This window comes from Euphorbia lathyris, chromosome 3 (genome assembly GCF_963576675.1).
Source record: "Euphorbia lathyris chromosome 3, ddEupLath1.1, whole genome shotgun sequence".
Taxonomy (NCBI): domain Eukaryota; kingdom Viridiplantae; phylum Streptophyta; class Magnoliopsida; order Malpighiales; family Euphorbiaceae; genus Euphorbia; species Euphorbia lathyris.
Genome location: NC_088912.1, coordinates 17104809 through 17176897, shown reverse-complemented (window position 1 = coordinate 17176897; position 72089 = coordinate 17104809). Strand labels below are relative to the sequence as shown.

Genomic DNA, 72089 nt, shown 5'->3' with positions numbered 1-72089 from the left:
TAAAATTGCACCATTTTAGACGTTAGGGGTAAAATAATTGATCAAGGATTTGATCTTTAAACAGGTAAAATTTTGGGGTTTAAATATGCTTTTTGTCTTTAAAGATGGGAAGTTTAATTTTCAAAAATAAATAATAAATAAATGAATAGCGGAAGATGTGATAACTAATGTATAATATTTCAATTTGGGTTAAGGTGCAAAAATATCCCTAACGTTTTGGATGAGAAGCAATTTTACTCCAACATCTAAAATGGTGCAATTTTACCCCTAACGTTTGTTACCAAGAGCAAATTTACCCCTAACGTTCATAGATTGGATCATTTTGATAAATATTTCATCAAACTGTCTTCTCAGCCATGAATTGTGTCATCTACTCTTTACACCCATGCCATTTTATCAACGTTAGGGTTAAAATTCCTCTTGGATACAAATGTTATGGGTAAAATTGCATCATTTTAGACGTTAGGCGTATAATTGCTCCTAGCCTAAAACGTTATGGGATTTTTACATCTTAACCCTTTCAATTTAAATGTTTTAAATATAGCAATAAATATAATTAATTCTAATCAGAAAATTAAATAGAAATTTAAATGACTCAATTGCATTTTTCAACTTTAATCTTTTTGGTAAAGAGCAAAATGAAAGACATTTATATATGTATTTATGTGTGTTTTGTGATGCAGGTGATCACTCTGGATATGGGTTATCTAGTTGCTGGGACCAAGTATCGTGGAGAGTTTGAAGAAAGATTAAAGAAGCTTATGGAAGAAATCAAACAAAGTGATGATATCATTCTTTTGATCGATGAGGTGCATACCTTAATTGGAGCTGGAGCAGCAGAAGGGGCAATTGATGCTGCTAACATCTTGAAACCAGCTCTTGCAAGAGGTGAATTGCACTTACAGACCATCATACTATAAAATGATAAAGATCATTATGATCATTATGATAAAGATAATTTTCAAGAAAATTACACGATTAAGATAATCTGAACTGCAATACTGCAAACTTAGAAACCCATGAAGATCAAAACTACTAAGGAGCAAATTGATAAAGATCATTATGATCATTATGATAAAGATAATTTTCAAGAAAATTACACGATTATAAAATCTGAACTGCAATACTGCAAAGTTAGAAACCCATGAAGATCAAAACTACTAAGGAGCAAATTGATAAAGATCATTATGATCATTATGATAAAGATAATTTTCAAGAAAATTACACGATTATAAAATCTGAACTGCAATACTGCAAAGTTAGGATACAATTTCCAATTAATATGCTCTGTAACTTCCTCAATTAATCGGGATTCATGCCTAGATATGATGAAATACAACATAAATATACAATTTCTTCATATATGCTATGCAACTTCCTCAATTAATTCAGATTCATGCCTAGACAATTTCTTCATAATATGCTCTACAACTTCCTCAATTATTTCAGATTCATGACTAAATATGATGATAAAATAGCATATATAGTCGGCACAGTCTGCAACTTCCTCAATTAATTCAGATTCATGCCTAAATATGGTGATAGCATACAATTTCCAATTAATATGCTCTGCAACTTCCTCAATTAATTGGGATTCATGCCTAGATATGATGAACAAACAGCATAAATAGACAATTTCTTCATATATGCCCTGCAACTTCCTCAATTAATTCAGAACCATGCCTAAACAATTTCTTCATAATATGATCTGCAACTTCCTCAATTAATTCAGATTCATGCCTAAATATGATAAAATACTGCATAAATAGTCGGCACAGTCAGCAAATTCCTCAATTAATTCAGATTCATGACTAAATATGATGAAAAAACAGCATAAATAGTCGGCACAGACAAACAGTATATTTATTTCTATCGAGTAGTGCTTTATATATTCGTGGAGTACCTGTTATTGCTTGAAATTTCCCTAGATAGATCGGCTGCTTCTGCCAAAGCCGATTTGCCCAGATAGATCGGCGGCAAGCCGATCTCCATTTCTCCACCTTGTCTACACTGTCCGTGAATTGCTGCTTCAGGAGATGAGATATGATGAACAAACAGCATAAATAGACAATTTCTTCATATATGCTCTGCAACTTCCTCAATTAATTCAGATTCATGCCTAGACAATTTCTTCATACATTTTCTTCATAATATGCTCTGCAACTCCCTTAATTAATTCAGATTCATGCCTAAATATGATGATAAAACAGCATAAATAGTTGGCACAGTCTGCAACTTCCTCAATTAATTCAGATTCATGCCTAAATATGATGATGGAATACAATTTCCAATTAATATGCTCTGCAACTTCCTCAATTACTTGAGATTCATGCCTAGATATGATGAACAAACAGCATAAATAGACAATTTCTTCATATATGCTCTGCAACTTCCTCAATTAATTCAGAATCATGCCTAGACAATTTCTTCATAATATGCTTCACAACTTCCTCAATTAATTCAGATTCATGCCTAAATATGATGATAAAACAGCATAAATAGTCGGCACAGTCAGCAACTTCCTCAATTAATTCAGATTCATGCCTAAATATGATGAAGAAACAGTATAAATAGTCGGCACAGTCAGCAACTTCGTCAATTAATACAGATTCATGCCTAAATATGATGAAAAAACAACATAAATAGTCGGCACAGTCAGCAACTTCCTCAATTAATTCAGATTCATGCCTAAATATGATGAAAAAACAGTATAAATAGTCGGCACAGTCAGACAGTATATCAATTAATTAAGATTCATGCCTAAATATGATGAAACTGCCTAAATATGATGAAAAAACAACATAAATAGTCGGCACAAACAAACAGTATATCAATTAATTAAGATTCATGCCTATATATGATGAAACAACAGCACAAATAGTAGGCACAGACAAACAGTATATTAATTTCAATCGAGTAGTGCTTTATATATGCGTAGAGTACCTGTTATTGCTTGAAATTTCCCCAGATAGATCGGCTGCTTCTATCAAAGCCGATTTGCCCAGATAGATTGCTTGAAATTTCCCCAGATAGATCGGCTTCTTCTATCAAAGCCGATTTGCCCAGATAGATCGGCTGATTCTGTCAAAGCCGATTTGCCCATTTCTCCACCTTGTCTACGCTGTCCGTGAATTGCTGCTTCAGGAGATGAATCGCTGCTGTCCGTGATTCGCTTCTTAATGATAAAACCTATCGCTGCTTAATGATAAAGCTGTGAATCGCTGCTTCAAGAGATGAATGGCTGTTGTCCGTGAAGCTTATTGATAAACCTGTGAATCGCTACTTCCTTTCGCTGCTTATTGATAAATCAAGAAAAAAGGCTAATATCCATAATTTGACACCTCAGCACTGGACAATTCTGAGATAGGACATGTCAGCAATACTAACTACACATTTAGCATATTGTATAGATATGCTAGAATCCAGACTAAATATCTGTTGAACTTTTGATTTTTTTAAGACCAAACTAAATTATAATGTTGACTCCAAAATGTTATTCGAGAAACTTAAATTTCCAAATTGAGGAACCGATTTTATTTTTATTAAAACCTATTAAAACAAGTGATCAACAACTCAAATTGTATAACTTCAATTATATATAAAATTGGAAGATATGATAAAATTGGGCAGAAAAGCTAATCTCGAGAGTTACATTAATAAATAACAAAATCTCAAAATCTCAGTTGAGAGAATGGATTAAGAGGCCAGACGCATGATTCCAAGAAAGCCTTTCCAAAAAGTTGAAAGTTGTCAATGTTGGCTTCAACAACCTTATAAAACCTCCATTCCTCTCACAGGAATCTTGCGTATGAATGGAAACACACATAATTACATGAGAACTTCACGTGAAAAATGGGAGGACCGCCACGCCTTATAAAACCCCCCTCCTCCTCTCCCTTTTCAAATGTCACGTCCGTGTCTAAATTTCTAAAATTTATCTTTTGATATTAGTAGATATTATAACTGTTAGGTGTGTGATTTTTATTTGGTGTTATAGAAAAAGTTTGGGGTTAATTCGATGATTTTAAATGTAAATTAAAAGTTTATGGTAATTTTTAAAAGATTATATAAAGATGGAGAATTAAAGTTGATATTTGCTAAATTTGGATATATATTCCAAATTCTTCTGGAGAATACGATGATCATCTTCATCTTCTTTTCTTTTTTTTTTTCTTTTTTCTATTCCTTTTAAAATTCATCAATTTTCTCTGAACCGTTTCTCCATCGTTTCTTTGATTTACGGAGATTCGACCGTCCAAATCACTTGATATTTAAACCATAGCATCCTTATGTATAGTTCTAATTTCTAACCGAAGAGTTTTGAGTTTCGGAAGTGTTTGGACGGGAAACGTCTTAGACAGAATTTAGAGACGAATCGGTCGGGTGTATTTTGTTCAATTGTAGCCAAGGTAAGTAACTATCAATTATATTTTGAGTTTTATGTATATATATATATATATATATATATATATATATATATATATATATATATATATATATATATATATAATCAAGGAATTTTCAGAAATTGATATTTTAGGGTTATGCAGAAATTTTGTAAAATTGGGATTTTTCATGATTTTGCTTTTTATTGTGAAATTACGGTTCAAATGAAGCTATTGATTATGATTCTATGTGAATTTCAGATTTTACTTGATTATGTTGATTTAAGGCTTAATTTGGTTGATTTATATATATATATATATATATATATATATATATATATATATATATATATATTGAACAAAATGAATTTGATGATTTCTTACGAATTGTTTTTGGATTGAGAAATCTGGTGCGGTTATTGTTGTTATTATTTTGGATTGAAGTCCAAATATGATTTTTATGATACAAAAGGGCTAATTGAAGCCAAATGATTTATGGTTATGAAATAGTTTGGAATTTGATTGTGAAAGGAAATTTGAGCACGTTATGATTTTATGATTTTATATCCATCGAGAGTTATCCGGATCGGTGGTTTTATATTTGAAGACCATGTTCAGTGAGGGACATGGCCTGTGTAAACAGTCTGAAAGACCTATTGGGTATGGCAAAAAAGTGTCGGGTAAGACCATATGGGATAGGCAATGTTAATAGACGTCTCGACTATATATGTGGTTATGGATTGATACTTAAGGGGAGAAACTCGAGGATGGATACAATGTTTTAAGTTCATTTGGATTATGTTTTCGGTTATGATTGATTTTGATATAAGGTTTTGAACTCAAGAATGGATACAATATTATATATTTTTGGTTTTTGGTTTAGTACTTTGACTATATTATGAACTTAAGTTTTGAGTATATTTTATAAGGTTTTGATTAAATCACTTTATAAATGTATATATACAGCTATGTTAAGTAAAGTTGGTTTTTATAGCTGATAGTTTCTTACTGAGATTTTTGTCTCACGTTTTTAAATGTTTTAATGTTTTTAGGTGATAAAGTACAGGATATAGAGAAAGTTACCGACCAATTAGGCGAGGTTTGGAAGTTGGCTGCTTATTGTTAGAATTATGGTTAGAACGTTGGTATTGCATTGTAATATAATGATATTTGGTTAAATTGGAGACTCCTACGTATTGATTATGATCTTTCTATTTCACGCACGATGGCGATTGAGATCGTTTAGGGTCGGGTGTGACATCAAACCCTCTTTCCAAAATCAATTCAACAATGTGCTAGCCAAATTCACCTCTCTTATCCTGCAACAAATGCCAAGAGTAAGAGGACCACCCCTCCAACATATTCTCCATATTATTAACAACAACATCTTATAGAAAAGAACCCCCAAAAAATAAAGAAGAAAAAGTACCCATATTTCCCTTGTTGTCGCTGAAGCCATTTCCATTGCTAAAATTATCTTTTCAATGATACTCATCTCGGTAGGCTCGGCGAGCTTTCTTTAGCCGGTGGTTCACTTGCTCTCGATTTCGCTAATATAACTCGCTATTCTATTCTCTCTGGTTTAGCTATGGGAATGGAACCCATTTGTGGTCAAGCTTTTGGTGCTAAAAGCATACCCTTCTTGGCCTCACTTTACAAAGAACTATACTTTTACTTGTTTTAATCTCTTTACCCATATCTTTATTGTGGCTAAACATGAAAACAATTCTCCTTTTTTGTGGTCAAGATTTGGCTATTGCTACTCAAGCACACTTATTTCTTTTTACTCTATTCCTGATCTTTTAGCTTAATCTTTTAGGTTAATCTTTTCTACAACCTTTGAGAATCTAACTCAGAACTCAATCTATTACCTTACCTTTAACATTATGTGTTCCTCTATCAATTTTTTTGCCACATACCTATCAACTACTTTCTCATTACACATTTTAATTTGGGCATCACTGGTGTTGCTCTTAGTGGGGTTTGGACTAACTTCAACCTCATAGCTTCTTTAATCATTTATATACTCATCTTCGGCGTTCATAAGAAAATCTAGGGTGGGTTTTCGTCCGAGTCTTTCAAAGAACGAAAATCGCTTCTCAATTTAGCGATTCCCAGTTGCATATCGATTTGTCTTGAATGGTGGTGGTACGAAATTATGATTTAGCTATGTGGGCTTCTGTTAAACCCGAGAGCAACCGTTGCATCTATGGGCATTTTGATTCAAACGACTTTATTAATCTACATATTCCCATCTTCACTAACTTCAGTGTATCAACGAGAGTAGGCAATCAATTAGGAGTGAACCAGCCAAAAAGGGTAAAACTTGCAGCAACTGTAGGACTATGTTTCAGCTTCGTTTTGGGGTTTTCAGCACTGAGTTTTACAATTATAGTGAGGAAAATTTGGGCGACTATGTTCACACAAGATAAAGCGATAATTGGATTGATATCACTTATTTTGCCAATTATAGGACTGTGCGAATTGGGAAATTGCCCATAAATAATCGGGTGTGGAGTTCTCCGAGGGACAGCGAGACCCAAAATTGGGGCAAATATAAACTTGAGTTTTTTTTTATCTGGCGGGCATGCCAGTGGCAGTGTGGCTAGGGTTCTTCAGAGGTTTTGATTTTGAAAGGTTGTGGTTAGGGCGATTGGTTGCGCAAGCATCGTGCATGGTGACGATGTTGGTTGTTTTGGGTTTGACAGATTGGGAATTTCAAACACTAAGAGCTAAATAGTTAACCAGAACTCTTTTGTTGTCACTACTGATGATGATGGAACCAATGAGGATGATTGTTGTTATAAATTGGGTGATTCTAATAGGGGAAATTACAAAATTGGATCAAATGGGAGACACATTTACATATTTAAACCAATTACCCAACCTACTATATTTACCCAACCTACTACATATCTAGACTATATTATTTTGACTTTCTGAAAATACCCCAGACCTTTCATCTTCCCCTTCCTATCTACGATTTTCCCTCCCCCTCCCTATATATCCTTACATCTTCCTCCTTCCTTTATATTGAACTCATCACCCTCCATTTTCTTCATCATCATGGATGTCTCTTGTTCTTCTCGTTATCTATTGATTCTTCATCTTCCTGTTTCTAGAAAATTAAGTCATGGTTCTTTGTTATCGGCATAATTTATAGCATTTTTCGTACTTAATTACTAGTTATTTCGTACAATTTCAATAAGTTTTAATGACAGTTTTTATATATTTTCATTATTTTGCGTGTCTAAGTCATTTTCTCATGTGTTTTCAGGTATTTTCACAAGTTTTCATCACAAATGATCAAAGTCGGGACTCAAAACGAAGTTTCGGAAGCAAAACGGAGCCAAAAAAACTATTTTTTCACTTTATCCCAACCTCGTCGAGTTGGGGATTTAGTGAAGTTTATTCACTTAAATCCCTTCACCTCGTCGAGGTGCAAGAGCACCACATCGAGGTGGGCGCTGTAAGTGAAAGTCCTTTCGTTCATATGCTAAATTGTATTATACCACTATTAGATATATAAATATATAAGTGTCTATTTCTTCTCTTTTTTAGAACTATTTTTTGCTTTTTAATTCTAAACGTGAAATAAAAAAGTGTGGTAAAATTTCTAAATAACTACTTTTAATAGAAAAATCAACTAACATTAAAAAAAAAAAAAAAAAAAGAAGAAGCAAATTAATAAAACAGACTAATTTTTTTTACCAAAGCCTATAATACAATTTACCATATGTACAATTTTTTAATATAAAATGTTTTGAAGCCTCTGCTGACATAGAAACCAATGTTGGTTCAAAATTCACATAATGATTTTGCTTTAGAAGAGAAAAAAAGAAAAGAAAAACATTGGTTTCTATTTTCTAGTTAGTTGTTTTTTTCCTGGCAATTGTTTTTCTTATATGCACTAGTTAGTTCTAAGACTATTTTTGTTTTTCTATAATTTCAATGCTAACTTCTTAAAAATAAAACATTTTTACACATTTTTTTTTATTTTTAGTTATAATTTTTTTTATTTTCATAAATTAAAATTTAATTCAGACATTAAGTTATTTAAATATAAAAAATAAGAATTTGATTTTTTTATAGAAAAGAAATATAATAAAAATAAATTAAAAAATGTTATGAAAATAAAAAAATGCTTTAAAACTAATTAACAACTAGTTCGACCTATATGGTACGTTGGAACGAATGATATATGCATGATATGAAATGAATGATGTGGGGACGGTATGTTATGACAGAAATGTGTTTGCATGAGGACGAACCGAATAGAAGACATACCGACTTCAGACCTCGAAAATCTAAAACACGAGCTCCGCGAACTCTCGATATTTATCCGCATATTTTATCTTTAACATTTTCATAATTTGAATTATAATTTACATTATTATTATTATTATTATTATTATTATTTCCATTTAATATTAGTATTTTAGTTTACTATCATTATTAGTTTGGTTTTACTATGTTATGTGTTAATAATATCACTATTTTCACATTATTGTCTCTTTAATTATCACTAGTACAGAAATGACTTATACCTACGCCAGGCCCGTTCCTGAGCATGGGCAGGAGGGGCGCCTGCCCAGGGCCCAAGGATAAGAAGGGCCCCAATTATAGTAATGTATTAGTACCTATTAGATTATAGAGGAAATTACATAAAAAAAAAATCAAGTTTTAAATTTTATTTTACATTTAAGCAATTTCTATTTTGTGTTTTTATCATTTCATACTTTTATTTCTAATTTTGTCAAATTCAGTTATTTTTTTATTATTCAAAAATTATAATTTTGGAAAAAAAAAACGGAAAAGTGAAATACAAAGGTGGTGAAAACCTGAAAAATATGACAAAATAAGAAATTCTTTATTAAGTTATGAGGAAATTGTAAATATACACTTGATTATGATTTTTCTGTAATTCACCCTAACTTATACTTGATTAAATTTAGAAAAAAAGTTATAGTTGATTAAAAACGTTGACATTAGATTCTTTCCAAATTAGTTTTTCCAAATAAAAAACGTTGGCATCAATCATTAAATAGTCTTTCTAAATTCCCTAATTTATCTCGGATTCTTTCCAAATTTTCTAATAAAAACTTTGGGCATCGATTCCCTAATTTAGCTCAAAGTATTTCTATAATTATCTTTCCCACCTATCAATCCCAACAAAAATTTATAATTTATCTCTCCCTTTTTTAATCACACTTCAATCCCAAAGAATATTAAACATTAATATTATGTTACATCCTCCGTCCATCTTCTCAATTCATCAGCTATATAATCAATTTTGTTTTCTAATCACCTCAATGTGAAACTTCCAATTACTAATAGCCTTTTTTGTTGTCTTTGAGAAACCCTATCAGATTCTGATTTACTCGGTCTTCAAAAGCAATTTGGAAAAAGCGTATCAAAATCTTCCAATTTCAAGAACTTAGGCGCTAAACCTCGTTAAATGATGAGATTTTCAAATTTGATTTTTCATTTTTCTGTTATCATGCGTTGTATCGTAAAGAGCATAAAATCTATTAGAACTATTTCATAATTTATTAAATTTAAGAAATTTACTTCTAGAAATGCTCATAGACATCATTTTCATTTTGTATAACAAATTGGGTACTTAAAGCAATATAAAATGTTTTTATTAGATATTAGTGTCATTTTTAAGTAATCTTCTTTTATATAATTTACTTTTCTACTTTTTTTTATTTCCACTTATTTATTAGGGCCCCATTTGGTAATTCGCCCCCGGGCCTCTAAAATCTCAGGATCGGCCCTGACCTACGCCTAAATAGCTACTATTGCAATTAATAACCGTAGCTAAAGGTTATTGGAGTCGGTTGTTTATTAGAGTTGGTTTATTGAAAGAACCCGACTCTAAATGTCGTAATTTAGAAGTTCACGTGTTTTTGAAGGTCATTGACATCGATTTTTCAATAAAGGGGTCATTAGCGTCACCAATGTCGATGACCCTCTTTAGAGTCGGTTATTGAAATACCCGACTCTAAAGACCTAATATATTGAAAATTTAGACTCTATTTTCCGCTCTTCTCCTTGCCAGAATGTTTCCACGATCTGCTTCTTTCTTCTTCTTGCCCTAAAGACCCATTTACACTCCCGTTTGCATTCTTCTTCGAGTTGGTGTTCGTTGGAGTTCAATTTTGTGTTCGTTCATTAGCGTTAGTGTCACATCCGTGTCCCTAATTTTAGTTATTATATCCTAATATTAGGTTGTATTATATTTATTTATTGATTAGAGAGTTAATTGAGTATTATGGATATAGTTTGGAGGCTAATTTTAAGCTTTAAATGTAAAATTAAAAGTTTATGGTAAGTTTTAAAAAAAGTTAAATGTTAGGGGGACCAAAAAGGAGATTTTTCCTTATTGGAAATCTAAATTTCAGATTTCAATACATGCAATTTCGTGCATCAATGTGGTGTCTTCCCCCATACACTCAACTTCATCTTCTCCATAATGTTCTTCTCCCATTCTTCTCCTTTAAGCATCATATACCCAGCTACAATGATCCTTTGATATCCGGAGTTTCTGTGGTCCGATTGAGCCGATCTTTTTACAGTAGGTTCTAGACATCCTAATACACATTGTGGTCGGTGTGATTTGGATTTGGAATTTTCTATGATGGATTCGACCTACACTGATTAGAGGGGAAAATTTAAGGTTTAATGTGCTAATTCTCTCAATTATGGCTAAAGTAAGTAATTATCAACTACCCTTTTGAGTTTTTATGTATATATATGTATATATAACTCTATATTTTCCAGAAAATTGAATTTTTGTGGTGATTTTTGACATGCATTTGATTAATTAGAGTTTTTATGATTTAGTTTTTAACATGAGCTTAAAGTTAAGTTCAAGTAATTATATATGTATTTGCATGTCAATTTCAACCTATAATATATGTTTATGTATATATGATTTGAGTTTGGTTTTGATGAACTTAGTATATTTGATTAATATTTGTGTAAGATTTGATATTTTGAAGAGTAAATGAGTGGTTTTCTATAAATTTATTTCTCAAAGTAAATTTTAGTTTTAATTAAAGATTGTGAAAATAGTAATTTTGATGAATTTATGATTTATTGAAATAAAGTATATATATGATGATTTATGTGTTTATTTTTAAAAAATTGAAGTTATTATTGATAAATATATCAATAAATTATTTATTGGTGATTTTAGTTCAATAATGAAGTATGATTTAATATTTTGGAAATTGATTGAGTAAAGGTATTGAGAAAACTTTATGATATTGATTTATGAGTTTTATATATATATGTTTACATATATATATTTCTGATTTTAAATTATATTATGAAATTATAATATTTTTAGTATCCATCAAGAGTAATCCGGATAGGTGGCTTTAATTAAAGTCCGTATTTAGTGAGAAATACGACATGCGTATACAGTTGAAAGACCTATCGGGTATGGTAAAGAAGTGTTGAGTAAGACCATGCGGGATAGGCAAAATTATGAGATATCTCGGTTCTATTATATTTTGGGGATTGATACATACGGGGATTATCTCTCGGATGGATAGGATCTATAAAGTATTTATTGATATACGATTTATGAGGTATTTATTGATATATGGTTTATGAAGTATTTATTGATATACAGTTGATGAAGTATTTATTGAAATAAAGTTTATGAAGTATTCATCGAAATACGGTTTATGAAGTATTTATCAAAATACGATTTATGAAGTATTTACCGAAATACGGTTTATGAAGTATTTATTGATTTACAGTTGATTTGAGTAAATGGTTAATTTTAAACCTATTTATTTTGTATAGTTGAGATTTTAAACAAATAAATATATATAGCTATTTTGGACATGAGTTTTATATTAAGTGTTTTAATACAGTGATTTACGTTTTGACTATGTGTGGTACTTTGAGAATGATAGCAAGCTTGATATTTTAAATTGCATATTTAAGGTACTAGTTTGAGTATTTTATTATAGTTTAATCTATAAAATGTTCATTTTGAAGAATATGAATTTTATATGATGCGTTTTGAAAATTAAACTATAAATATAGTTATTTTGAGTATAAGTACTTTTTTATAGTTGATAACTGCTTACTGAGATTTCTGTCTCACCTTTTTAAATATTTTAATGTTTTAGGCGAGAAAGAGCAAGATATAGGAGAAGTTACTGGTTGATAGACAAGGTTGAAGTGTCAAGTCATCAGTTCTGTCCTTAGTTAGGACATTTGCCTCTCATTTGGAGATTTGATTGTATTGGGTAATATTTTGAGACTTGAATGTAGTAGAAATATGGATTTATTTTATAATATATCTAAGAAGAATTCTTGAAAAGTGTGATACTTATGATATTTGGATAATTTGGAGACGATTAAGTGTTGATTGTGATCTTTCTATTTCACGCCCGATGCCGATTGAGGTCGTCTAGGGTCGGATGTGACAATTAGAGTTCGTTATTCGTAAAAACGACTCCAATGCCACTATATTAGAGTTTGTGTTCGTTCATTAGCGTTAGAGTTCGTTCATTAGCGTTAGAGTTCGTTATTCGTAAAAACGACTCTAATTTGAATATTTTAATGACAATGATATTAATCATTAATAATTCACTGTCACGTAAATATATGATGCAGAATTAGACATCACCTTTTACGTGGACACTCAATTATGTCTTATAAAAGTATGTCGGTTACGTTTACATGGATTAAATTATCATTGCGTAATTTTCAATGACTAATTTATGATATTTATTATTAATAATTCACTATCATGTAAATATATGATGGAGACCAGATATCATCTTTTACGTCGACACTCAATTATATGTTATAAAAATATATCAATTACATTCGCATAGATTAAATCATCATTACATAATTTCCAATAACTAATTTATGAATCACTGAACACGTAAAGCCCATCAAATAATAATGATAATGACACTATAAATAATCAATACATACATATAATTTTATGGTAAATACACATGTAAAATTTGAATATGTATAATTGTAATTAAGTATGAGTATATTGAAAGAATGATTAAGTTAAGTACATTGTCTTGGGAAATTTGATGTTAAATTCTTTTTTTTTTATGTTATATTTAATACAATTTACCACAAAATCACTATCACTGTCTCTTTCACTGCATATATGTAAATTATGTGTAAGGTTTAATTAGTGGAGGTTGGTCCTCAAGAGTGAATTTGACTTATTCAATCTTTTATATTGTTATCTAATAATATCGTGAGACACCCTTTAAGTGAATTATTCTCTCAACCAATACGGATCGTGAGACATACGGATTGATAATATGATTAGAGGAGATTTTAGACTCTCTCAACTAGTCCGAAAACCCGATGAAGGATTTTGGCTCTTCAAAATTATTCTTTGCTAACTCTCGTAGCAGTCCAATAGTTCAATTTAGGGAAATTTACATAGAAATTCAGATTTGAAAAAATATTTACAACTATATCAAGTACTAATTTAAATAATATCAAAAATAAGTAAATAATTATTTTTTATATATGTTAAGAACTAGGTTTTATGAATTAGGGATCTAAAAATATTTTTTAGGGTTTATGATTTATGAATTGAGGTCTAAAATTTATAAATTAAGGTATAAAATCATAGATATATAGGAAATAGTGATATATTAAGAATTAAATTTTGTAATATAATTTAATTGTAATTTTATTTTTATTTTTATTTTTTTTAAATAAAACACTTCTTAATTATTAGAATCAGAAGAAAGACCAACATTGAGATAGGCTGGTGGACATGCCCACACACCATGAACAGATTGAGAATTGTCCGCTTTAAATAAGAGATGAGCGGCCGAATTTGCTGAACGTTTTACATAAGAGACTGAACAATTGTCTAGCTCTTTTAAGATACTAACACATGACAAAATGACCTCAAAACCAAGTTGTTTATATATTTGTGAGCTGCGTTCTGAGTTAACCATTGTCTCCATAAGAAACACTAACATGGACCCGTGGACCTGCACCAGATCCTTTAGAACACTAATTGTGCGTGGGTTGCCCAGCCCACGACAGTTCCAGCTTATGAGACTCATAACCCAGGCGGGCATGGACTCCAGGACCCGCCCCATATCCGTTTTTTGATAGGATATCAGATTCTATACTTCCATACTAACATTCTCCATACGTGGCCATTTTGGATCATGACTAAGTCCGTTTTTAATAGAGGGATTCTGACTCTCCTTATTGTTTGAACTGTCAATTCGGCAGGGGGCCCCCACTTGTTGATATATTCTTACTCCTAAACGCCCTGGATTTAGACTTATCCCCTGTAGGAACTTCATCAACGTTTGAACTGCCTAAATTATCCTCATCAACTGCTTCCAATGGATTCCCCACCCATCATCTTCCAATTTGGGTCGTCGTTCTTCTTGGCTGGGCACGTAGATGGCTACCAAAATGTCTCTCAATAGGATCATCAGGATTGTCAAATAGCAATTGGCAGAATTTGTCTGAGTGTCCGATAATTCCACAATAAAAACAGAAGGATGGTAATATCTCATAGCGAAAATTGATCGACAACCACTCTCCACCACTGTGTTTTAACTTCTGACCCCTTTATATTGGGTTTCGGACATCGATAGTAACTTTTATTCGCTGATAATTTCTCCGCGCACTAGTAAAGTTATTCAGATCTGATTCCAAGTAATGGCCTATTTGGTTGCCTAGAATTTTACACGTAGCCTCTGTTTGAAAGCCAACTTGAAGATCAGATATCTGAACCCATATGATTAAGTCATGCTATTTAACTTGGGTTGCTTGCTCCATTACATACAGGCGTCTCACTATCAGCATGTTTTGATTGAATGTACAAGGACCGTCATTCAACACTCGTAGTACATCTCGCTTGTGAAAAACCGAAAAAGAAATATCCCCTCCAAGTCCGATTCAGTGATGGCGAGTTCCTTCACAGGCTTCCATATTGATGCTAGCATATTCTTCATACTTTCAAGGTGTACAAATTTGGCTGTTAGAAACTGACCAACAGCAAAGTAGAAACCTTGATTTGTAGGATTAACAACATGTTCTTCTCCCAAAATCACCCATTGTTCCTCCTCGTCTTCTAAACATAATCAGAAATAGGCCTCCATTAGTCCCTTCCCTTTGTCCATTGAAAATCAGGTCGAAACCTTAGCTTGTAAGGTAAGTATCGCAGAAAATATAATTAGGTTAAAAACTTCTCAAAAGAGAAAATGACAAACGCTCCAACAGGAGGGATTGAGATCTAAAAGTTATTTAAACAGAAAAGATGTTTAAGAAGAGAAAATGATGAACAAACAAAAGAAGACAAGAAGAAAAGAAAAAGGCAATGGAGTAGAGAAAGAAATATGAAGAAGAAACAATAAACTGGATGAATGGTAGAAGGAGACTCTCATCGAGACTTCTCTTCCAGAGTTTTGAGGTTAATCTGTATCTCAAGTTTTTAGTTTGTGAGTATATAAATTTGTATTTAATTATAATTTTATAAGTAGATACGATTTTCATATAAAAAGCGCAATTTTTATTCCCCAAACCCAAACCCAAATTGAATTTTATTGTTTTTTTGTTTTTTACCTTATTAAGTTATTTTTCTTTTATTTTTTCATTTTACTAAGAGCATTTCAAAAGATTCATTTTATTGGACTCTTTTCATAAGTTTGGCCTCCCCTGAACTTTATCTAGCATCCTCGTGAATATGGTATTCTCGGGGTTTCTATTTATCGACACATTTTCTTTCACTTTGTTTTTCACCCCTCTTTAAACAAGTCCTCTCTCTCAATTAATTTTTGTTGTACATTGAAAACTAAGCTCAAAACTTAATTAAACCGTGAAAGTTTGTTTCTACTCAAGCGAACTTTATAGTTTGTTTCAAAAAAAGGTTAAAAAGCGAGCAACATAAATAAAGAAAGCTATACTCCAACTATTGTGCCAATGTTTACTACTCCAATCTAAAAAACGATGGTTTAGATGCCATGGAACACCACATTCGTAATGACCCATATATTAGGATTCAGCGAACCAGTTAATTAGCCGATTTGTTACCTTCCGGATATATATACATACATAAACTTTAATATATACAACTTTGAATAAAACAAATACTACGGAGTCTAGCATGGATTTATAGTGATTTTCAGACCATGAGTCTGACTCCAACAAAGAGAAAAGTGTTCAAGTATAAAGTAATTAAATCTAGGTCATTTAAAATAATCGTCACATTTGACAAAATCACACATATTAAAAAAATGATTGATTTGCGTTAAATTTATGGAAGATGAACTAAAATACCTTCTATCTCTCTTTATTAATAATTCTTATTTTTTTTGTGACACTCAATAAATTGAACTACTATCCATACACTGAAAACTTAAAATGACAAAAAATGTAATTAATATTAAACTCATTAATAGGGGTAAAATAGAAAAAAGTTGCATTGGAAATTAAACCTGACAAATAATATGAAATGAAAAAATTTGATCAAATATGACAATTATTTTGAAATGGGGGGAATATTAAATAGGTCTAAGGTTTTTGGAAAAAAAATCATTTTAGGCTCTACGTATAAAATAATACTAATGTAGGCTTAATGTTTAAAAAAGAGTAGAAATTTAGGTCTTCATAACGGAACGTGACACGTCATTCATATTACTCCGTTAAGTTCTGATTTGTCTCTCCACATATAAAATTAGAACTTAACGGAGTAATATGAATAACGTGTCATATTTCATTATCGAGACCTAAATTGATACTCTTTTTTAAACAGTAAGGCCTTGTTTGATAAACACTTAACTACTTAAATTAAAATATTAAGCACTTATTTAATTTAAGTGCGTTTGATAATAGTTGTTTTTCTACCACTTAAATTAGTTAATTAAGTTAAAAATCACTTATTTTGATAAGTCAAAATATTTAACTTAACATTTTAAGTTAAATATTATCAACTAATATTTTTACAAAATTTAAATCATTCAGTACTTTCAGCACTTATTTTCAACACTTAAAATTCAGTACTTATTTTTTCAGCACTTAATTTTCAGTTTTATCAAACAGTACCTAAGCCTATATTAGTGCTATTTTACACGTGGAGCCTAAATTGATACTTTTCCAAAAAAACCTTAAACTTATTTTAATATGTTATCCCATAAATAAATTGAGGTTGAGTGAATCATCAAAATAGAAGGACTACAAGCATAATAAGTTTGTTGAAATAATTAAAAATGAATTAAGAATTAAAAAGTTGGGATAATTTAGTCCAAATTAAACTTTAGGTTTCAATTTAGTCATTAAATTGTTAAATTTTGACAAATTTGATCCAAATTTTAGGATATTCTTTGTATTAAAATTTGATTGTACGGGTCAATTTGTTAAAATTTGCTAATTTAAAGATCGAATTGATACCAAAACTTCGATTTGAATTAAATTGGTTGGACCATATAGAAGCCCATGTTTTCAAAACATCAGTGAAATTTAAAAACCACGTGGATAAATGGATTAAGACAAAACAAATAAGTAAAACGCAAAAACATCGGTGTTTCAAACAGGGAGTCCATCTTCTTCCCCAAAACAAATCAATGTTTTGAAACTTGTAAACCTAAATCTAAAATCCCTAAAATTACGCGTTAGTATTTGTACAACTATTGCTGCCTATCTTCGTTTGGTCTTTTTCTCCATCGTTAAATACTTTCAAGTGATATAAGGTGCTTAATGTTTTTTTAAGGGCTTTGGTAAAAAAAAACTTAAAGTTCTATAACGGAGTTCTTTTAATGACCAGCGGATGCTCAAGTGCCTTCTTACTCCCTCTAATTCCATTCCTGAAGAAAGGAATAACGATTTAATTATTATGTTGTGTCAGTAAATGTAAAATGTTCGGTAAAATATAATTATTGTTATATTATTATTATTATTATGCTTATTTTGCTAAATATAAATTTATTCATGGGATGGATTAGGCTGGGTTTGGATCGGACTTAGTTGGACTGGATATATAAATACACTGTCCAAGTCCAGTTCAAATTCACATTATTAGTTAGTGGAGTTGTGTTTATATGTATATATACTTATATGTTTTTATTTTTCTAATTATGTAATAATATATAATAATCACATTAAGTTACCCAAATCTAATAAAAATTACAATAATTAATTATTACTAACTCTAATATAAATATATATCTAATATAGAAATTTCTAATATAAATATAAATATTCTATTTTTATTAGGATTATAATTAACTTAATTAATTTATAAATAATTATAATCTAGTTGTAATTTAAATAATAAATCAATTTAAACTCTAATTAATAATAATCAATTTTTTTATATTCTTATTTTCTCCTTAAAATAACCTATCTTCCTCTATTCATGGGTTAGATCAGATCGGTTTAGGTCGGGCCTAACTAGGCCGAATATCTAAATACCTTATCCAAGCCTAATCCAATTCGTATTATTTTTACACCAAGTTCAAATCAGGCTGGGCTAGGCTGATCGGCCCATCCAACTGCTATAATTATATTAAAAAATTAAAATTAAAATTAAACTAGGATTATATATGATAAAAAATGGATCAAAATAAAATTTAGATAATTAATTCAAACATAATCTATGATAAACTTTAATAAAATAATAGAAAAATTAATATATATATATATATATATATATATATATAAAGGCAGGTTGAGTTAACATGAACTTTTGATAAATTTTAAACAACGCCCATTTATGTACGGGCTTGAGCTGGCATGAATAAAGGGAAAATTACACAGAAATTCAACTTTTAAAAACTATTTAAAATAAATTAGACCAAACATCAAATATATACGTCAAACCCAAGGTGGGACTAGCGGGTCCATAAATATATCTAGCTAAATGTAAAACGAAAAATACAAAAATAAAGAGAAAAGAGATTAAAAAACACACAAAAATGAGAAAAATGAAAAATAAGGAACAAATTAAAACAAAGTGGAAAATTTGGAAAAAGAAAATGAAAAATAGGAAAAAAAAAAAAATATTAAAAAGACGAGAAATGCAAAAGGAGGAAGATTAAAAAAATGCTTAATACATAATTTTCCCTAAATTTGTCTAAAAAGCTCGATTTGCTCCTGAACTTTCAAAGTGTCCTGATGATCCCCTCAACTTGCATAAAATGTTCAGTTAGCTTTATGAATTTACGTTAAATGTAATCAACTAATCACCCAGTTATAAAAACTTAATTTAAATGGGAAAGATGTATTGCATGCATCTTAAAAAGAAGTAAAATGATCAATGTCGGTGTATGTGGTTCTAACATTAGAGATGACAAATTTTATAGTTAAGCAAATAAGAACTTCATTTTTAATTTATAATGTGAATTATGTAATAATATTTTAAAATGCAGCTTACTTTTTTACAATCGAGTGATTAGTTGATCATATTTTATATAAATTTAGAATGTTAACTGAACATTTTATGCAAGTCGAAGAAAATAACTCTTTAAAAAAAATTGAAAAATAACAAAAGTAAAATAGATAAAAAAATAAAAAAAAGAAAGTGTTGACAGTCAAAAATAATATTTTACCTTTAATATGAGTAGTAAAGAACAAATTTATCAATAATATTGATAAATTGGTTCGATTTGAGAAATAGTTCATGAAACTGTCTTGTAACACCCTGGTCCAATACCATGTAGATATTGTCCGCTCTGGCCCAATTCCGACACATTGGGCTCACGGCTTTAAAACGCGTCTACATGTATTGGATTCACATCTTACTAATAAGCCACAATCACTCCCTCTCCATTTCTGATAACTTGCTGGATCCGCTTTGATATTCTTTGCCGGAGTTACCTGCAAAACAAAACCGGAGACAGGATCTCCGGGAAAACTCTCCGACGATCAAGTCAGTTTTTGTAAAAATGAGTCTATAATTTAGCAATAGCTTTGTGGGAAAAAATATGAACGTACCTCCCCCCTTATTCTTAAGGCCTTTTATAGGTGTTTTTTGGGTAACCGCCGAGGGCGGTTACTCCTTAGTGGGCCACGTTCTGAGGGCGGTTACCCCTTTTTAGGCCATGTCCCTTTCGTGGCTTTCATGGCAATGAACGTGGTTCTGAGTGGAAGTCTTGACGCTCCGTTTAGGAATTCGGGGCGGTTTACTCGCTGCGCCCGCTTCCTTCATTCGGGTCCCGTCCAATCTTAGCCCATTGGGCTTTAATATGGGCTGGGCTTGCGAAATGAATATAACCCGTTTTGGGCTTCGCGGGTTATCACATGCCTCCCCCTTGGTCTAGCAAGAGCCTTTTTAGGGTCTTTTTATAGGGGACGCTTCGTCTTTGTCCGATTATTTCAAAGTTTTGAATTTGTGCATTTCCCCTCTTTCGTTTTCTCCGGCGTCGACCTTTTAATTCCGTTACTTCTTTTCCGGCGTTGACCTCTTAATCCCGTCACTTCACTGTGTTGTCTTTTTCATGTAAGTTTTTCTTTTCACATTTGTTCCTTGTTCGGCTTTTTGCTTCTGTTTTCCTTTTATCGATCATGTCAGACCTCGACTTCGCACCGTTTGACGACGATTATGTCCGCGAGGTCTCTAACGAGGTCGAAGAGATGGTTGAGGAAGCTTCAACCAGCTCTTCTGGGCGTAATTCTCATCCCGCCGACTTCCTTCATCTGGCGAATACAACCGACGAGGGTTTAGGTTTTGACCCCAAAAAGTTGATTCCGCCACCTGTCCCAACCCCTCGTTTGTTACCAAAGAAGGACAGGTCGGGAAGTCTGGTTTGTCAAGAGACAATCGATGATTTGCGGGAGCATTATCCCTGGCTCCGAGGTCTCGAGACTATCATTCCTGGGGAGGATAGGGGACCGGGCGATTACCCAAAGGGGTACTTCACTATTTTCGTGGCCCAGATTATCTGCGGCTTCACTTATCCGCTGGCGGATGAGATTGCTTCCGTCCTAGACGGTTACGGAATCGCGCCCGGGCAATTGCATCCTAACGGCTGGGCCGATTTGACTCTGGACAAATTCTTGGCGGATTGTTTGGAGGTTCCCTTTTCGCCCAAAATCTTCTCCAAGCTCCACCATTTCAAAAGCTCGGCGGGGTATTTCACTTTCATCCGCCAGAGCGGATACTATGGTTTTGACGAGAAGCTGAACAAGATCCGCGAGTGGGATCGATCTTACTTTTTTATCAAGTTTAATGAGGAAAACCTGAACTTCCTTCGTTGCTGGAGCCGACCCAACGTAAAGAGTTTGAACTTCGGGTATCCCAGCAAGGAAGAATCCGCCGTTATCAAGTTCTTGAAGAGCACTCCTCCTTTTGTATGGACATATGATCAGGCCTTTCATATGCTAAGGAGCCGAGTAGCGATTGCGTACCGCGAGGGGGATCGCGTTGTCTATATTCCTTATCGCGTTTTTGTGCAAGGTACTTTTTATTTCCAAGTTGATGGTTTCTTTTAACCCTTTGCAGGGGTGATCCTTTATCTCAAATCGCTGCAGATCGGGAGGCTAAAGCCCTGGCGAGAAGAAAGAAGCGGATGACGGAAACCGCTTCCGTTGTAGGGGCGGATCCTTCTGGAGGGACGATTCCTTCTATTGGGGCGGCTTCCCCGGTTAGGGCTTCCGCTTCACAAGGTCCCGCTTCTGCCTCCGAGGATCTTCCTTTAACCAGGAAGCGGAAGATAAGTGCGGATACAGAGTCTTCTCGTTCTAAAAAGAAGAACACTTCTGTGTCCCTTACTGTTGGCGGCGCACCTGTATCCGCCTCGTCTAAAGGAAAGAGCAGTACCCCCATTCACGAGGTATCTTGATCTGCTCCCTCTCGTATTGCTACTTTTTCCTCATGAGCTATCTGCCGTTCTCTTGATATTTTTCTTTATGCTTTTGCAGCCAATCCCCGATATTAGCAGATGGTGGACTAGGACTTTTGGCCTGGCCATGAACTTCTCTTGCAAGGATATTGTATCTTCCATATGCAATGTCCTCGGGCGACTTCCCTCTGCCTCCCGTGTGCGCGAGCAAGTACCGCTCCCTACTGCTGTGGAAGGGATCGAGAAGCGTTCTGTAGAGGTATATTATTGCTTTGTCCTTCGCTTTCAAATATCTTGTGTTCATCGTAACCGCATATTTCTATTCGCCCATTTTTATTTGTGAGACGTGTTATATGCAGATTATCAATTTCGCTGAGGGCATTCTCCGAAGGGATGCAGAGCGAGCCAAGGAGTTGGAAAGTCTTGGTACGGAATTGGCGACTCAGAAGTCGCTTTATGATTGTCACGTCTGTGTCTAAAGTTCTAGAATTTATATCTTAATATTAGTATATATGATAATTATTGGATATATGATATTAATTTGGTGTTATAGGAAAAATTTGGAGTTAATTCGATGCGTTTAGGTGTAAATTAAAAGTTTAGGGTAATTATTAAAAGATTATATAAAGATGGAGGACCAAAAGGGATATTTTCTAGATTTAGGATATATATCCCAAACCTTCCCGAACACCATCATCATCTTTAATTATTCTTTTTCTCTTCTTTCTGCTTCTTGGCCATTATTATCGATTCCGGACCGTTTCTCCACCGTTTCTTTGATTTACGGAGATTCGACCGTCCGAATCACTCGAAATTGGAACCATAGCATCCTTATACATAGATCTAAATCCTAGCCGAAGAGTTTTTGGGTTTCGGCAATGTTTGGAGGGAAATGGCTTAGACAGAATTTAGAGGAGAATTAAACGGGTTTGTGGTTTTCAATTAATAGCCAAGGTAAGTTAACTATCAATTATATTTTGAGTTTTATGTATATAGATATATATAATCAAAGATTTTCAGAAATTGATATTTCAGGGTTTATACGAGTATTTGTAAAATTGAGGTTTTTCACGATTTTGCTTTTTATTGTGAAATTATGGTTCAAATGAAGCTATTGACTATGCTTTTATGTGAATTTCGGATTTTACTTGATTATGTTGATTTAAGGCTTCATTTGGTTGATTTTACATATATACATATATGTTTTTAGTTTCAATATATATCTATATTGAACAAAATGAATTTGATGATTTCTTACGAATTGTGTTTGGATTGAGAAAACTGTTGCGGTTATTATTGTTATTATTTTGGATTGAAGTCCAACTATGATTTTTATGATACAAAAGGGCTAATTGACGCCGAATGATTTGTGGTTATGAAATAGTTTGGAATTTGATTGTGAAAGGATATTTGAGCACGTTATGATTTTATGATTTTATATCCATCGAGAGCTATCCGGATCGGTGGTTCCATATTTGAAGACCATGTCCAGTGAGGGACATGGCCTGTGTACACAGTTTGAAAGACCTATTGGGTATGGCAAAGAAGTGTCGGGTAAGACCATATGGGATATGCAATGTTAAGAGACGTCTCGACTATATATGTGGTTATGGATTGATACTTAAGGGGAGAAACTCGAGGATGGATACAATGTTTTAAGTTCATTTGGATTATATTTTCGGTTATTATTGCTTTTGATATAAGGTTTTACTTTTGATTAAATACGAGTTGGTTTGATAAAACACTTATTTGATTACAATATTTTATACAGTTTTGAACTCAAGAATGCATACAATATTATATATTTTATATGTTTTTGGTTTACTACTTAAGTTTTGAGTATATTTTCAGGTTTTGATTAAATCCTTTATAAACGTATCTATGTAGCTATATTAAGTAAAGTTGGTTTTTATAGCTGATAGTTTCTTACTGAGATTTTTGTCTCACGTTTTTCAATGTTTTAATGTTTTTAGGTGGGTTGGAAGTTGGATGCTTATTGTTAGAATTATGTGGATAAATTGGAGACTCCTAAGTATTGATTATTATCTTTTCATTTCACGCCCGATGCCGATGGAGGTCATTTAGGGTCGGGTGTGACAATTTGGGATCAGAGCTCTAGGTTAAATTCTTCGGACCTAAGGTTGATAGTAATTGAGGAATATGAATATTTGGTGATAGCTAGGAAATAATTTGGAATTTTTCGAGGATTTGATGGTTAGTAAAATATTAGGTGTATGAAAATTTACAACTTATTTGATATTTGGTGATATGGGTTACATACTTGATATTAAGTATGACTTGGAGTTGATATTTGAGAGTTTAATAGTTAGCTTACAACATATATATATGAGATATATAGATTTGAACTAGAGATAATAGAGAATTGTCTATATAGGTGATGTGGGAGAATCAGACTCGTATCTGAATCTTATGATGCATTTTTCGACAAGATAGAGGCCGAATCTGTCATGGAGTCCTAAATGAAAGTTCTTTATTATTATCTTACCTTTCCAAGGGTTTTTGAATCTCCTTAATGAGACTCCGTATGAAAAAGTTATGCTGAAAACGGCATATGTTGGTCATTTTAGCGTTAAACCAGAATTTGGTTTTTGCTTTGATTTTTCTCCTTATTTGAGAGACATTTTGGTCTTCTTAGGAATATAAGAAATTGAGGAGATGATAAAGTGATAAATTGAAGATAATAGATATGGGATTGCGAAATAGAAATATGAAGGTTTCAATGAGTTTGGAAATTGATTAATGATTGAGAGATTATAACATGAATTTCGTGTGTTAGAGAATCTTAAGTTGAATCAATGAGATCTGAAATTTAAATTCCTGTTTCATTGAGCTGAGGTTTAGAATTATTGAGAGTTATATAAATGAGGTTTAGAGTGATATCGATGTTAGTGATCAATGAGAAGTAAAGTGAGAGAATATATTAGAGTTCATCATCTGATGATTAAATATGAACATTTGGTAAGCTTAAATGGAAATAATTAAGATATGAATTTTGAGGATAAATTTTTCTGATCTTAAGCACAGTTTGAGGTAGGAAATTAAGAGATAAAGATGAAAGAACTTATTTCGAGTTGAAGTTGGTGTGATTATGGTTAAGTTTATATACGGATCAAATTGAGTGCTTATAGGGGAAATAAGAAAATCGAATGATATTATAGATTTACTGACTTTTATGGGTGTAAAGATATTATTTGGAGTTTAGAGGAGACAAAAAAATATTGATTATCGCAATTTAGATACTTTATCTTTCTTAATTATATGGTTTGAAGGAAAGATTGAAGTTTCTTTAGATTGAGAAATGATATATATAGTGGTGATTAAAAAAAAAAGCATATTAGTTTGATTGATTTTGAGGAGGTAAATGGAGAATTATAAGAGTGATATTGATATTAAGAGTTTAGGAAATTGTATCATAATACTGAGGTTTATATTGAGGATGTTGATGTTGATGTTTACGAAATGACTCTTATAAGAGGGATGGTGATGTTGATGCTAATGATTGGAGATTATAATATAAATAATGATTGGAGTGAAAAATTATAGATATTAAGTATTATTATTATTATGAAGTAAGATTATATGTTGATGCAAATCATTGATTCAGATCATTGGAAGTTTAAGAAAAATACAATAACATACATATTAGCGGTTCAAAAGTGATATTTTTGAAGTCTGTAGAACTTGGAGATAGGTGAAATATATTTGACATATATGCAACTGATGGAATCAATTGTGATTTCATTTATTAAAGTGAGATTTGGTGTATGTTAGGAAGATATGAATAATATTTGAAGTTTTATTGTGGATTATGCCGATGGAATTAACTAGGTTGAAATTGAGAGTTATTAAGAGTTATGTATAAATAATTGTTATAGTGATTTGGATATGGATAAATGATGAAGTTAATGGAAGGAACATTAGAAAATTGTGGTCTTATGGTGATTATGAGGAATCATGGTTTCAGAAGGAAATTAAGATATATTAGAGAATGTGAATTTCGAGGACGAAATTTTTTAAGGTGGGGAGAATTGTCACGTCCGTGTCTAAAGTTCTAGAATTTATATCTTAATATTAGTATATATGATAATTATTGGATATATGATATTAATTTGGTGTTATAGGGAAAATTTGGAGTTAATTCGATGCGTTTAGGTGTAAATTAAAAGTTTAGGATAATTATTAAAAGATTATATAAAGATGGAGGACCAAAAGGGATATTTTCCAGATTTAGGATATATATCCCAAACCTTCCCGAACACCATCATCATCTTTAATTATTCTTTTTCTCTTCTTTCTGCTTCTTGGCCATTATTATCGATTCCGGACCGTTTCTCCACCGTTTCTTTGATTTACGGAGATTCGACCGTCCGAATCACTCGAAATTGGAACCATAGCATCCTTATACATAGATCTAAATCCTAGCCGAAGAGTTTTTGAGTTTCGGCAATGTTTGGAGGGAAATGGCTTAGACAGAATTTAGAGGAGAATTAAACGGGTTTGTGGTTTTCAATTAATAGCCAAGGTAAGTTAACTATCAATTATATTTTGAGTTTTATGTATATAGATATATATAATCAAAGATTTTCAGAAATTGATATTTCAGGGTTTATACGAGTATTTGTAAAATTGAGGTTTTTCACGATTTTGCTTTTTATTGTGAAATTATGGTTCAAATGAAGCTATTGACTATGCTTTTATGTGAGTTTCGGATTTTACTTGATTATGTTGATTTAAGGCTTCATTTGGTTGATTTTACATATATACATATATGTTTTTGGTTTCAATATATATCTATATTGAACAAAATGAATTTGATGATTTCTTAAGAATTGTGTTTGGATTGAGAAATCGGTTGCGGTTATTATTGTTATTATTTTGGATTGAAGTCCAAATATGATTTTTATGATACAAAAGGGCTAATTGACGCCGAATGATTTGTGGTTATGAAATAGTTTGGAATTTGATTGTGAAAGGATATTTGAGCACGTTATGATTTTATGATTTTATGATTTTATATCCATCGAGAGCTATCCGGATCGGTGGTTCCATATTTGAAGACCATGTCCAGTGAGGGACATGGCCTGTGTACACAGTTGGAAAGACCTATTGGGTATGGCAAAGAAGTGTCGGGTAAGACCATATGGGATATGCAATGTTAAGAGACGTCTCGACTATATATGTGGTTATGGATTGATACTTAAGGGGAGAAACTCGAGGATGGATACAATGTTTTAAGTTCATTTGGATTATGTTTTCGGTTATTATTGATTTTGATATAAGGTTTTACTTTTGATTAAATACGAGTTGGTTTGATAAAACACTTATTTGATTACAATATTTTATAAAGTTTTGAACTCAAGAATGGATACAATATTATATATTTTATATGTTTTTGGTTTACTACTTAAGTTTTGAGTATATTTTCAGGTTTTGATTAGATCCTTTATAAACGTATCTATGTAGCTATATTAAGTAAAGTTGGTTTTTATAGCTGATAGTTTCTTACTGAGATTTTTGTCTCACATTTTTAAATGTTTTAATGTTTTTAGGTGGGTTGGAAGTTGGATGCTTATTGTTAGAATTATGTGGATAAATTGGAGACTCCTAAGTATTGATTATTATCTTTTCATTTTACGCCCGATGCCGATTGAGGTCATTTAGGGTCGGGTGTGACAATGATGATGTCCAAGGGAAGGTGAAGGTCCTAGAGGGCACCTGTCAGAAGGCCGTGGGCGAGAAGGAGGAGGCTCTTAAATCCCTTCAGGCCAAGTCCGATGAACTGCAAAAAGCCCTCGACGACCTAGCTGCTTTCAAGGAGGCCCAAAAGAAGAGGGTTGAGGAGATTTTGGCTGAAGATGGCGCCCGCATCTACTGGTATGGGGAGCGGATTCATGCGGCTTATGAGCACGGGCATCAGGGTCTAGTACTTAACCTCCCCAAAGTTCCCATCCCTGAAAAGGATTTAACTGGGGAGTGGGATAAGCTGGAAGCCGAGGATGCTGATATGGATGAGGTACTCTTCTTAGATTGGAAGAGTCTTCAGGATCCTCCGATTAGCTGCGAGATCCCTATTCAGCCCGCGGAAGGAGAGGCACCCCAAGCCGTTTCTCAACCTGTGCAAGAGGTACCTCTCACCGAAGAGGTTACTGAAGCGGTTACCGATTCAAGGGTTGAGGATTCGCTTAAAGTAGATCCTCCTACCGGAGGAGATGAGGGAGTCGCCGCAGTCTAGGAGGGCATTAGGGGCGAAGGAGAGGAAGCTGTAGCATAGCTTAACTTATATTTGGACTTTTGTATGTAACAAACCGCTCTGATATATATATTTTCTTTCGGTTGTTGCTTTTCATATGTGTGTGATTGTCACTTTTTTGCCCTTTATATGTGCCCTTTGTCCTTTTGCCGACTCCATATTTGTGTTTCTTCATAGCTAGGGTGGCCAGACCCTTTTTGCAATTTTGAGTACTCGTTTATTCGCTTAATTTTATGCCTTAACTTATAATTCTTCTTTCGAAAATAATCATAAGTTTTGATCATAAGGTTTTGCGAGTGATGCGTAATCATGCATCCGCCTTTCTTTAACAGGCAACACATTTATGTGTTTTTGATTTTAACCCTAAGGTTTTTTGCGAGTGATACGTAATCAAGCATCCGCCTTTCTTTAACAGGCAACACATTTATGTGTTTTTGATTTTAACCCTAAGGTTTTTTGCGAGTGATGCGTAATCATGCATCCGCCTTTCTTTAAGAGGCAACACATTTATGTGTTTTTGTAAAGAATCCGCATTTTGTTGTAACATACTGAGTGAATGTAATAACTTTTATTGATGACGAGAAAAAGTTTATTACATATGTACACCAATTGTGCGGGATCGAAGCCTCATTAAAACCTTTTATCAGAAAACCCAGTGGGAAAAACTCATAAAAGGAAAAAGAGTACTCGTCATTTCCTCGAACTACTCGGCCTTTCTATATAGGCGTAGATTCTCTAGATTCCAGGTGCGCGGGAGCTTCTTTCCACTCATTTCTTCTATTTCGAAAGTGGCCGGTCCCATCTTCCTGGATACTTTATATGGCCCGATCCAGTTGACGCCTAGCTTGCCTTTGCCATCTCTAGACTGTATTTTATCTGCTTTTTTCAAGACCAAGTCGTTTTCGTTGATCATTACTTTTCGCACTCTTCTGTCATGGTATTTCTTGATTCTATTGCGGTACATTGCCATTCGCATGTAAGCTTTTTCTCTTCGTTCCTCCACAGAATCCAAAGCATCTCTGATGTTGATAGGATTTTGTGTGTCGCAATAATAAATTGTCCGATCTGTGGGCGACTTGATTTCAACAGGTAGGACTGCTTCGGCTCCATAAACTAGCGAGAAAGGTGTTTCGCCTGTTGCTGCCTTTACAGAGGTTCTGTATGCCCACAACATATGGGGTATCTCATCCGCCCAACTTGTTTTTTTGTCACCTAGCCGCTTCTTGATGCCTTGAACCATGGCCCTGTTGGTAACCTCCGTCATACCATTTGATTGAGGATGGTTTACAGAAGAAAAATGATTCTTGATTCCCATGCTTTCGCAGTATGTTTTGAACTTGGCACAGTTGAACTGGGTGCCATTGTCGGTTATAAGCTTCTGCGGGATCCTAAATCGCATGATAATGTTCTCTCGTAAGAACTCGATCATTCGCTCAGGTGTTTGTGCGGTTACTGCCTCCGCTTCTACCCATTTGCTGAAGTGGTCCACTGCGACTATCAAATACTTCCTTTTCTTTCTTGTTTCTGGGAATGGACCCACTATATCAATTCCCCATGTTGCGAATGGCCACGCCGTCATTATAGTGATTTGTTCAGCTCCGGGAACATGCTTTTCATTCGCATGGATTTGACAGTTGTGACATTCCGCAACCATCTTCTGGGAATCTTCCACCACCTTGGGCCAGTAGTATCCCATCAGTTTGACCTTTCTTGCCAATGCCACCGAAGCTTCGTGCGCGCCACAAATTCCTTCGTGTAGTTCTCGCAGCACATAATCTCCTTCCTTGCGACTAACGCATTTCAACCATGGACATGTGTACGATTTTTGATACAAAGTTCCATCCCGCATTGAATATCGTGCCGACTGCCCAATTATTTTTCTGGCTAAGCTCTTATCAATCGGCAAATCTCCCTGCTCCAGATATTGACGGATTGGCATCCGCCAATCTTCATCGTCTTCCAATTCCTCGATGATCATAATCTGATCAACCTCGAATGCTGGTGCCGATTTTATTTCCAAGCTGCATGCTTTTTGACTCCATGGTTCTCTACTTGCCGCTGCTTTTGCCAATTCGTCAGCTTTTGCATTTTGGCCTCGTGGAACATGCACCATCTCCCAAACGACTCCCTTGTGCGTTAACTCTTGTGTCAATCGGCTGACCACCTGATGGTATTTTACTAGCTCCTCCTGTTTCACCAGATAATTTTTTGTGATCTGGTTTATCATGAGTTTGGAATCACTGTAGATTACCACTCTTTCTGGGGTGAGTTCATTGAGCAACCTCAATCCACATATCATAGCCTCGTATTCTGCGGCATTATTGGTAGTTTTGAAAGTTAATTTTGCTGCATAGTACAGGCGGATAACCTCCGGACCTTTGATGACGATTCCTAGCCCAGCTCCGTCTGCAGATAAGGCCCCATCTGTGTACATGCTCCACTCTTCTTTTTGTGCCTTTGGACATTCATCATCATCCCAGGTGAATTCGTTCACGAAGTCGGCGAGCACTTGGCTCTTTAGCGCTGGTCTTCCTTCATAGCGGATATCGTATTCGCCCAGGCGAATTGACCATTCCATCAACCGGCCGGATGCGTCAGGTTTCTGCAATACCTTTTGCATTGGGATGCCAGTTCTCACAATGAAAGTATGCGCCTGAAAATATGGTTTCAATCTAGTTGTCGTGGTTATCACCGCGAGGGCCATTTTGTCCAACTTCGAATACTGGAGTTCTGCGTCCTTCAAGACTTTGCTCACGTAGTATACTGGATATTGTTGCCCTTCTTCTTCTCGCACCATCACAGTGCATATCGCCATGCTGGTGACGGATACATAAAGAAACAAATCTTCTCCGTCTTCCGGCCTGCTCATTAAGGGCGGATAACATAGTAATCGCTTTATCCCTTCAAATGCTTCTTGACAATCCGGCGTCCATTCAAAGGACTTGGATTTTTTGATGGCATTGTAGAAAGGTAGACATCGCCTAGCTGAGCATGATATGAATCGCCCTAATGCCACCAACCGCCCGTTCAGTCTCTGTACTTCCCTTATGTTCCTTGGCGTCTTCATCTCCATTACTGCTTTAACCTTCTCAGGATTCGCCTCAACCCCTTTGCCGCTAACAATGAAACCCAGGAACTTTCCCGCTCTTGCTCCGAATGTGCATTTCTCTGGGTTCAATTTGAGGCCATATTTGATCAACACTTCTAGGATTTCTTTGATATCCCGCGGGTGGTCTTGCATTTTCTTGCTTTTGATGATCATGTCATCAACATAGATCGAGAAGTTCTCGCCGGATTTGTCTGAAAATATCTTGTTCATCATCCTCTGGTATGTTGCTCTCGCGTTTTTCAATCCAAAGGGCATCACCTTGAAGCAATAAGTCGCCTGGTGAGTTATGAATGATGTTTTGATTTCATCCGCCTTCTCCATGGGTATCTGATGGTAACTGGATTTCACGTCGGTGAATGATAAAGCTTCATATCCTGCAGTTCCATCTACCAATATATCAATGTTAGGAAGTGGATACATATCTTTCGGACATGCCTTGTTCAAGTCTTTGAAGTCGACGCACATTCTGTACGTTCCATTCGGCTTTTTGACTAGCACCACATTGGCTAGCCATTCCGGATAGGTGACTTCTCGAATCGCATCCGACCTTAGCAAGTCCGCCACTGCTTTTTCAATCGCCTTTTGCCGCTCAGGAGCATGTCCCCTCTTCTTTTGTCGCACTGGGGTTGCCCCTTTGTCTACATTCAACCGATGGGTTGCTACGTCTGGGCTTATTCCTTTTAGCACTTCATTTGGGGCGGCAAATGCCGACTCACATTGGATCAATACCTCGGTAATGGTTTTCTTTGTTTCTTCTGAGAGTCCAGCCGCTATTCGCACGTTCTTGTCATTCGAGATGGCGAATAGTTCCGTTTCTCCCAATGCTTCCGCCGGCAGCTTCTCTTCGACTTTATCCTCCTCTTCCGGTTTTGGTTCAAGTGATAATGTATATGCCTGTTGAGATACAAGTTAATCACCTTCAACTATGACTCGCCCTTGGTGTGTTGGCAAATGTAACGTTAAATGCTTCATTGAGATGAGCGACTCCGTCTCCGACAGGAATGGCCGTCCCAGAATTATGTTGTAGGCCAGTGGGAGATCAACAATTGCGAATTCTAAATCACCTCGCCATTTTAGATTCTTATCGCCCATTTCTGCCTCCAACACCACCTGCCCACTTGTTTGGGAGGATTGACCCCCAAAACCAGTTACATCCATGAAGGTGTGTTCCACCCACTCGTCGTTGATTCCCAACTTGTTGAATGCTGTCCGGGTAATGACGTTGCAAGAACTGCCTGTGTCGATAAGGACCCGCTTGACGTCCCATCCTTCAACGGCCATCGTGATCACCAGGGCATCCGCATGTGGCTCCGTGATTCTCGCAAATGAGTAATTGAGGGCATCCCCCCTATGTGTGTTGCTCTTTCGCCGTTCACGGCGAGTTCTTTTTGTTGGAGGCTCGTAGATTCCGCCTGCTATCACGTTTATCACCCCTTTCTTCTGCTTCTTTTCTGGCCGTGTTTCTCCCTCATGCGGGAGCGTTGTTTTCTCATCAGCTGTTTCTTTTCTTACAAATTGACTCAGCTTGCCTCTCTCGATCAGTTTTTCTATTTCCTTCTTCAATTCGTAGCAATCATCTGTGTCATGGCCATTCAACCTGTGGAACCTGCAATACTTACTGGGATAGCGCCCCAAACTGGTTCGGCCTTTCACCTCGGGGAACCACACATCCTTCTTCAAAGGGCTCTTTTCGATCCAAAGTAACACCTCTTGGCGAGTCATGTTTAGTGGCGTGTGATATCCTCCACCTTGAAAGGGACGATCGCCTCTTCGAACAAAATTACTTTTGGACTGGGTCTGACGCCGACTGTCCGAAGTGGTTCTAGCGGCCTCTCTTTCTTGGGCCCTATGTTCCCTGTTGACATCATCCACTTCCATGAATTCCTTTGCTATCTTCATGAGCTCGGCTACAGTGCGTGGTTTGTTACAGATGATTTCTTCCCGCATGCTCCAATATGTGGTTCCATCCGCCATGATGTTGCGAATACTCACGATATCTGGGTTCTGCAATCGCACCAGGATATCGTTAAAGGCGACAACAAATTCCCTTAGGGAATTATAGTTTCTCTGTTTGATCTCCTTCAGCTGCCTATCTGTCACATCTGCCGCTTTACAGCCCACGAACTTCGCACAGAAATCCCGACTATATTGTTGCCAATTGTGAATAGATTCTGCCGGTAAAGATCGAAACCAATCAGATGCCGCACCGCCCAAAGTTGTCGAGAATAACCTGCAAATTATGCTTTCGCTTGCCCCTGCAACATCCATTAACTCTCTGTAGTTCCTGACATGAGCCTTAGGGTCAGAATTTGGATCCCCATAGTATTTTGGTATGGCAGGTGCTTTGATTCTGTGATCTGGAATGAATTCCCGCAACGAAGGGGCAAAAGGTGAATCGCTCTAGACCTCTGCTCTCGGCCGAGGTGAGTACCCCATTCGCTCCATCATGCTCCGTAATTGATCTTCTAAGTCAATATCGGGTACTCACCGGACCTCTTCCATCCGCTGCTGGTGAATTCTGGATGGCATCCACTCGCCCATCGGTGTTGAGACGGGTGCCTATTGGTGGACCAATCACCGTCCCGTTATAGGATCAAAGTTCCATGTGTGCTCACGCCTAGACATAGTTGTGTTAGGCGTCATCAATTCCGAACGTCTGTGAGGAAAAGGGTCCAGTTGTTGTAGCGGAAGAGTGACTTGCATTCCTGGCAACGGTTGGGATGGTTGCCAGGTTGGATGTGTCGTCGTAATGAGATCTGGGTGCGAGTAGTTGCTCGGGTGACTGTGTGGATTCGTGCGACTACTTTGGCCCACTTGATTTGGCACCTGAGATGGCTGCGGAAGGACAGGTATGACAGGAATAGTCGGTGATTGTGTTGAGATAACCACAGGTTCCTGAGGGGCAGGCGCCATGGCGGTATCGCGTTCGGCGAGGGCGGTTAATAAATTAATCATTCGATCGCCAGCCGCCTGGCTCGTATTCGAAGCCAAGACCTGTCCTGCCATCTGCACGAAATCGCTATTGGACATCTCCATTTCATTTTGCACCTGCACTTCCAATAAGGGACCCAATTGTCCCAAGGGGCCTGACGAGCTAGGCACCACAGGCTGAGTACCTGCAGGCTGCGAATTTGCAATCCGTGAACCTCGTGAGTTCATGCTAGTGGATCTGGTCGTAACACCGGTCGTTCGTGATGGTTCTGACATGTTCTTCGTGTACCTTTAACCAAGTGTTGGTAAAAAAGGTCCACGCTCACCGCACCAATGATAACTTGCTGGATCCGCTTTGATATTCTTTGCCGGAGTTACCTGCAAAACAAAACCGGAGACAGGATCTCCGGGAAAACTCTCCGACGATCAAGTCAGTTTTTGTAAAAATGAGTCTATAATTTAGCAATAGCTTTGTGGGAAAAAATGTGAACGTACCTCCCCCCTTATTCTTAAGGCCTTTTATAGGTGTTTTTTGGGTAACCGCCGAGGGCGGTTACTCCTTAGTGGGCCACGTTCTGAGGGCGGTTACCCCTTTTTAGGCCATGTCCCTTTCGTGGCTTTCATGGCAACGAACGTGGTTCTGAGTGGGAGTCTTGACGCTCCGTTTAGGAATTCGGGGCGGTTTACTCGCTGCGCCCGCTTCCTTCATTCGGGTCCCGTCCAATCTTAGCCCATGGGGCTTTAATATGGGCTGGGCTTGCGAAATGAATATAACCCGTTTTGGGCTTCGCGGGTTATCAATTTCCGATGTGGGATTCAGTTCATTCCTGCCCCCATCGCCATCCCTTAGGGCCGCTCCTTGCTCAGACCTTCTTACCCCGGCGCCACCCACTCCAGACCGGGTCATTACATGTCTTCTCACTCATATGTATATCATTATCTCAATAATTAGTGACAGATCACAAATATATGAATAGACATTAAAATAAATTAAAAAATTATATTATATTTTAGATGAGTTTGATTAAAAAATTCAAATATTTGCTAAATTTAAAAATATTAATATCCAATTAAATCAGAAAAATGTAAAATCTTGTTTTTAGAAACTAACTGATATACGACCCATGTAAAATTAAAAAATTCAATAATACAGCCAGACCAATTAAAATCACTATTTTGCTAATCTATACTATATATAATTACGGAAGCAGAGAGAAATGAGAAGAAGTGTTTTAGAGGTCTTTTTGATGAATTGTCAACGTAGTAAAAAATCAGATTAAAAATATTTAATTAATTAAAAATAATAAATTTATATTTATAATATATTAAATAATTACTAGCCTATTAATTAAAATAATAAAAGAAAGCAAGAGTTACGGGAAGATGAAAAAACACAAAGCAAAGGAAATCCAAAAGTCACAAATAAACTTCTATATAAAGCATGATAGATAGTATTCCATCATTATATTCATTGGTCACGATAGATAATATTATATTTCTGAAGGTAAATATTCGATTTTTTTCATATGTTGCAGTTATTTTGTTCTCAATTATGTTGTTGTTTTATTTTTATTAAACAATAGTTGTTATAGTTTCATCTTTCAGATTCATTTCTATTGTTACCCAGGTTCTATACTTCTCACTATCTTATCCATGTTTTCTTTTTTCTTTGTCTTTTTTTTTTCCAAACTGATAGCTTCAATTGAAGAAATCCAACAGAAATAGAAGATGCATGAACAACTAAAACCGGAAAACAAAAAAGTGTCAAAAATTACGAGAAATTCTTATATTTCTCAAGGTAATTATTCGATTTTTTTTCATATGTTATAGTTATTTTTGTTCTCAATTGTGTTGTTGTTTTCTTTTTATTAAACAATAGTTGTTATAGTTTCATTTTTCAGAGATGAAATTTCATTTCTGTCGTTACCCAGGTTCCACACCTCTCGCTACCTTATCCATGTTTTCTTTTTTATTTGTCTTTTTTTTCAAAATGGCTAAATAAAGATTTTGTAAATTTGTATTCTTTTTTAGTATATGTTGCTAGGTGTTATCGTTTCGATTGCTAACTTTTAACTAAAATTTAGATTTTCGGCTTTATATGAACTCAATTTTTGCCTTTTTCAATTGTGCTGTTGTTTTATTTTTATTAAACAATTGTTGTTATAGTTTCATCTTTCAGAGATGAAATTCCATTTCTGTCGTTATCCAGATTCCATACCTCTCGCTACCTTATCCATGTTTTGTTTTTTATTTATTTATTTTTCAAAATGACTAAAATAAAGATTTTGTATATTTGCATTCTTTTTTAGTATATGTTCCTAGGTGTTATCGTTTTGATTGTTAACTCTAACTAAAATTTAGATTTTCGGTTTTTTATGAACTCAATTTTTAGTTTTAATTGAAGTTAGATTAATTTTTCTAATTCGGAACATGTTGAAATCCACTCATTTTTTTAGTTTGAGTTTAGCTAATTGATATGGATTGTATTTTTTATTTTTATGCATTTTGGTACAAATAGATATAAAGTTTCACACGATAGTTGTTCATTGAAGTTTGAGACATATTGTAAGCGTCTAATACGCTTGATAAGATGTTTATTCTTGAAGAATGTGGATTATGCTATATACGAATTCAAAATCAAGGTAAATAAAAATAAATTTTGATGCTCAAAATCCTAAAAATGTACATTAATTATGGATATTGAGATAATTGCTTTTACAACATTGGCTTATATAATTTTTAACTATTATATTATGGTTCGTACAAAATTGTTAGTATTTCAAGAGTTTTTAACAGATGAAAATGAAATATGATCATAGGACAAATTATTGAAAAATATTAATTAAGAAAATATTATTATTTGAATCTCTTCAAATTCTCAAATGTTGAGCATAATGATTCTAATTAATATAATTAATTTCACATATTAATTATAAAACGTTTTTTTTACTGAGTGGTTACAATTGCGATTTAATTCTATTTAACTAAAATTAATTTATGGACTTGCTACTTCATTAAGAAAAAATAAAATGTTTAATTAATGGGCAAAAAATATTTTCACTCTCCTCTTTATATGCTTATGTCTCGACATTCTCTCTTATTTTCAAAAAAATAAAACGCGAGAGGAAGATGGTTCTCTCCTAATTATCTTTTTCGTCCCTTCATTTTTTTTTCAATTCTTTTGTTTATTTTTCTTACTTACAAAATTCAAGAATATATAATTATTAGAAAATATTAATGAAGTCAAATAAGTGATATTCTATATAGTGAAAGAATGAAGAACAAATTGATCGAATGTCTTGATGAGATATTACGAGATGAAAATACGAGAAATCATCATCTTAAACTGATTCAATTAGATATATTGGGTTATTGTAGCAGAATGAATAATTGAATTCGAATACTTGGTGATCATGAAATTCCATCAACCAAAATAATTATCATCAAGATGAATTTGTGACTAATTCTTACGAATTTTATTTTTTTATATGTAACATATTGAATTGATAAATTTTCTTCATATGCAACATTAGAAAAGTATTCATTGTAATAGTTTATAGAATAATATATTGATGCTGCTTCCATTTTAACATAGATTGTAATTCTTTTGTATCGTAGATATAATATTTAATTTTAATTGTAATTTAATTCAATTTTTGTTTAACCTATATTGTAATTCTTTTGTATCGTAAATATAATATTTAATTTTAATTATAGTTTAATTCAATTTTTGGTTTTTTATTATATTCTAATATATTTCTTAATTAATCTGCTATTTTATTATTATTGTTTCACAGAATATTTGGAATATGAAAATGTATTAAAATTCCTAAAAGGTACAAATCATTGAATTTTGTAAAAATAAATAAATCATTCATCTTTAGTTAAAATTCTATAAAAAAAAGTAATCAATTATTTTTAAAATTAATTTAATTTGAATTATCATTAAAAAAATATATATATTAATTTCAAATATACATAATATAAATTTTTTTCATAGCATGATATAAAATTATTTAAAAGTAAATATGTCAATTTATTTATTTATCTAAATTATATAAAAGTTTCATACCCCGTGCATCGCACGGATTTTCGACTAGTTCTTTTTAAGAGAGGGAACATAATATATTTTACACCTCCAATCAGAGGTGGAGATAAGAGGGTCAAGCCCTCCGAAATTGTCCTTATTATAGATGGTTTTTCGATCCATCCGATTGTTGAAACTTTTATTATAGACGATTTCCATGTTTCCGATAAATTAAAGTTCAGAGTCATTAATTAATTCATTGGATTTGTATTTAATTACCAAATCCAACTTGATGAGTATATGATAGACGATAAATTTTTCTAAGTTTGTTTAAAACAATTCAATCTTATTTTTATAGTCCAAATCTAGCTTAATTTCAAAAAATTTTACATTGATATGTAAAATTTAATTCTGAATTGCACAAATAATAACATATATATATATATATATATATGTTATTATATATATATATATATATATATATATATAAGCAAATTCAATTTAGCAATTTTTTTATTTCACACACATACGATAAAATTACCCCCTAACAGACCAATCCATATTCCCCACTGCCTCTAATCAATACTTTGTTAGTATATATTATTACTATTATATTAGATTTCTTATAGATTATAATTTCAAATATGATATATAAAGGGTAAATTACACCCATGGCCATTGAACTATATCCATTTTCACATTGTGGCCACTGAACTTCAATTCTTCCGGATATGGCCATCGAACTTTACTCTTTATTACACCGGTGGCCACTGTTACCGTCTACCAGATAATCAAACCCATTTTACCCATTTTTATCTCCGACCGTCTCTTTCTCTTTATCTCTACCTTTCCTCCTGATGATATATCACCGCCGAAGAAGAAACCAAGGATTGTGGTATAGATAGGTGTGAATTCAACGAAATCAGTGAAGGAAAAGAAAAATTGGGGGAATTCAATTAGGATGTTACTCATATTCGGCGAAGCATATGAACAAGCAGATAGCGCCAAGCTGCAACAAGTGGTGGAGATGGAGAAAACCAGGATGAAATTTTTCATGTAGACTCAGATGGAAATTTCGCAGTTGAAGCGTGTTAGAAGAGGAGGTAAGGTTCTGGCCAGCTGTTCTTCCACCGACAATAGCGTGGGATCCTCCATCTCCGATCGAAATGTCGACGACGAGCAACGTCCACCTCCGCTAGTCAGCCCTTTCTTCCCTCTTTTCTATTTCTGAAACTTATTTTTTATTCTTGGTTCAGACGAATAAAACCTTCTCTGTAATCTCCTTTTCTTAGTTTTTTTTGGTCTTTTTTTGCTTTATAACATTTGGATTTGCATTTAGGTATTAATCATCTATTTTTTAACAGATCCAGAGAGAGAAAGAGAGGGATGAAGAAAGAAAGGCAGATCAAGGAAGGAATAAAGGATAAAATCGGTATAAAATGTTTAAAAAGGAGGGAAGGAGAGAGATAGCCAGTTAAAAAGCATAATCAAAGGTCATAAATGGTGGTCAACGGTCACAATGGCCACCGGTGTAACAGAGTATAAAGTTCGATGGCCATACCGGGAAGAATTGAAGTTTAGTGGCCACAATATGAAAATGGGTATAGTTCAGTGGCCATGGGTGTAATTTACCCGATATATAAATCATTAAATATAGGCACACACAATTCAGTCATATTAACAGAATGGACTTCCGCACCATCATACCTATTTTATGTTCTAGGAAAAAAAATGAATACTAATTTTATAATTTTAATATGTTGTGAAATCTTCCGAAGCTGTTGAGGTTTCCCAAAGCCTCATTTTATATACCAGAATCATATAATACACTCGCCCTATTCGTAGTAGATGATTGATGTTAAGAAATAAATATGTATAAAGTGATATTATTTAATTAAATAAATGTATTGCACCGGGAGTATAGTAAAATTTCTCGTTCCTTTTATCATAAAGATGTTTTTTTTTCGGAGTTTAGTGCAACTATTTTTTCTATTAAAAAGGTTGTGGAGTTGCATGAGTTTCCTTTTTGAATTGAATGTGAAATCGATATATATGATGAATTTACTCTTGAAGCGTTCAACTAATTGATGAGAGCATCAACACAAGTGAGCCAGAAAAAGCATGAAACAAGGTTCACACGACGTGTGGAAATAGCAACACGTTGTGTGAGTAAGCAAGGGAGGGAGAGGTTCGGAAACTGATTAGAATAGGCCACATGTCGTGTGACAATACCCACACGACGTGTGGTATTTGAGCTGTTCTCTGCTTCTTTTTGGTTAATTAACACGACATGTCATCTATGCCACACGTCGTGTGATTTATAACGATGGAAATTCCAAAAATTAGTTCGAAACACCCACACGTCGAGTCAGCTATGTTTCACTATATTTCGCTATGTTCTTCAACGTGTGGAACAGGACAACTGCAGCCACACGGGGTGTCACTCAGACTTATCCTATCCTCAAAGGTGAGGATAGCCACAATCGTCTCGATTTCTTTTTGCTTGTTAGGCTGGATGGTCCCAACCATTTCCTTGGTAGGAGTTGGGCCCAATGGGCGAGGTGTTTCTACCATGCTATTGTGTTTTTCATATGCTTCCGAAGGAGTTTTAAGTGATTCGTCCATGTTCACTGTACCAAATGATGAGAAGTCGGGATCGAAGGGCTTCCAATGTGCTTGAGATTCAATACAAGCACCAGGAGCGGTCCCTAGGAAACACTCTAACGGTCAAGTCAGCAAGAGAACAGTGAATGTTATAAAAAAATGTAGAGAGAGAAAGTAGAAAGAAGAGGCGGAGAGAAGAAAATGTCGGTCCTTTAACGTGGGAAATGGTCTCGCTATCTATAGGTATAGATTGAGAGGCAAAGAAGTACCCTAAATACCTCTATTGTGTTGGGTGGTCTCATCGCAGTTCCCGCGTTCTAATGGCTGCGAGGGGTGTAGGTTGAGCCTATGGGCTAGAATCTTCTTATTGGACCTAATTGTTGGTCCCGTGTAACGTGACAAGATTAGTTCAAGGGGGGATATGAACTATTCAAAATTTTTGTCCGTTAAGGCTGACTTCTTTTCTTTAAGAAAAGGTTTACATAGCAGTGCTGAGTAGTTTAAGACACAAGCTTAGTCAACTGGTGACTAAGTCTGTTTCTTTTCTTGAGTCAGGAGATAGCACTTGAGTCTATTCCTGAACTCAGCTTCTCAATGCACTTAACTCAGCGTGAGTTCGTTACTTAGTCAGTTTTATAGCAAGCAATATATAAAGGAGTTAAGGGTTAGAAATATGTTACTCAGCAGACATATCCTGGTTCGACCTCTCCGCCTACGTCCAGTCCCCAAAACTCGTTCCGAGCTTTTTGAATCCTCTACTGAGCTCTTTAAAGGTAGAGCACAAAACCTTTTACAACAGAAGCTGAGTATACAAGAGTACCTTCCTCTATTCCTCTACTCACTCCTATTACTACCGCTGAGTACTATAACCGAGTACTCAGCTTCTCCTTTCTATACTTCTAGAAATGATAAGTGTTTGTCCTAAACAACAATTGCTAAGACACTTTAGATGAATAAAATCACTCTAGACTTTTACACAAGATTGGAATTGGTGTAAGATTTGCTTTGCTTTTCTCACAGAACTTCAAGTATCAATTTGGTCAACGTTTCGACTTAATTGAAGATCTGCATCGAATGAAGCATTTGAGTGGCCTATTTATAATGACACTTGAGGCACCTGTGATTTCGAATTTCGAAATAACCGTTGGAGTAAAACGGCTTCCTGTCGCTTTCACTCAGTACGTGCTCAGCGTCCTCGGCCAATCATATTCTTGTATCTTCTGTCTTCGCTAGTACTCAGCAGCTTTTCGTCAGATGAAACAGAATGTTCCCACATTTATAGAAAAGTCTTCCAGACAGCTTCCGGCGCCTTCTGAGCTTTATCCAAAGTAGAAATACTTTGTCTCCAAGTTTATTCTGTTCTGCTGCTGACTTGTACTTCTTGTCGTTCAACTCAGCAGCTTCATCTTGAAGCTATTGGTAGAAGGCTTCTCGATCCTTCTTATTACTGGGCTTATGTCTTACTCAGTACGATGGCGTTTTGAGTCTACTTGGGCCGTGAGGCTTTGACTCTCTTTTATGGGCCTTGGGTCCATTTAGCTAATTGACTTATTAATCAAATAACTCAACATTGAACAAACACATTAGTATGAATAAATCAAAGCATTTAAATTTAATGTGTTGGAATATTTTTATCATTCACATAAATAATTTTGTCAAATCAAAATCATGTGGAAAGGTGTTTCAACACTAATATCCATGTCCTGGACACACATCCTTTATTAATTAATACTATAAGATTAAATATACTAATATGGTGTTTAAAAATATACTAATATGCATTAACTAAAGTTTTTTTTTTTTTTTGAAATAATACCAAGTTTTATTAACTTAAATCAGATGAAAGAATCTTGCTAAGAAATGGTGGTTGACATGCCCACTCACTCCGAACAGACACAGAATTGACCGTTTTTGCTAGAGCATGGACAGCCGAAATCGTTGACCGCTTAATAAAGGAGATAAAGCACAGCTCGAAATCTCGTAATAAATGAATACAATCAGAAATAATGTCAACTAAATACGAAAGATTTTCTAAACCCATTTGAATTGTCTTCACTATGACGAGACAATCCGACTGAATTTGAATTTTCTCACTCGGACAACGCATCTTAATTTAACTTAAAACTTCTTTGATAGTCATGACATCAGCTAACTGAGGATTGAGATTTTCTTGAAAAGTTTCTGTCTTAGCTAGAATACATTTTGTAGAGTGATTACTTGATGATGCAATGGATGGAAAAAGAACTTTTGATGTAAGAATTGAAAAGAAATGAAAAAACTTGTCAAATGACAATACAAAACCAAACTTGTCAGATAACAAAACTCATATCTGTTGAACAACAACGGAGATGAAAGAACTCCAAATTTCTCTTTTAATCAATATTATTTAACTTATTTTCTTCTTTTTCTCCCATCTTCATGTTTTGTATTTTAAGTTTTCAAACTCCTCCTTTCTAGAGCTTTTTTTTTGGATGAGTTGTTAAAAATAAGTAACTAAAGTTTAATATGTTAATTCATAAGTTAAATTGTTAGGCAAATGTGTATTGGAATATAATGTGTTACAACTAGGCCCCACTTGAGAGAAAAGCCCTAATGAAAATGGTTTGTAACTAAAAGCCCATTATCATTGTAAAACTGGATCCGAGTTCGACACACAATTCAGATTTATAATCCAACCAATCTAAATAAATAAATAACCGAATCAAATTATAATTTCGCTTTGGTTTTTGAATCGTTTATTAGTAAATTTTGATGTAAAGATCAAATCTATACTATATAATAGCGGAAGCAGAGAGAATTTGCAAGAAGTATTTTAGAGGCTTTTTGACTTAGTTGGCACCGTAGGAGCAAAGAGAATAAATGAGTTAATGAGTTTTAATTATCTCTATATAATTTAGTACTATATTAATACATTATTTATTGTCAATTAATAGCCCATCAATTAAAGTAAGAGTTGCAGGAAGATGAAAAAACACAAAGCGAAAGAAATCCAAAAGTCACAAATAAACCTATATATAAAGCATGATAAATAGCATTTCATCATTATATTCATTGCCCACCGAAAATCAAAGTCCACATCGACCTTTAATTTTGATTATGTATTAATTTTGTTCTTAATTTTATAATTTTGTTTTTACTTCAAATAATATTGTCTTATAATTTTGTTCTGATTTCATTAAGAGATTCAGATTTATTTAGGAGCGATATCTATTGATAAACTGTATTAATAGCATTTTCTTCAAAAATTGTCAGAATTTAGACTTTGATATCTCCAATTGAAGAAATATGATGGAAATAAAAGAGACATGGACAACTGAAATCAGGAAAAGCAAAAGAGCAAAAAATTACAGGAAATCGTTGTTTCCCAAGGCAATTATTCGATTTTTTTCATATGTAGTAGTTGTTTTGTTCTCAATTGTGTTGTTTCACACATCTCGCTAACTTATCTATTTTTTTTTTGCAAAATGACTAAAATAAAGATTTTATATATTTTCATTCTTTTTTAATATAAATTGCTAGGTGTAATCGTTTGGATTGTTAACTCTAACTAAAATTTAGATTTTGGCTTTATATGAACTCGATTATTAGGTTTAATTGGAGATAGATCATTTTTCCAAATTCAAAACCCGGTGAAGTCCACTGATTTTTTTTTTAATTTTGGTTTATCTAACACATATGAATTGAATTTTTTATTTTTATGCATTTTTGTACGAATATATACAAAGTTTCACACAATAGTTCTTCATTGAAGTTGAAGACATATTGAAGAAAATAATTAAAGAGGTATTGAAACTTATACTTACAATGAAATTTATTTCAATTATAAATCATATTTGGTCATAATTATCATTCTAAGTTTCTTTCTCATTTTTAGTCATCGATTCTACATTATTATTATCATCGAGAAGTTAAATTTTTTTTGCTTAATCCTTTAGATGGAGAGATTATAAGCATCCAATACACTTGATAAGATGTTTATTCTTGAAACAATTTGGATTATGCTAGATATGAACTCAAAATGAAAGGTAAATAAAAACATTTTTTGTTGTTTTATTGTTATAAATATATTTACTTTATTACATATTTATTTTTTGATGTGTACTTTTTATTTTTTTAATATGTATATGTATATCTATATTATATATAATAGCGGAAGCAGAAAGAATTTACAAAAAGTGTTTTAGAGACTTTTTGGCTTAGTTGGCACCATATGAGCAAAAAAAATAACTGAGTTAAATGAGCTTCTATTATCTACATATCATGAATACTATATTAAGACATTATTTATTGTGAATTACTAGCCCATTAATTAAAACACAGAGCGAAGGAAATCCAAAAGTCACAAATTAACCTACATATAAAAAGTATGATATATAGTATTCCAACATTATATTCATTGTCTACCAAAAATCAAAGACCTACTCGGCCTTTAATTTTGATTATGTATTAGTTTTGTGTTTAATCTTATAATTTTGTTCTTACTTCAAATAACATAGTCTTATAATTTTGTTCTTACTTCATTAAGAAATTCTAATTTTTTTTAGGAGTGGTTTCCATTGATAAATTGTATTAATAGCATCTTTTTCAAGAATTTAGAGAATCTAGACTTTGATATCTCCAATTGAAGAAATCAGATGGAAATAGAAAAGACATTGACAACTGAAATCGAGAAATGCAAATGTGTCAAAAATTACAGAAAATTATTCGATTTTTTTTCATATATAGTAGTTATTTTGTTCTTAATTGTGTTGTTCCACACCTCACACTGTCTTATCTACGTTTTCTTTTTTATTTGTTTTTTAAATGACTAAATAAATTTTTTGTATATTTTCTTTCTTTTTTAGTATAAGTTGCTAGGTGTAATCGTTTTGATTGTTAACTCTAACTAAAATTGAGATTTTCGGCTTTATATGAACTCAATTGGTAGCTTTAATTGGAGTTGGATTAATTTTCCAAATTCAGAAACGAAAAAATGACAACATATATGTAAGGATCCATTCAAATTCCATTCATTTAACTCTAATAAATAGCATCAAAACCAATATTACTGAAAAAAATTTATATTTGTATTTAATAGATATAATAAAATAATTAACAAAATATCCCAATAAAAAAAATATATAACGACAAAAAATATGTAAGGATCCATTCAAATTTTATTCATTTAATTTTAATAAATAGTATCAAAACCAATATAACTGAAAAAAATAATTATATTTATATTTAATATATATAATAAATTAATTTGCAAAATATCCTAACGAAAAAAAATTATATAACGATAAAAAAAAATATGTAAGGATCTATTCAAATTCCATTCATTTAACTTTAATAAATAACATTAAAATCAATATAACTAAAACAAATTTATAACACATTTAATTTTTCGTTGTAATAATTAACACAATATTTAAACCTCCAAACTACTATATATTTTTTTATTAGAAGCTCGGGGGAAGGAAAAAGCGAAAGGAGGGATAACCCGGACGCAAAGTGTAGTAAATATTTTAAAATTGTAAGATTATATAGAAAATATATTATACAAGAACGGAAAGAAATGCCTCTTGCAAAAATGTCAACATGGCCAATAGATTATGACTTCAACAACTTCCAAAAACTATTATCAAACAATTATAGAGGGTTGTTAGTTAATTTATTTACAATTTGTAAATTTAAATTATTTTAAAAGAAAATATTAATATCACTATATGTAAATAATATAAAATTTTAAAATATTAAAATGTTAAATTTATGTACAAAACAATTATCACCCGCGCTACGCGCGGGCACAATACTAGTTATTCATTGTTTTGGTGCCAAACTAATATTCTTTTCGTTTTCGGCAAAATATTAGTATGAAATTGATACATATGAGACAAATTTTCTGAATCTTCAATAGCGGCTTGTGTTGCGAATGGTAATAATAACACACAACTTGATTTCTTTTATAGTCCTTTTGAATGGATTATGATAATAACCAGGGTCGGTCCTGACAATTTAGGTGCTTTAGGCAAAATAAGTAATAAGGGACCTTTTAATAATAAAAAATTTATACATAATAAAACAGGTCTTTTAATTTTTTTTTTATCAATGAGGTTTCAGAAAGAAATAGGCCATTCTATATAATTTTATCACTATTTATATTAAAAAAATTATTAAATTTTATATATACATATAAAGGCTAAAAAAATTTTTGAGCCCCCTCCAGCCGTGGGCTCTAGGCCGGCTCACCTCGAACCTATACCCAAGGCCGGCCCTAACTATCGCCAGAATGGACATGTGGACGGGCGCTAGATAATTTTTTCATGCGGATTTTAAAAACTAAAACAAAATGTCACAAACCTAACCTTACACGTTTATGTAAAAAAATCAACCATGATCTGTTGCATTTTAATCCGGGTTGGGTGATGAATTTAAATTTATTAAAGTTGAACATAAATTGATATTGAAAAAAGTTGAAAGAAGAGGTGAAAAATTACCCCCTAACGGACCAGATCAAATTTGTACTTTGGTTCGGTTCTTATTTTTCGGTTTTCAATTTGGTTCGGTTTAAAACCGAACCAAATTATCTACTATATGAACTTAAATCAAACACATTTTATTGAACTCGGCATCTAATTTAAACGATTTTTTCTGCTAATCAAACAATCTTTAATTGATTTTGATTTTAGTTCTCATTCAGAATACTATCAATAAAGAATTAAAACCGAGACAATTTAAATATTATTACATAAAGTACAATATTTATTACATTAATTTGTAAACCACACATTATTCAATACACAACAAAATTACATACATTACGTTTTACCACATTTCTGTCGGTAATAACGAATTTTCTTGTAACGCCAATTCTGTGGTCACATTTTATCCGGCGGATCTGATTATTCAATAATATTTGCAAATAACCGATAATTTTTAGCGTCAAGAGCTATTTGTCTGACAGCAGGAAATGAAGCTACAACACCTAAAACTGAGAAAACAACAGCAATGGAAACATTTAGCCAGAAAATGAAGCTGGTTTTCGACGGTTTAAATGTCAAGTTGTAGAAAACAACGGGCAACACGAAGTCTAAGGGCATATAACCGAAAGCTCCGATCAAGGAATTGATATCCCCGAAGAATGGAAGCATTGCAGCAGTTGTAGTTGCTATGATGACAGACAATGACCTTGAAATAAGCCTTGGAATCACATTTCGTGCTGAGAATTCTTTTCTGCAAGGATCTGAAAATGCTCGTTCAAGCACTTCGTTTGTTGGCTGCAAGTAAAGCTGTGACAGTAGCACGTACTGTTTTAGTTGTATAATCCGTACCAAAATAGGCCTGACGTTTGTCAATTTGAGTGAAAACTATCACGTATGTGAGGGGACCCGTTAAATTGCTTATGAGATGATTGCTATGTTCTCCAAAATCGTAGAAGCAGAAAACAAGTGGGTTCGGATGTGAAATATTATATGAAAATTATGACAACTAAGGACATTGAGGAAATATTATAATCCTTGTATTGTATATCAAACACAAATATTTAACGAGTCTCCTTATATATATATATATATGTTAATTTCCATCTAAATTTGACCAAATATGTGATTGATTATTACACGTCTATGCTACAATATAATAGCTAGATCAGGGGACAAATGTAAACATTTTTTTCATGGTCACTAAGGCAGGGGCTCTCAACTTGTAGTCACTGGACTATGTTTTAACCCAATAAAGTCCCTAAAATATTTTATTTGTTTCAATAAAATCACTATATTCGAATCTCACAATCTGGACCACTTAATAAAGCTGTTGTGGATGCACATCAACAACTCATGGTCTGACACATGGCAATTAAAAATAAAAATAAAAAAATGAATTGGGACAAATTTTTAGATATTTACTAATAGTTTATTAAAAAAATTCATTTTTTTAATTGGATAGGGTGCAAAAATACCCATAACGTTTACATTTATGAGCAATTTTACCCTTAACATTTAAAATTGTGCAATTTTACCCCTAATGTTGGCAAGGTTAGACATTATTATAAAACATAGATACTTTGTTCCTTATTCTATATCAATTGCTTGTAAGTTGATTCTAAAAAAAATCATATTTTTTTTGTGATTTAATAATAGAATTGAAAATTAATATTTTTAAATTCGGTGAAATATTTCAAATTTTTTTCCAACTCGTACAAAATACAGTATATCTTTTTTATTTTATTTTTAAAATCACATTTAATCATATGTTTGTGATCTATTATCAATGAGTGATAAAATAACGTACATGTGAAGTGTAGATGACAAGATTCATGACCAAGAAAAGAATTTAATGAAAAATTTCTCGAATTGATCCAACTTGTCAATATTAGGGGTAAAATTACTCTTGCTTGTCAACCTTAATGGTAAAATTGTATCATTTTAGACGTTAGGGATAAAATTGCTCATAGATGTAAACGTTGGAGTATCTTTGCATCTTATCCTTTTTTTAATTGTCAAGTGTCACCATATGGTGATACATGTCATACATATTGTGAGATATTGTTAACATGATAGTCATCTCAGCTTCCTGGTAGTCCAGATCGCTCGATTCAGCCAAAAATTGACTTTATTGATATAAATTTACTACTTTAATGACCTTATTGGATTAAAAACTATTTCAATGGCAACGGGACGATAAAACGCATACTTTAGTGACCATAAAAATTTCTTACGAATGAAAACGAAGCTTAAAAATGCGAAGTAATGAAACTTACGACACCAGCTGCAGATAGTTGAAGAATAGTGAAAATGTTGGTAATGAGAATGAAACTTTTAGGGACTAAAAATTTTCCATTGCTTTGAAAATTGCCAAGTATGAAACCTTCTGCTTGATTACCAAATGCCCAATACCCAGATATAGCTACACTGAAAAATGTCACTATTGTCACGGCATAACATACGCATAGTCCTTTGAACATCTTTCCTTTAACAGGTGCCGCTATGGTTGCCTGCATTTTAACACGATAACAAGATTTACAGAGATACTCCTTTAATAGGATTATCATTTTTATTGCCTTTATATATAGAATTTTCTTGAGAATAATGCTTATTCTTATACTAATACATCCAAGGAGAAGTTTAGTTTTCAAACATTACATTGTAATGCTACTTTTTTTTTTTTTTTAACCGTGTCAGAAAACATACGAAACCAGTGTTTAAACATCGATTTCAATTTAAACAACTCGGTGATACAATCAGATATAAGATCTGACACTATAGTATGTTAATGCAATGCTAAACTCTTCTTTTATGATGAAAGACTAAGATTAGAACTTGGGTTAAGCTCCAAATTCGCTTCTGGAAAAGTGTATATTTACCTTTAACGTACGAAATGATGTAATTTTACCCCTAACGTTTTCAAATACGGTTAATTTTACTTATATTTAACAAAACAAATTAAACAAACTCGTTTACTCACTGAGGAGAATTGTCTCACATATTTAAGAAATTATATAATTTTTTAATTTAATAACGTTAGGATATTTATCACGTTTTACTCACATCCAATTCATTTGGTACGTGACACTATTATCAACGGGTAGGGTCATCTTAAATATTTTCGGGGCCTTTGCTAATGAAAAAATTGAACCTCATTCATTAAAAATAATTAATACTTTTATATTACAATAATATTTCTACAAAATCAAACACCAAAATACTTTAACTTGATTTTTTACATAATAAAATAATTTAATTGAATATCATATAACAATAATAATAATAATAATAATAATAATAATAATAATAAATTGGACCTTCAAGACTCTTCGACGGTTGGACTTTAGATATTTTCTGGATAAATTAACATTCACTTAATTTTTAACATAATAAATAAATAAAAATAGCTAGATATTATATAAAAAAAATAGGCCCCTTAAATTTGGGGCCTGTACGGGGAGCTTTTTGTACACCCTTCTCCTACTCCCCTCTCAACGGGTCCCCAACATTTAATCACGACTCTGATACTAGATATAGGGGTAAGTTAGCCATTTATTTATATTGTATTGTTTTCAAGGCACAAATTGAAATTTAGAACCTAAATGAAATAATAGGTAAATTAGTTGCATTTTAATTATAGAAGCATTTATTTATGCTTTGAATGTATGTCATGTGAGCATCCACACTAATAAAAGAACTAAAACGAACAATAGAAGTTAGCCTAGCGTTTTTAAAGACAATGAAATATATCAACGAATCCAGAATCTCTGTTCTAATAATAGTAATAACAAACTAATGTTTTAATTAAGATTTCTCCGGTTTAAATTAATTTTCTATTAAATATTATCCAATTATTTTTCAGATATTTAGGGTTAATTACAGAAAAGGAAATAATCTTTACCTGAGTTTCAGGGATGATCCCATTGCCATAAGCTGTCGCAATAATGGCAATTCCATTGAACAATCCATAAGTTCTGTCTTTAGCATCTCCAGTTAGAGAATAATCCTTCATTTCTTTGGATGATTTTCCTATCAAATATACACAATTTTAGCAATATATATGTACATATAATCTTTAATTTTGATTAAATTTGATACATCTCATTCTTGATTAATTGTAATTAGATATATTGAGCCTCTAATTACCATAAATAACACTTATTATTCCTGATTATATTTTTAATAGTTTGAAATTAGTTTTTATTTATATATAATGTAATAGTAAATTGCATGTGTGGTTACTCGAGTTTGATGTCTATTGCAAAATGTCACTCAACTTCATTTTCTTTCAATAAATGCATTGATTTTCCTTTCATTTTCAATAAAATAATTCTAACCAATTTAACAAAAAAAATAATAATAAATCCGAATAGTGACAGTCACATTGGAATGACTTACTTTTACATGTGATATGTCAGTCAAATGTGTGCCACATGACAGTAAAAGAATAAAACTTAATGTCACGTGTCAGTTTCAAACAGTTGAGTTAAATAAAAAAAATATGTTTTTTTTGTTATCATGTGACTGACATGTCACAAGTAAAGATCGGTCCTTTTCAACATGGTAGCTATATATGTCATTATTTTAGTGACTTCTTCTATTTGGATTGACCAAAACAATTTTATTGAAATAAAAAAAAGTTTAATGACATTTTTAAAAAGAAAATAATGAAGTTTAATTTTTTGAAATACACCTAAACTTCAGTGGTCACCGACGTAGTTTATCTTATAATGCAACTATAAGGAAAACGTAAGAATATTGTTTTAAATGCTAAAAATATAAACCACGAGGTTGTGGTGGAGTGGTAAAACCTTCTTCTCCCTTAACCAAAAGGTTCAGGATTTGATTTATAAATTCTACTGTAAACCTTCATTAAGATCTATTGATGAGGGCATCTTATCCCTAAGCCCGAGTCCGGAACTACGAGGAGCCACCCGGGAGAACCCACTCAAAGAGAGCAAGGAACGACCCAAAACAGAGAACACGCGGGGCGTACCCAACCTAACGCAAGGCGTGGGAATGGTGGTCTTGGATGAAAAGCCATGTCAGTTGGTGACGCGGGGCGAATCCCTTACCACGCGGGGCGTGATTGGTCACATCAAGCAAGAAAACTTCCAGGAGAGTAAACACGCAGGGCGCAACCTTTGGGCGCCCCGCGTAGATTCCACTCCGCAGATCTTCCACTTCCAGGAGCCTCAAGACGCGGGACGTGGTCCACAGGACGTCTCGCGTGACGTCGATCCACCAGATCAGGAGCTACATAACGCGGGGCGTATTCCGCAGGACGCCTCGTGTACTGAACTCGAGCCGACCTCCGAAAGTCCAGGAGCATTTTCACGCGGGGCGTAAAATCCGAGACGCGGGGCGTCTCATGACCTGGAGACTACTTCTCCTCCAAGCTCTCACCTTGGGGGGGACCATTTCTGTGACACCCTATTTACTGTATTGCCATTGTGACTTATTTTCTAAACTACCATTTTCCCTATTTTACCCTCCTAGCCAAGTGTTAACCAAAACCCTATTCATAGGCTTTTGGGTCTTTCTCTTTGATTTGAGGGAGAGTATTTAAACTCCCATATTTTGTAATGTTGGGAACTTTTTGAAGAATTAAAACTTATAGCCTCCTTGAGAGGTTGGATTTCTATCCTTTGGGTTAACTCAACCTTCAAGTATAGCTTGAGAAGATTGCATTCTTTGTGGATTTAAGATTAAAATCCTCAGTCGATTTCACCCTACATCAGTTGGTATCAGAGCCGAGTCGTTTTTCTTGATCGGAGACTTCTTCTCGGAGATGGTTCAACCACGTATCACCACCGACACCATTGGAACTCAAGAACAAAGGCTTGAAGCTCTAGAATCAAGCTTGAAAGCCATAAATGACAAGATGAGTGAGTTGGAAGAGAGGCAAGAAACGGAACGAAGAGAAAGGCGTCTTGATACGGAGAGACTTATTCTTGAGTTTCGGAATAGTCACATCCAACCCGCCGGAGAACCTCACCGGAGACAAGAGGAGCAAACCCACCGTCTACTTGAAAGGCAACCAACACCACCACCACGGATAACCTATGCACCCCAAGCAAGGGACCCTCGGGTTCAAGAGGTAAGGCGTACTAATCCCATAACCATTAGAAATGTGGATAGTGATAGTGATGGGGAATTCTTTGATGATTATGACATGCCTAGGATTGCTAGGAATATGGGGATTAGAATTGATGATAATGCCATGAATGGTAGGCCTAGACATGATGTGCATGTGAATGATGTTGTTGGTCCCGCGCATGTGCGTGCCGGGAATATGGATATTGTGCATAATGATGTTGTAGGTGGTTACGAGAGGGAAAATGTGGGTTTGAATGATCCGTATGAAGGCCGAGGTAATGAGAGAGGCGGATATGTTAGAGAGCCGAATATGAGAAGGGAGTATGGTGGTAACTTTGAGCGGGATGACGCTTTTAAACTGAAAGTGGACTTACCTTCATTTGGGGGAGAACTTGATATAGAGGGCTTCCTTGATTGGCTGCTAAAAGTAGAGCGGTTCTTTGATTATTCGGGAATACCGAAAGATAGGAAGGTTCGTCTAGTTGCTTACCGATTGAAAGGAGGAGCATCAGTTTGGTGGGATAATGTTAAGGAAGGGAGAAGAAGAGGAGGAAGGGAACCGATTAGGTTTTGGTTGAGGATGAAGTCGATGTTGCGGGAACGGTTTCTACCACCCGATTATGAACAGTACATCTACAGTTCCTATCGGAATTGTTCTCAAGGCGCTAGAAGTGTGCACGAGTACACCTCGGAGTTCTTGCGGCTTTCGGCAAGGGCTAACTTGTCGGAAACCGAAAGCCAAAAGACTTCAAGGTATCTTGAAGGATTGAGGTACAACATCCAAGATCGGATTGGGACGCAAATGGTCATTCGGGTACAAGATGCTCGTAACTTGGCATTGAAGGCCGAAGCACAACTGAGTTTGAGGGGTCGAGAAGGTTATAGAAGGGCTGGGGCCTAGAGTACCTATGGAGGGAGAGGAGCTCCCAAGGGGATCGATAAGGGTAAGGGAATCGCCAGTTCAAGTGATTCCAAGGCGCCAAATACGGGAAAAGCATCTAGCGGAGATGTGAGGCCTTTTAAGGCGACACAACCCCCTAGGGGCAACAACCCTTATGCTAAACTGGCTCCATTCAAGTGTTTCCGATGTAACGAGCCGAGCCACCGTTCCAACGAGTGTCCCAAGAGAAGAAGTGCCAATGTGATTGAGCGGTATGAGGATGACGAGGACTATGATGACGAGGGGGATGTTTGTTGTGATCCCGTTGAGGATGAGTATGGGGAAGAGTATGATGGGGGCCATGCCATACACGTAGTGAGGAGGCTCCTAGTCTCAAGTCGAATAGCTTCGGATCAACGACACCAATTGTTCCGAACCCGATGTCTAGTGCAAGGAGTGAAGTGCAATGTGATCATTGATAGTGGGAGCCAAGAGAACATTATTAGTGATACCGCTGCCAAGAGGTTTGGGTTGGAGTTTGAGGCGCACCCTAGTCCGTATAGTGTGGGGTGGATCAAGGATGTCGGAGCAATGAAGGTCACTCAAAGATGTAAGGTCCCTCTTGAGATAGGAGAGTACCGGGATGAGGTTTATTGTGATGTGGTGGAGATGGATGCTTGTCATTTACTGTTGGGACGTCCGTGGCAATTTGATAGAGACGCCACCCATGCCGGAAGAAAGAACACTTATCGTTTTATGAAGGACGGTATTAGATATGTTCTAACCCCTTTATCGGGGGAGTCCAAAGATAAAGGGAAATCTACCTTGATCGTTTGCCCAACTCACAAGGCGTTTATTAATGAGTGTGAGGAAAGTCAAACGGTTTATGTAGTGATGGTGAAGGCGAGCACACCGACGGGAAGTGTGGGGAGTGAAACTGAAGAGGTTCCGGAGGAAGTGGGGAGATTACTCAATGAATTCCGAGATGTCTTCCCGGAAGAACTACCGGATGGATTACCACCCCTACGGGACATCCAACACCATATTGATCTAGTGCCGGGAGCTAGCTTGCCTAGTCTTCCCCACTACCGGATGAGTCCCAAGGAGAGTGAGATAATGAAGGAGAAGGTGGATGAGTTGATTAAAATGGGGTATGTGAGGGAAACTATGAGCCCATGTGCAGTGCCGGCTTTGTTGACACCCAAAAAGGATGGATCATGGAGGATGTGTGTGGATAGCCGAGCCATCAACAAGATTACAATTCGGTACAAGTTCCCGATTCCCCGACTTGATGATATGCTCGATCAGTTGAGTGGTTCCAAGGTCTTTTCGAAGATCGACTTGAGGAGTGGGTATCATCAAATCCGAATCAAGGCGGGAGATGAATGGAAGACAGCGTTTAAGACGCGGGATGGGCTATATGAGTGGCTAGTGATGCCATTCGGGATGACCAATGCACCGAGTACTTTCATGAGATTGATGAACCAAGTGTTGCGTCCGGTGATTGGGAAGTTTGTGGTGGTCTACTTTGATGATATCCTCATCCATAGTAAGACCCTAGAAGAGCATGTTGAGCACTTGAGGACCGTATTAACCTTGCTCTGGGAAAACCAACTCTTTGCCAACACTAAGAAGTGTGATTTTGTGATGGAAAGTTTGGTATTCCTTGGGTATGTGGTCAGTGGGAGTGGGATTCGAGTGGATGAAGAGAAAGTGAGAGCTATCCGGGAATGGCCGACTCCGAAGACAGTTGGGGATATTAGGAGTTTCCATGGGTTGGCTACGTTCTATAGGCGGTTCATCCAAAATTTCAGCGCTATCGTGGCTCCTATGACCGAATGCTTGAAGAAGGGTAGAGGTTTCAAGTGGGAAGATGAGCAAGAGAATAGTTTTGCATTGATTAAGGAGAAGTTAAGTACCGCTCCGGTGTTAGCTTTTCCGGACTTCGAGAAACTCTTTGAGGTGGAATGTGACGCTAGTGGCGTTGGAGTTGGGGGAGTGTTAATGTAAGAAAAGAGGCCCATAGCGTATTTCAGCGAGAAATTGTGTGACTCAAGGCAGAAATGGGCCACTTATGATAAGGAGTTCTATGCGGTAGTGAGGGCTCTCAAGACGTGGGAGCACTACCTTATTGGGAAGGAATTCATGTTGTACACCGATCACCAAGCCCTTAAGTACTTGGGGAGTCAAAAGCAAATCCGAAGCTCCATGCATGCTAGGTGGTCCGCATTTGTGGATAAGTTTCCTTATCGACTTCTGCACAAATCGGGTCAACAGAATAAGGTGGCGGATGCTTTGAGCCGAAGGGTTGCGCTTATGAAAACAGTGGCATTGGAGTTGACAGATTTTGAGCACATCAAGGGAGAATACGAGGATGACACCGATTTTAGTATTGAATGGGAGAAGTGTAGAAGGGGCACCGAAGAGGGTGGATATCAACTTGTGGACGGATTTCTCATGAAGGGTAGCCAGCTGTGCCTCCCACACACGTCTATACGAGAAAGGGTGATCCGAGAGCTACATGGTGGAGTGTTGGGCGGTCATTTTGGTAGGGACAAAACCTTGGAAGCGGTTAGTTCCCGGTACTTTTGGCCCAAGATGAGGAAAGATGTGGCATATATCGTTGAGCGATGTGAGAATTGTCAAGGCTCCAAGGGGCATGCCACCAATGCCGGATTACGTATGCACTTGCCAATTCCGGAAACTATTTGGGAGGATCTCTCGATGGATTTCGTGTTGGGACTGCCAAGGACCCAACGGGGGATGGATTCGATCTTCGTGGTGGTGGATAGGTTTTCAAAGATGGCTCATTTCATCCCATGTCGAAAGACTAATGACGCCACCGCCATTGCTAAGCTCTTCTTCCGTGAGGTAGTGAGATTACATGGGGTTCCAAAGAGTATAGTGTCGGATCGGGACACGAAGTTTGTTAGCCACTTTTGGCGAACTCTTTGGGCTATTTTAAGAACTACCCTGAAGTTTAGCACCACAGCTCACCCCCAAACGGATGGACAAACCGAAGTGGTGAATCGGACTTTGGAAAATCTATTGCGGAGCAAGTGCCGAGATAGGCCCAAGATGTGGGATTATGTGATCGCCCAAGCCGAGTTCGCCTATAACTCAGCCGTAAGTTCAACCACCGGGAAGTCACCCTTCGAAGTGGTGTACACTAAGGCCCCTAACCATTCGCTTGATTTGGGGGAGATTCCGAAGGTAGAAGAGAAGAGTGTGGCAGCCCGGAATTTGGCCAATGACTACCACCTAATGCACCAAGAAGTGCGGAATAGTATCGAGAAGAAGAATAGTAAGAACAAGGCCAAAGTTGACGAGCACCGAAGGGATGTGCAATTTAAAGTGGGGGATGAAGTAATGGTGTATTTGGGGTAAGGAGCGACTCATGCACGCCCCTAGTAGTAAATTGAGACGGAGGAAGTACGGTCCGTTCTGAATCACCAAGAGGATGAGTGCCAATGCCTACCAACTAACCCTTCCCAACTGGCTTGGGAAGATGTCTTCTTCTTTTAATGTGCAGGACCTCAGCTTGTGGAAGCCGGAGGGAACGTTGCCGACCAAGGTCACCGAGGCTGGACCCGACTCTTTCGAAGAAGGGGAGAATGATGAGGGCATCTTATCCCTAAGCCCGAGTCCGGAACTACGAGGAGCCACCCGGGAGAACCCACTCAAAGAGAGCAAGGAACGACCCAAAACAGAGAACACGCGGGGCGTACCCAACCTAACGCAAGGCGTGGGAATGGTGGTCTTTGATGAAAATCCATGTCAGTTGGTGACGCGGGGCGCATCCCTTACCACGCGGGGCGTGATTGGTCACATCAAGCAAGAAAACTTCCAGGAGAGTAAACACGCAGGGCGCAACCTTTGGGCGCCCCGCGTAGATTCCACTCCGCAGATCTTCCACTTCTAGGAGCCTCAAGACGCGGGACGTGGTCCACAGGACGTCTCGCGTGACGTCGATCCACCAGATCAGGAGCTACATAACGCGGGGCGTATTCCGCAGGACGCCTCGCGTACTGAACTCGAGCCGACCTCCGAAAGTCCAGGAGCATTTTCACGCGGGGCGTAAAATCCGAGACGCGGGGCGTCTCATGACCTGGAGACTACTTCTCCTCCAAGCTCTCACCTTGGGGGGGACCATTTCTGTGACACCCTATTTACTGTATTGCCATTGTGACTTATTTACTAAACTACCATTTTCCCTATTTTACCCTCCTAGCCAAGTGTTAACCAAAACCCTATTCATAGGCTTTTGGGTCTTTCTCTTTGATTTGAGGGAGAGTATTTAAACTCCCATATTTTGTAATGTTGGGAACTTTTTGAAGAATTAAAACTTATAGCCTCCTTGAGAGGTTGGATTTCTATCCTTTGGGTTAACTCAACCTTCAAGTATATAGCTTGAGAAGATTGCATTCTTTGTGGATTTAAGATTAAAATCCTCAGTCGATTTCACCCTACATCAGTTATAGTTTATCAGTGACTAATTTTTTTTTACAAGAAATGGATTTATTAATTATCTAATAATGGTTAATTACCAATATGGATAGAACCAGCAGTTGCACATGTACTATAAGCTAAGCATAAGATGGTGGAAATCAAGTTGATGTGTCTCAAGGAATGGTAAGATGGTAGTTGAGCTAATATTAATAATAATACTCCAAATATTATTATAAACTCATAAAGCTTCATTGTCCCATTTGGGTTTGACAACATGTATATTGCCTGCAAGAGCAAAAAAAAAAAAAAATTTGTTGAATTTATTAAAAAAAAAAAATCTACGATTAAACATTAACTATCAGTTTAAGTTTTTAGTTCGATTGGTTTCATGATATGGTATCGGAGCTTCTCAAACCAAACGGCCGAGAATTCTAATCCCACTAAGTTCAATTGGTCCCATTACCAGGGCCGGAGTGTACCGGCCTAGGGCCCGGGGTGCATCGGCCTAGGGCCCAGGGCTGGAGGAGGCCCAAAAAAATAGCCTTTATACGTGTATATGAAATTTATTTATTTTTAATATAAATAGTGATAAAATTATATAGGAGTGCCTATTTCTTTTCGAAATCCCATTGATAAAAAAAAAAAATTAAAATGATTTTTTTGTTATGTATAAATTTTTTATTATTAAAGGGGCCTTTATTACTTATTTTGTCTAAGGCTCCTAAATTGTCAGGACCGGCCCAGTCCATGACACACTATATAATTTTATATTATAAATTGTTCTTAGTTGCTCCAATAATAAAGATTCGTCTTTCATATGGAAGTAGGTATGAATTGATTGAACTACGTAAATTTCTTATATTTATTTTTGATTTTCTTTTTAATTATTAGGTTAATTCGCATAAATCGATCATTGTGTAACCACTTGGTAGTTAAACAGGAATTTTTTTTATATTAACTATGAATTCATGATTATTAATTAGTCAGATGTAAAAATATGATTTTTGAATGAGAAAGCTTGATTTATTAATTATACGGGAAATGAAGGTTAAACTATGCTTACTTTGTTTTTGATAAAGTAAGCATTACTTTGTTTTTACTACCATTGGATGGGTGTCCGCTATGGTTACTTTGTTTTTTACAAAGTACCGTTACTTGGTGTGGTTTTCACCATTGGATGATGGAGCATAAAATTAATCAAATGGTGAAAATGAGCACCAAGTAACGGTACTTTGTAAAAAACAAAGTAACCATAGCGGACATATCATTAGATGAACTTACTTTGTTAAAGTTCATCATATCCAATGATGAAAAAACAAAATAAGCTTTACTTTGTTAAAAACAAAGTAGCTATAGAAGGCATCCTGCAAATGATATTGTTTTGGTAAATCACACTTTTGGAATAGTTGGACATAAAAATGAGTTTAATCAATCAAGGCTTAAAAATAGGCATATAATGTTTGATTTAAATGATACGGAGAGAAAATCAAATATCTGACAACCACTTGAGTATAAAAATTTTAAATTTTCTTTTTTTTTATGTGTGAAGCTTCGTGAGGGCGAGCCTTGGCGCAACGGTAAATGTTGTTGTCGTGTGACCAAGAGGTCACGGGTTCGAGTATTAGGAGCGGCCTCTTGCCAAATAAATTGGCAGGGGAAGGCTTGCCCCTAATACACCCTTGTGGTGGGACCCCTCCCCGGACCCTCGCTCAGCGGGGACGCATAGTGCGACCGGGCCGCCCTTTTTATGTGTGAAGCTTCGTATATTTTATTAATAAAAACTTATCCTCTCACGTGAAAGTATGCATGAATTGACCGCACCGAAACCATGTAAATTTTTTATTTTCTTTTTAACTGTTTGATATTATTCACACAAGTCTATGGTCATTTTCAAAAAAAAAAATTCAATTAAAATGTGTAGTTCAATTTTTTTATACAGTTCATCTGATTTCTCAGTTCGAGACTCGTTACACACCTTTTAAATGGATCATCTTTCAATTAAAGTTTTCTATGTACACTAAAATTCGAACACGGGATCTCTAGTTTAAGCGATTTAAAGTCCTTAATTATTTAAATCAACTTTATTTGGTTCAAATTTATTTATTTTTATCATTTTTCCTATTATAAAGAAAATTCTGGTTTATTCATCTCATATATCAAGAATTTAATATGTAACGACTGAAAAAAAAATTAAAATAGAATAATCTAAAATTTTCAAAAGATATTTTGATATTAACGATAATCTTACGTTCATGCATTGGCCTCCCAAAAGTGCATAAGCAACAACAGCACAATAACAAACTAAGAACTGAATTGGACCCACATAATACCGGCCCCACCTTGGCCCTAAAAACACGGGAAAAATTATTTTAGGAATACGAAAAGAAAAACATATTTATATTGATAGTCGAAAGTAATTTTACGTCTAACATCATACAGTAAATTTATAACACTAACATTTATAATTTGGATCAATTTTTACCCAACAACATAGATTATATCATTAACATATTTTGTCGTTCATTAGCAACAAATCAAAGATACATATACATGAATTAAAAAAAAAAAAAACTATCCCATTTGTACATATGTTTTTTAGCTGCTGCAAAACACGAGATAATTTTTTCGAATTGTATACTAGTGAATGATAATATGAAATACAGATGAAGCAGAGATAACGAGATTGATGACTTCATAGATAGAATACTTCGTTAATAAGATAAAATTGGCCTAACTTACAAATATAAGATAAAATTATAATGTTTTACAAAATTGCTATTAAGTGATAATGTGAATCAATCAGGGGATTACCTAGAATGTGATTAGCCATGTCGGTGAATCGAAGTAGACGGTTACCGGAAAGAGCGTGATGTTCAAGAACTAAAGAGAGCAAATTATAGGAATAAAAAGAGACCAAAGCTCCAATAATCAAACATGAAATTCCACCTTCTCATCCCAAATATGCTAATGCATATGGGAGACTTAGTATTGGTGGATCTACTACTGCTGTTGTCAAATGGTATCCACAATGTAGCCATGAACCTATCATCAAAATTTAACAATAGTTACTATAATTATTGGGGAAGAATAAATTTAGACTTTACGCATACGATTTTTATCCTAATCTTAGTTAGATAAAACAATTTGAGACTTCATTAATAGCAAAATCTATATGTTATATTTTATGTGTCAGTGCCATGTAAGTTTTATTGTCCATGTGGCATTGCAGGTAAAATGTGATAAGGTTATTTTAAGTGTCATTTGGTTCACGAAATTGAATAAAATAATTATTCTTTAAGAATAGAAGAGAAGAGAAGAGAATAGAATAACTATTCCGTGTTTGGTTAAAAGAATGAAATAAATAGGAATAATTAGTTTTGTAAGTCAAAAGAATTCTTATTCTCAAATGTAATTTCTTAGTTATTTTAAGACAATAAATTAATCAAATATATATTAGTTCACAGGAAATATGAAAACCGGTAAAAATGCGAAAAACACGAAAACGTAAAGAAAATGTTACACGAAAACGTGAAAAAAAACAAAAAAAAAACGTTAACACACGAAAATATGAAAAATATTTTTAATGTTAAAAACACAAAAACATGAAAAACTACATTTTTTCACGTTTTCGCATTTTTTTCACATTTTCTTATTTTTGTGTGTGTTTGATCACGTCTTCGTGTTTTGTCACGTTTCAAACGTTTTTGTGATTTTTTTTTATTTTTCGCGGTTTTTGCTTTTTTTATGTTTTATTTTTATTTTTTGAGCTAACAAACATAAATATAGAATGGTGTGTGTATATATACTATAAAAAAATTAATAATTTTTCTTATTTAATTTATAAATTTTGTATACTTATAATTAAGGAGAAAAAAAAAATTTCTCCTTAATTATAGGTAGAAAAAAAAAATTTCTTTCTTGTTTCTACCAAAAAAAAAGGAGAAAAAAAATAAACTCACGATTTTGTTAGATTTACTATTAATGAAATCTAAAATTGCTTCTTTTATTTGTCGTTGATTTTTTATTTGGATATATTAAACCATTGATCATTTATTTTAGTTTCCATGAAATCCTTGATAACCAAAAAAACTCAATTTTGAACATAAAACTCTGTTAAGAGAGTGTTATGCATTTCCCATGCATTCGAAAATTGTATTTTTTTACTGTTTGAAAACAGTTTTGGATGTATAATTTGGTTATAAGAAAATTGCAAAAACATTAATTCAAATTGTAAAAAATATTTTTTTAATTCAAATGAAAATTGCATTAAAGACAAATGAAAATCCAAAGTAGCTTTGGATGTATAATTTGGTTTAAGAAAACTGTAAAAACATTAATTTAAATTGTAAAAAATAATTTTTTTAAATTTCAAATGAAAATTACATTAAAGGCCCTGTTCTTTTTGACTTAATTTCAGCATAAGTCAGTTCAGCAGCGTTCAGTTCAGTTCAGCAGCATTCAGTTCAGTTCAGTTAAGTTAAGTTAAGTTAATTTAATTTCAGTAATTATCATTATTTATTATAATTATAATTATTTATATATAATTTATTATAATTTATATTTAATTTATAATTTAGTATTATTTATATATAATTCATCATTATTTATTATAATTATAACTATTTATATATAATTTATTATTATTTATTATAATTTATAATTTAATATTATTTATATTCATCATTATTTGTTATAATTATAAGTATTTATATATAATTTATAATTTAGCATTATTTATATATAGTTCATCATTATTTATAAATGATGTATTATTATTTATTATAATTGATATATTATTTATAATTTAATATTATTTATATATAATTCATCATTATTTATTATAATTATAATTATTCAATAGAAGTATTAGGAACTTCCTTTGGACGGGTTGTATTGATCAGAGGAAGCTAATCACGGTTCCCTGGCAGACTTGTTGCAAAAGTTTGGAAGGGGGTGGTTTGGGCATTAAGGACTTTAAGATCTTTAACCAGGCTCTCTTAGGTAAAATGTGTTGGGAATTGATTCAAGGTACCAATTTAGCTCTTTCTCTATTGAAGTCTAGATTTATGGCTGTCTCTGGTTTGCCTAAAGCTACCATTGCTCCTTCCTCGATCTGGTCTTCTTGTAAGCTTGTTTATTCTTCTATTTGGGACCAGACCTTTTGGTGGATTGGTCAGTCTTCATCGCTTAATTTCTGGACAGATAGGTGGATCGTACCATCGGTGGCGGACAGATTGGGTCGTGATCATCAGGATAAGCGTTCTCGCTATAATTCTGTTGATGATTTTCTGGTAAATTCAGAGTGGCTTGACTTAGACACTCTTCCTTCGGCTGTTCAAGACAGTATTCGATCTATTCAACGGGGTAGAGATGATATTGACTTCTGCGCTTGGCAGCCCTCTACGAAGGGTATTTTCTCTGTCAAAGAGTACTATTCGGTTCTCAGTCCTAGTTCCTCCTCGGTGGACTGGTATAAATTTGTTTGGAATGCTCACACTCCCCCTTCTCGTTCCTTCACTTTCTGGAGAGTTTTGCATGGTCGGATTCCAACTCATGACCTCCTGCAGCGTCTTGGATTCTCCATTGCCTCTCGTTGTGCTCTATGTGGTAGGGATGCTGAGTCCATTAACCACTTATTCATTAGCTGTTCTTTTGCAGATTCTCTTTGGAGGGCCATTGAGATTCATTTTGACTGCTCTTTGCCTCGTCATCCCCAATTCATCCACTTCTTCAGCACACTTCGTAGCATTCATTTTAGCTCTCAGGTGTTGATGATCTGGCGTGTTGCTGCTGTGACTTGCATCTGGTTAATCTGGCATTGCAGGAATGAAGCAATCTTTAAGGAAGTTTCTCCTTCTATTCAGCACTCGAAGATCACCCTCTTTCGAATGATTCGAGAGTCCTTGGCCACTTCTAAAGGTTTTGCCTCTTCTCGGAGAGATGCTGCTATCTTATCCCGTCTTCTGGCTTCTCCTAGGCCGCCTCCTGCTCCCAATATTTTTCCGGTCCATTGGCTTAAACCTCCTTCGGGCTGGGTTAAAGTCAATGTGGACGGCTCTGCTTTTGGCACTCCTGGTGAGGCAGGAGCGGGAGGCATTTTTCGCAACTATCGTGGCTTTTCTAAAGGTTGTTTTGCTTTTTCTACACCTCATTCTTTTGCTTATTTGGCTGAATTGAGAGCCGCTATTTTCGCAATTGAACTTGCTTGGGAGAAAAATTGGCATCAGCTTTGGGTTGAGTCAGACTCTATGTACGTAGTTAATCTGCTTCGACATCGTTCCATGGATGTTCCTTGGAGTATTCGACAAGAGTGGTTGCATTGTCTCAACATCTGCTCTAGGATGAACATTCTTTTTACACACATCTTCAGGGAAGGAAATAGAGTTGCTGATGCATTAGCAAAGTTTGGAGTCTCTTCCTCAGTGATCAATTGGTGGCCTTCAGCTCCTGCTTTTTGCCACAGGTTTATCAATGACGACATTTGTAATATTTCTCACTTGCGGTTTTCTTGACCTTTTCTAAACTTTTCTCTTTCTCCTTTCTTCTTGTTTGTTCTCCTTCCTCTTCTCTTGTTCATACACTCACTTTTTCTTTTTTAATATATTTTTGGGTTTGTCAGTTCTTGGGCCTCGGGTGCTCACCCACCCAAGTTCTGTCTCGTCCCAATTTCTATCCAAAAAAATTATAATTATTTATATATAATGTATTATTATTTATTATAATTTTTATATAATTATAATTATATATGTATTATAATTATAATTACTTATATATAATTTATTATTTATTATTTTTTATTATATATATATATATATATATATATATATATATAATTTATCATTATTTATTGTAATTATAAGCTCCAACTATCTTAGAGGTTCATTGGAAACGCCCTCCGGTTCATTGGCTAAAAATTAACACTGATGGTTCATCTTTTGGCACTCCTGGAATGGCAGGAGCTGGAGGTATTTACCGTAATAGTAGAGGTATTCCAGTTGGCTCATTCTCTTTTTCCATTTCATCTACTTTTGCATATGAGGCAGAACTTATGGGAGCTATGTTTGCAATTGAACATGCCTGTGAGCGTGGGTGGTTCAATCTATGGTTGGAAGTCGATTCCATGTATGTTGTTAACCTCTTTAGGTACAATAACATCTCAGTTCCCTGGCATTTAAGGCCTAGATGGAAGAAACGCAAATCTTTATGCTCTGGTTTGTAGTTAGTGGTCACTCATATTTTTCGTGAAGGTAATAAAGTCGCTGATTGTCTTGCTCGTTACGGTGTCACTTCTACTACTCTGCATTTGTGGGACTCAGCTCCGTCATTTTGCAGGCATGAAATTTCTAATGATTGTAATGATGTCATTCAGTTTCGGTTTCGTTAGCTTTTATTTTGCTTTTTTATGATTTTGAATTTTGTATGAACAATTTTTTTTTTCTTTTTTTTTTTTCTGGGCCAGGCGGTGGGATTCTCCTCCGCCTGCCTCCATCTTCAATAATAATAAAAAGTAATTATAATTATTTATATATAAAATATATCATTATATATATAATTTATTATAATTATAATTATTTGGTGCAGTTAAGTTAAGTTAAGTTCAGTTCAGTAGCATTCAGTTCAGTTCAGTTAATTTAATTTCAGTTAAGTTAATTTAATTTAATTTCAGTCAAAAAGAACAGGGTCTAAGAGCTTCACCACTAAAAGATTAAGAGTATCTCCAAGAGCCTTTTAAATTGGCTCTTAAATTAAAATTTGAGTAGAGAGAATTAAAAATCAGCTTCAACAGAGAACATCTATCTACCTCTTAGGCCCTGTTCTTTTTGACTTAATTTCAGCATAAGTAAGTTCAGTTAAGTTAAGTTAAGTTAAGTTAAGTTAAGTACAATTAATTATTTGGTGTAGTTAAGTTAAGTTAAGTTCAGTTCAGTTCAGTAGCATTCAGTTCAGTTAAGTTAAGTTAAGTTAATTTAATTTAATTTAATTTCAGTCAAAAAGAACAGGGCCTTAGTGCCTCCTAACTTCATTTTTTATTGATAATTTTTTATTAAAGAGTTTCTCTCCTTTCACTATTGGTAAATATAGCAATCATTAGTAATTTTAATTATAAAATAATAAATAAGGAGTGAATATATGGAGTATTGTTGAAGATGATATATCTTAGGCCCTGTTCTTTTTGACTTAATTTCAGCATAAGTAAGTTCAGTTCAGTTCAGTTCAGCAGCATTCAGTTAAGTTAAGTTAAGTTAAGTTAAATTCAATTAATTATTTGGTGTAGTTAAGTTAAGTTAAGTTCAGTTCAGTTCAGTAGCATTTAGTTCAGTTCAGTTCAGTACAGTTCAGTTCAGTTAAGTTAATTTAATTTCATTTCATTTCATTTAAAAAGAACAGGGCCTTAGTCACTCTTAAATTACTAAGAGTCAATTATTTATATCATTTTAGAGAGTGCACTAAAGATCTCTTGGAGATGCTCTAACTAAATAACTATAAGATTAACTTTATATGTCATGTAGATTAGAGAAAACAGAAAAATTGTCAAATGCGAGTTTACCGTTAATCGAGTCTACTTCATCTAACTAACATTAGGACTAAAATTGTACAGTTTTAAACCTCAAGTCTAAATTTTCAGATATTAATATTATTCTATAGAATAATTACCTTCCCATCTCATCCTCTCAAAACGACGTCATCTTCATTAGTTAGTTAGTTTGTGCTTTTTTTTTTATATAAAAGGCGTAATCTTTCCTTTTTATATTTTAAAGAAAGCAAATAACCTTTCAACTTCTCTATTATCTCTAATTTTGGCTCTCTCTCTCCATCTTTGTGTCTGTTTTTTTAGGTTAAAGTGCAAAAATACCTTAACGTTTTGTGTCAAGAGCAGTTTTATCTTTAACATCTAAAATAGTGTAATTTTACATCTAACATTTGTAGTAAAAAACAATTTTATCCCTAACGTTGATAATTTGTCAATTTCAAACACTATTATAAAATACAGATATTTTTATTCCTTATTTTGCATCAATTGCATATTAAGCAATTTCATCCTTAACGTTGATAATTTGGTCATTCAAAAAAAATCTTGATGTTTTCATGTTTTTATGTTTTCAAGTTTTGTTTGTTTTTCTTTTAGGGAAAATATGTTTTTAAGTTTTGTTTGTTTGCAAGTCTCATGTATTGTATAATGTTTTTATAGTGTTTTTTTTTTTTTTGTGCGTCATATATCTGTGTAATAATATATGTTTTCATAGTGAATTGCATACAATGTTTAATGTAATGGTTTTTTCAATCAAACTAATTATGAAGCACATGTAATTTTCTAAAAATGTTATAAAAGTTTGGGAAGATAAAAAAACATTTACAGGAGTCACTGAATTTTACATTTTTAAACATCGGTGGCCACTCAATTTTAACTAACTTCTCAAAATGACTGTTAATGATTGTTAACGCCCTCAAAATGAAAATATTTAAGAATTAAAGTTGTTCAGAACGACATTTACCATGAAACCACATTTTTTATTTTCGAAATCACATTTTTTTGGAACTTTCTCTTTTTAAAAATTCATTTTCTCTCTCCTAACCAAACAACACTCAAATGACATCAAAACGAAATTTTTTAAAAATTAAAGTTCCTTAAAATATCATTAACGTTTTGGATTTTTCATTTTTAGCTGTCAACGGTTATAATTATATTTTCTAAATACCCGAAGCAAAGCGAGGGATTTGTCCTAGTAAGATTTATAAGTAAATCATGGATCTTATATTAATTTAAAAATAGGGTAATAATCCCACAATAATAATAAAAAATAATAATAGTGATTAAGAGTTGATTACCTTTGGATTTAAGAACAAAAAGAGCACCAGCGTCAAGTTTGTCATTTTGAATATGAAGAGGAGTTTCTCCACCAATTTCCTCTTCTCCATTCACACCATTTCTCCACCCCTCTCTCTCTCTCTCTCTCTCTCTAAGATAAGCCACACAAAACAAACGAATTTATATGAAAAAAGTTGCTTTTTTTTTTTTTTAAAAGAAAAAGGAATTTAAAGATTAATTATATAAAGGACAATTTCTATACTTACCCTTAACTTTTTAATATTTCCTTAGACATATGCCCTGTTTTGTAGATACCTGATTACATTAGCTGATAGTAGACCTGTCCATGGGCCTGGATACCCGCCCGGCCTGTCCAGATCTGTGTCCCTTGGGCCGAACTTGGACAATGATAATTGCCGTTAGGTCCAGGCCCGCTAAAGTCTGCTTATTTTTTGAACGGGTTTGGGATTAATAAAAATAGTACGGGCCGGCCAAGCCCAACCTGCCTATTAATATTAATTAATAAATTTTATATACTTATAGATTTATATATTAAATATTTATTTTTAAGTATGAAAATTTATTTTTTTATAATTAAAAAATTATATATGTATGTTTAGATGGGTTTACATGGGTTGGGTTTGTGATTTGATTTTTAAGCCCGAGTCCAGCCCGACCCGAGCCCGCCTAAATTATTAGTGGGCTAGGTTGGACTGGGCTGGGGCTGAGGACTTTTATAGAAAAGCCCGCCTGGCCCGGCCCGACCCATGGCCAGGTCTAGCTGATAACAAATTATATTAGCTAAATCCCTTTTTTGTTAGCTGATTTGACTAACTTATTGTGTAAACTTGTTTGGTAAAACTTAACTGATTGTAAATCGTTGTTTGTGTAAAATGACAAATAAGGACATGATAAAGTCTTTATTTTGGGTTAGATGATAATAAATAGAGGTAAAAATATCCTTCAAAAGTGATGGAGTAATAAGCTAATTGAAAAAACTCGTAAAATGAGTTTTTTTAAAATTAGATTATCTCTCTCCACCAAACACCACTATTAGAGGTTTGACTAGTCAAAACCTCTAAAATGGCTCAAACATCTAATGTTGATCCAAAAGCTCTTTACCAAACAGGACCATAATAAATTGCAAAATTGTAACGTTTCCGATATAGAGTACTTTTTTTAAGATATGTGTAACATATCTTCCGCATGCATTTTTTTTTTTTACAACCGAGTGATTAATTAATTACATTTTATGCAAGTTCAATGAATTAACTGGACATTTTATACAAGTTGAAAAGGCTATCGGGATAGTTTGAAAGTTTAGAGGACCCATCAATTTTCTTAGACAAGTTCGGGAGGAAATAATGAATTAAGTTTTTTTAAATGTAGGGAGTATTTATGCATTTTTCTAAATAGTTAGGAACATATTTGAATCTTATTCTATTTTATAATTGATGATTATTTTTGAATTATTTGGCTATGGGATAAAATATAATTGGTCTGTACATCATATCATGATTCATTGCAAGACATAATTGATAAACATGATTGATGTTTTTGTTTTTGTTTTTGTTGATAAACATGATTGATGTTTTTGTTTTAAGCTTTTTATGCGGCAGGCAACCTGTCCATGAACGGGTATCCGTCCGGCTCATTTAGGTTCGTGTTCCTTGAGTCAGGTTTGAACAATGATTGATTTTAAGTTTAGTCCGGTTCAGATCCATTAAAACCCGTTTATCTTTTTGGTGGGTTTGGGACTGATGAAAATAGCACGGGCCAGTCCAATCCGGCCCACATTATTAATATTAATTTATATATTGATAATTTAATTTTTATTTTTAAATATAATTTTTATTTTTATTTTTTTTTGAAGTAATAATTTTTATTTTTTTATAATTAAAAAATGTGCATTTTTTAGGTGGTCTTATATGGACTGGGCTTGAGATTTGATTTTTAAGTCTAAGTCCGGTCTGGCCCTCTACCTAAATTAATAGTGGGATGAGTTGGGCTTGGAATGAGTTTTTTTTACATAAAAACCCATTAGACCTAACCCAGCCTGGCCCATGGACAAATCTAATAATAACCCCTAAAACACACTTGAACGTTTTATCATCAACTACTTTCAATTTCACTTACTTTCACCTTATTTGAAATTAGCTAAACGAAAATTACCGATCACTTATTAGCTTACTAAAAGAGATGATAAGTCATTAGTCCAAGTCTCATCAATACTCAGCTTTCGCCAATCACAATCAAGGAAACAAATCCATTGATATCTATTGTAGAAGAAAGTAGAAGAAATCAATACCGAACAAAAGAAAATCTGGGATGAGTCGCGAATGAGGTCTCTTTTTAAGACGTTCACGGTATTGTCTCGAGATTATGCAAACAAACTATCAGTCGATCGCCACCAGAATAAAATAGCCTAATGAATACGATTCTAAATTGCACGTTTTAGAATTGTTCAAGTATTTACATTCAAGAAAATTTTGCTCAATGGGATTTCGAATTTTGAAATAGACAAAAAAATGTATCTGTAGCTTTCTAAACATAATGTGCATAGAAGATACTAATTAGTGGAGAAGATACAGAGAAAAAAAAATAATGGTTAGTTGAAACACTTTCAAATGTTTTTGAAAAACTGATTCTTAAAATATAAACATTTACAGTATAATAAGTGTGACTATTGAGCTTGGTCAGAAAAATAAACTGGCTCCCTAAATTTTAAAAGGTGTTTTATTAATCCCTAAACTAAAATTTACCAATTAATTTCTAATTTAATATATTAACTACATGTGTAAATTTAAATATTAATATATTTTATAGAAATCTAACTAACTAAGCTATAAACTTTACCCAAAAAAAAAAACTTAATTTTAAATATAGATAATTTCCGCTTTTATACTTTTTTTACAAACAAGGAATGGTACGCAGAATAAAATAAAATGCTAGAAAAAATTATACAATATTTTAAAAAATATTTGTATTTTTCAATTATACTTTGAGAATTTATTAAAACTGCTGCTTAATTATTATATTTAAAAACTGAATATAATATTAATTTTTAAAAAAAATAACAAGATAGGACGAGGATTCCATTACCCATTTGAACATTACCCAAATAAGGATATGATAACATAGAGATATTATCCCGAGGACCAAAAGGGATATTCACCTTGAGAACGCCGCGTATTAATCCCCAAAGGAGAGCCGGCTGGCGGATCTCCACGGTCCTGCTCAGAG

General features: G+C 34.2%; 2 protein-coding genes and 1 pseudogene across 9 annotated transcripts in view; 1 reads left to right on the top strand and 2 right to left on the bottom strand.

Annotated features, from left to right (window-relative positions):
• Positions 1-3706, bottom strand: part of LOC136223528 (uncharacterized) — a 7531-nt gene extending 3825 nt beyond the window's left edge. For 2 of the 8 annotated variants that reach the window (XM_066011573.1, XM_066011574.1), the window contains exons 1-3: positions 2944-3704; positions 1904-2472; positions 818-914 (exon numbers count right to left, since the gene is read on the bottom strand). In XM_066011573.1, coding sequence (XP_065867645.1) covers positions 818-914; positions 1904-2061 — 255 coding nt within the window. In that variant the 5' untranslated portion in view covers positions 2062-2472; positions 2944-3704. Of the gene's footprint in view, positions 1-817; positions 915-1903; positions 2473-2943 lie in introns of all 8 variants that reach the window. The other 6 variants (XM_066011577.1, XM_066011570.1, XM_066011571.1 and 3 more) reach the window with 6 other exon arrangements.
• Positions 3707-5859: 2153 nt separating this feature from the next.
• Positions 5860-7125, top strand: LOC136222549 (protein DETOXIFICATION 49-like; annotated as a pseudogene).
• Positions 7126-47858: 40733 nt separating this feature from the next.
• LOC136221864 (GABA transporter 1-like) lies at positions 47859-69003 on the bottom strand. Its single transcript, XM_066009328.1, has 7 exons — positions 68867-69003; positions 61850-62080; positions 61287-61384; positions 59137-59323; positions 51512-51639; positions 49887-50120; positions 47859-48417 (listed from the first exon to the last, which is right to left on the bottom strand). The coding sequence occupies exons 2-7, from the start codon at positions 61866-61868 to the stop codon at positions 48031-48033; spliced, it is 1053 nt and encodes a 350-aa protein (XP_065865400.1). The 5' UTR covers positions 61869-62080; positions 68867-69003; the 3' UTR covers positions 47859-48030.
• Positions 69004-72089: the final 3086 nt, after the last annotated feature.

Excerpts from the sequence above, each read along its gene's own strand:
- LOC136221864 (XM_066009328.1), bottom strand. Across the intron at positions 51,640-59,136 it reads TGCTGGTTCTATCCATATTG|GAAAATCATCCAAAGAAATG; the intron begins GTAATTAACCAT and ends TATATTTGATAG. Across the intron at positions 48,418-49,886 it reads AACTATCTGCAGCTGGTGTC|CTTTACTTGCAGCCAACAAA; the intron begins GTAAGTTTCATT and ends CTACTGTCACAG.